This window comes from Homo sapiens, chromosome 8, assembly GCF_000001405.40.
Source record: "Homo sapiens chromosome 8, GRCh38.p14 Primary Assembly".
Lineage (NCBI taxonomy): Eukaryota > Metazoa > Chordata > Mammalia > Primates > Hominidae > Homo > Homo sapiens.
This window is the reverse complement of record NC_000008.11, coordinates 40362917-40435005: the sequence shown is the minus strand read 5'-3', so window position 1 is coordinate 40435005 and position 72089 is coordinate 40362917. Positions and strand designations below refer to the sequence as shown.

General features: G+C 41.9%; 1 long non-coding RNA gene across 1 annotated transcript; it reads right to left on the bottom strand.

The window, feature by feature from the left end:
• Positions 1–41750: 41750 nt before the first annotated feature.
• LOC105379388 (uncharacterized) lies at positions 41751–65017 on the bottom strand. Its single transcript, XR_949701.2, has 3 exons — positions 64910–65017; positions 45792–45907; positions 41751–42287 (listed from the first exon to the last, which is right to left on the bottom strand). It is a non-coding gene; the product is annotated as an uncharacterized LOC105379388 (long non-coding RNA).
• Positions 65018–72089: the final 7072 nt, after the last annotated feature.

Below are 72089 nucleotides of genomic sequence, written 5' to 3'. Positions count from 1 at the left end.
TTCTGCCTTCATTTCGTTATGTACCCAGTAGTCATTCAGGAGCAGGTTGTTCAGTTTCCATGTAGTTGAGCGGCTTTGAGTGAGATTCTTAATCCTGAGTTCTAGTTTGATTGCACTGTGGTCTGAGAGATAGTTTGTTATAATTTCTGTTCTTTTACATTTGCTGAGGAGAGCTTTACTTCCAACTATGTGGTCAATTTTGGAATAGGTGTGGTGTGGTGCTGAAAAAAATGTATATTCTGTTGATTTGGGGTGGAGAGTTCTGTAGATGTCTATTAGGTCCGCTTGGTGCAGAGCTGAGTTCAATTCCTGGGTATCCTTGTTGACTTTCTGTCTCGTTGATCTGTCTAATGTTGACAGTGGGGTGTTAAAGTCTCCCATTATTAATGTGTGGGAGTCTAAGTCTCTTTGTAGGTCACTCAGGACTTGCTTTATGAATCTGGGTGCTCCTGTATTGGGTGCATAAATATTTAGGATAGTTAGCTCCTCTTGTTGAATTGATCCCTTTACCATTATGTAATGTCCTTCTTTGTCTCTTTTGATCTTTGTTGGTTTAAAGTCTGTTTTATCCGAGACTAGGATTGCAACCCCTGCCTTTTTTTGTTTTCCATTGGCTTGGTAGATCTTCCTCCATCCTTTTATTTTGAGCCTATGTGTGTCTCTGCACGTGAGATGGGTTTCCTGAATACAGCACACTGATGGGTCTTGACTCTTTATCCAACTTGCCAGTCTGTGTCTTTTAATTGCAGAATTTAGTCCATTTATATTTAAAGTTAATATTGTTATGTGTGAATTTGATCCTGTCATTATGATGTTAGCTGGTGATTTTGCTCGTTAGTTGATGCAGTTTCTTCCTAGTCTCGATGGTCTTTACATTTTGGCATGATTTTGCAGCAGCTGGTACCGGTTGTTCCTTTCCATATTTAGCGCTTCCTTCAGGAGCTCTTTTAGGGCAGGCCTGGTGGTGACAAAATCTCTCAGCATTTGCTTGTCTATAAAGTATTTTATTTCTCCTTCACTTATGAAGCTTAGTTTGGCTGGATATGAAATTCTGGGTTGAAAATTCTTTTCTTTAAGAATGTTGAATATTGGCCCCCACTCTCTTCTGGCTTGTAGGGTTTCTGCCGAGAGATCCGCTGTTAGTCTGATGGGCTTTCCTTTGAGGGTAACCCGACCTTTCTCTCTGGCTGCCCTTAATATTTTTTCCTTCATTTCAACTTTGGTGAATCTGACAATTATGTGTCTTGGAGTTGCTCTTCTCGAGGAGAATCTTTGTGGCGTTCTCTGTATTTCCTGAATCTGAACATTGGCCTGCCTTGCTAGATTGGGGAAGTTCTCCTGGATAATATCCTGCAGAGTGTTTTCCAACTTGGTTCCATTCTCCACATCACTTTCAGGTACACCAATCAGACGTAGATTTGGTCTTTTCACATAGTCCCATATTTCTTGGAGGCTTTGCTCATTTCTTTTTATTCTTTTTTCTCTAAACTTCCCTTCTCGCTTCATTTCATTCATTTCATCTTCCATTGCTGATACCCTTTCTTCCAGTTGATCGCATCGGCTCCTGAGGCTTCTGCATTCTTCACGTAGTTCTCGAGCCTTGGTTTTCAGCTCCATCAGCTCCTTTAAGCACTTCTCTGTATTGGTTATTCTAGTTATACATTCTTCTAAATTTTTTTCAAAGTTTTCAACTTCTTTGCCTTTGGTTTGAATGTCCTCCCATAGCTCAGAGTAATTTGATCGTCTGAAGCCTTCTTCTCTCAGCTCGTCAAAATCATTCTCCATCCAGCTTTGTTCCGTTGCTGGTGAGGAACTGCGTTCCTTTGGAGGAGGAGAGGCGCTCTGCGTTTTAGAGTTTCCAGTTTTTCTGTTCTGTTTTTTCCCCATCTTTGTGGTTTTATCTACTTTTGGTCTTTGATGATGGTGATGTACAGATGGGTTTTCGGTGTAGATGTCCTTTCTGGTTGTTAGTTTTCCTTCTAACAGACAGGACCCTCAGCTGCAGGTCTGTTGGAATACCCTGCCGTGTGAGGTGTCAGTGTGCCCCTGCTGGGGGATGCCTCCCAGTTAGGCTGCTCGGGGGTCAGGGGTCAGGGACCCACTTGAGGAGGCAGTCTGCCCGTTCTCAGATCTCCAGCTGCGTGCTGGGAGAACCACTGCTCTCTTCAAAGCTGTCAGACAGGGACACTTAAGTCTGCAGAGGTTACTGCTGTCTTTTTGTTTGTCTGTGCCCTGCCCCCAGAGGTGGAGCCTACAGAGGCAGGCAGGCCTCCTTGAGCTGTGGTGGGCTCCACCCAGTTCGAGCTTCCCGGCTGCTTTGTTTACCTAAGCAAGCCTGGGCAATGGCGGGCGCCCCTCCCCCAGCCTCGTTGCCGCCTTGCAGTTTGATCTCAGACTGCTGTGCTAGCAATCAGCGAGATTCCGTGGGCGTAGGACCCTCTCAGCCAGGTGTGGGATATAGTCTCGTGGTGCTCCGTTTTTTAAGCCGGTCTGAAAAGCGCAATATTCGGGTGGGAGTGACCCGATTTTCCAGGTGCATCCGTCACCCCTTTCTTTGACTCGGAAAGGGAACTCCCTGACCCCTTGCGCTTCCCAGGTGAGGCAATGCCTCGCCCTGCTTCGGCTCGCGCACGGTGCGCGCACACACTGGCCTGCACCCACTGTCTGGCACTCCCTAGTGAGATGAACCCGGTACCTCAGATGGAAATGCAGAAATCACCCGTCTTCTGCGTCGCTCACGCTGGGAGCTGTAGACTGGAGCTGTTCCTATTCGGCCATCTTGGCTCCTCCCCCCTGTGCCACATTTTCTTAATCCACTCCTGTGTATTTTTTTCTGTTGCTTACTTTGGCTTTCTACACCAGATAGAAAGAGGTCACAGGTGGTAGAATCATTATATTGATCCAGACTTTTAAAATATTGTTCTAGAACTTGGGAAATCACAGCTGGGCCAGTGATATGGAGGCACTAACAGGGATCTACAGCTTTGCATCACTGTAATCTGCCGGCATAGCACCTGATGCCTTTGAGGCACAGGGATATTTAATAGGCAGAGCCCCGCTCTCACATATATTGCCCCCAAACACATTGCTAAAAACAAAACAATACGAAAATAATGTAGATTGTTTCTTTTCTTTCTTTTTTTTTTTTGAGACCGAGTCTCGCTCTGTCGCCCAGGCTGGAGTGCAGTGGGTGGATCTCGGCCCACTGCAACCTCCACCTCCCGGGTTCAAGCAATTCTCCTGCCTCAGCCTCCCAAGTAGCTGGGACTACAGAGGCACGCCGGCATCCCCGGCTAATTTTTTTGTATTTTCAGTAGAGACGGGGTTTCACCGTGTTGCCCAGGCTGGTCGCGAACTCCTGAGCTCAGGCAATCCGCCATCCTCAGCCTCCCAAAGTGCTGGGATTACAGGCATGAGCCACCATGCCTGGCCGATTCTGTTTCTTTACAGCAGTCTTGGCATTAGCAGCTGCAGCAGACTAAGATGCAAGGGACTTCTGAGAAACAGTGAGGCCACAAAACCCGATCTATAGCCCTGGCTTTTCTGCTAACTGGCTATCAGTCCCTGAGCCAACACTGACTTGTCTCTAAGGTGGATGTATCCGACTGAATAATCTCCAGGTCCTTCCTGGCTTTAACAGCATAAGAAGTGGAAGCCAACTAGGGTTCGGTTTTATTTTTCCATGTGCTCAGAAGATACTGGCCCCCTAATTAAAGAGATGCTACCACAGTTGTGTCAGAACCAGCTCTGGAAGGTCTTTGGCCAACAGAATACCTTGTAGTTTTCAATGTAATTTATTAATCACTGCAGTGGCATGAGGCAGGGGGGCCTGGTGACTAACCACTCCTCTGCTCCCTTCCTGCTGGTGAAGTGTCTGACAGCATGAGAAAAGCAGGGCCGCGCGCGGTGGCTCACGCCTGTAATCCCAGCACTTTGGGAGGCCGAGGCGGGTGGATCACGAGGTCAGGAGATTGAGACCATCCTGGCTAACAAAGTGAAACCCCGTCTCTACTAAAAATACAAAAAATTAGCCGGGCGAGGTGGCGGGCGCCTGTAGTCCCAGCTACTCGAGAGGCTGAGGCAGGAGTATGGCGTGAACCCCGGGGGGTGGAGCCTGCAGTGAGCCGAGATGGCGCCACTGCACTCCAACCTGGGCGACAGCGGGACCCCGTCTCAAAAAAAAAAAAAAAAGAAAAAGAAAAGCAGGAAGGATTGTGGTGGGCAAATAGTATCCTGTTACTCATCCCAATCCATCCACAGCTGCTGCTCCTGCTATCCTACCTGGGTTATGCATTATGGCTGAGTAAGTGACTGGTGTAAACAAGCAGCAAATCCTTCTTCCAAGCCAGTAATATCCTAGACACCTCAGGAAAAGTCAACTCTGATCATCAAAATTTATTTTTTATTTTTAAATTTCAACATTTATTTTAGGTTCAAGGCATACACGTGCAGCTTTGTTACATGGTGCATATTACCTGATGCTGAGGTTTGTGGTACAAATAATCTTGTCACCCAGGTAGTGAGCATATTACCCGAGAGGTAGTTTTTCAACCCTTGATCCCCTCCCTCCCCTCTCTGGTAGTCAGTTTCCAGCGTCTTTTGTTTCTATCTTTATGTCCATGAGTACCCAGTGTTTGACTCCTACTTATAAGTGAGAATATGCAGTATTTTTGTTTTCTGTTCCTGAGTTTATTTGCTTAAGGTAATGGCCTCCAGCTGCATCCATGTTGCTGCAGAGAACATAATTTCATTATTTATTCTGGCTGCATAGTATTCCATAGTGTATAATGCCACATTTTTTAAATGGAATGTACTGCTGATGGGCATCTAGCTTGATTCCATGTCTTTGCTACTGTGAGTGGTGCTGCGATGAACATACTAACGCAGGTGTCTTTTTGGTAGAATGATTTATTTTTCTTTGGATAAATACCCAGAAATGGGATTGCTGGTTAAAAGGGAATAATAATTCTCTGTTAAGTTCTTTGAGAAATCTCCAAACTGATTTTACAGTGGCTGAACTAATTTGCATTCCCTCCAGCAGTGTACAAGTGTTCCCTTTTCTTCACAGCCTTACCAACATGTTATTTTTTTACTTTTTATTAATAGCCATTCTGACTGGTGTGAGATGGTATTTCATTGTGGTTTTGATTTGCATTTCTCTAGTGATTAGTGATTTTGAGCATTTTTTCATACGTTTGTGGTCAACTTCAGTAAAGTTTCAGTATACAGGCTGGGTTCAGTGGCTTACACCTGATATCCCAGCACTTTGGGAAGCCGAGGCAGGCAGATCACTTGAGGCCAGGAGTTTGAGACCAGCCTGGCCAACATGGAGAAACCCTGTCTCTACTAAAAATACAAAAAGTTAGCCAGGCATGGTGGCATGCACCTGTAATCCCAACTACTCAGGAAGCTGAGGCCGGAGAATCACTTGAATCTGAAATGTGGAGGTTGCAGTGAGCTGAGATCATGCCACTGCACTCCAGCCTGGGCAACAGAGCAAGACTCCTTCTAAAAAAAATAAATAAATAAAAAATAAAAAAATAAAAAAAAGCTTCAGGGGTACAAAATCAATGTGAAAAAATCAATAGCATTTCTATACACCAATAACATTTAAGCTGTGAGCCAAATCAAGAATGCAATCCCATTTTCAAAAGCCACACACAAATAAATACCTGGGACTACCTCTAACTACAGAGGTGAAAGATCTCTACAAGGACTACAAAACACTACTGAAAGGAATCATAGATGACCCAAACAAGTGGAAACACATTCCATGCTCCATGGATTGGAAGAATCAATATTGTTAAAATGGCCATACTGCCCAAACCAATCTACAAATTCAAGACTATTGCTATTAAACTCTCCATGTAATTTTTCACAGAAATAGAAAAACTATTTTAAAACTCATATGGAACCAAAAAAGAGTTTGAATAGCCAAAACAATCCTAAGCAAAAGAAAAAAAAACCAAAGCCATCACGTTACCCAATTTCTAACTATATTACAAGGCTATTGTCATCAAAACAGCATGGCACAGTAGAAAAACAGACACATGGACCAAGGGAACGGAATAGAGAACCTAGAAATAAAGCCACACATCTACAACCATCTGATCTTCAACAAAGTCAACAAAAATAAGCAATGGGGAAAGGATTCTCTATTTAATAAATAATCCTATTTAATAATCTCTATTTAATAAATAAGTAAATAACTGACTAGCCATACACAGAAGAATGAAACTGGACTCCTACCTTTCACCATGTATAAAAATTAAGATGGATTAAAGGCTTAAATATAAGACCTAAAACTACAACAAATCTACAAGCAAACCTAGAAAATACCATTCTGGACATCGGCCTTGACAAAGAATTTATGACTAAGTCCTCAAAAGCAATTGCAACAAAAACAAAAATTGACAAATGGGACCTAATTAAACTAAACAGTTTCTGCACAGCAAAAGAAACTATCAAAACAGTAAACAGACAACCTACAGGATGGGATAAAATATTCATAAATTATGCATCTGACACTGGTCTAATATCCAGAATCTATAAGAAACTTAAACAACTCAGTGAGCAAAAAACAAATAAGCCCATTAAAAAGTGGGCAAAGGACATGAAGAGACACTTCTGAAGAAAAGATAATTAAAATGTAAACATAGACCTTCAATTTTAGTTTCCTTTCTATTTTAGTTTTTGTAGTGAGAATGCACTAGCTTGTATGTACCTTTGTTTGAAACTGTGTTTCCTAGGAAATAATCAAATTGTTTCATATGTGCAAGGCTACATTTTCTTTCTGCAGACATCTCATCTCTGAAGGGGTCAAGGTGTCAGGAGTCAACTCATCATTTCTTATTGAAAGAAGCTTGTGGAGTCATCAACATTTTTGTGCAGGCTGTAATGTAGAGTAAGTGATACAATCAAAAGAAAAGCCAAAGCCAATTAAAGATTTGGAAGGGACATTGGAGATGCTCTGGTCCAAACCCTGCATTTTATAGATGTGGCGATATGACTCTCCCAGGATTGGTTAATTCTTGAACTAAATCCGCTGGTTCTCAGTTCAGTCTCCTCATCCCTCCCAGAGCTCACAACTGAGGTACAGAACTGTGCAGTCAAACTTTGCAAACAAAGGCTCCAAGGATGTGCATTCATTCTACCATGAGGCACTGAACTGGGGAGCAGAGTTTCCCCAAGATCATAGCTCGGGAATAGAGATAGAGAGGAGGTGGGAAAATGGAGCATTAAGGTGAAAACGCTTTAATCAGTAAAAGCACAAAATCAGAATATCCCCTAATTTCACTTTAATGCATTTTTTATCTTCTCAAGTTAGAGAGAGAACTATGTTATGAGAGAGCTATGTACACTAGACATCAGATACCAAGTTCCAATCCCAGCTTTTTCTCACTTACCAGCTGCACAGCAGCACTGTAGAAAAAGCTTTGGGTATAGAGTCTGAGGAAGCTAGGGAGTCACTCTGCAGTAGCTCATAGATATATGCCAAATTTTCTAGTGGGTCTCACTATATCATGTGATAATATGTGTGTTTTTTTCTTTTTTTCCCTTCTATTCCTGTTTCTATGTCTAGTTTTTTTTCAACAAAAAAATGCATGACAATTATAGTTTGATCACATATTAGTGGCTATAAGCATCCGTGTTCTTATCCCTTCTGAGTGGGAATAATAGTATAAACTTGCAGAAATGTTAATATAATTAAAGGAGATAATAAAATGAGCTTAGAATGTAATAGTTGCTCAATAAACCTATTTACATTCCTCTGAGTAACCTCTCACGATTCATTTATTTTCAGTCTCTATTTCCTCATCAGAGAAAAGGAATAATGATAACAGCAAACCTCAAGGTAGTCAAAATCGTATGTGACAAAGTATGTCAAAATGTTACAGAAATGAAAGACATGCTATGGGATATAAATGCTGGATATAATTATATGAAAAAGCCAATACAATTATAATGTGATGCTATATAAATTGACATAAAACATGATGCCTGCTTCACAATAGGATACCACCATATGCTTATCGGAATGGCTACAATTTAAGAAAAAGTGGTAATACCAAATGCTGGAAAAGATGCAGAGAAACTAGATAATTTGTACATTGCTGATGGGAAAGCAGAACAGTACAGCCGCTCTGGAAAACAGTTTGGTAGTTTCGTATAAAAGTAAATATGCAATTACCATACAAATTAGTATTATGCTTTGAGGCATTAGTCCCAGAGAAACAAAAGCCTATGTTCACACAAAAACCTGTGCATAAATATTCATAGCAGCTTTACTCATCATAGTCCAATACTGGAAACAACCCACATGTCTTCAATGGGTGAATGGTTAAACAAACTGTAGACATCAGAACATGAAATACCACTCAGCAATCAATAGGGATGAATTATTGATACATACAACTTGGATGAGTTACTGGGAAATTATGCTGAGTTTTTAAAAGTCTCTCTTAAAAGATTATTGTGTTAGTCCATTCAAACTGCCATAACAAAATACCTTAGACTAGGTGATTTATAAATAACAGAGATTTATTTCTTATAGTTTTAGAGACTGGGAAGTCCAATATCAAGGCACCAGCTGATTTCATGTCGATTTCATGTCTGGCGGGTCCTTGTTTTCTGCTTCATAGATGGCACCTTCTTGCTGTATCCTCAGGTGGTGGAAGAGGCAAATAAGCTCCCTCAGGCCTCTTTTATAAGGAAACTAACTCCATTCATGAGGGCTCTGCCTTCATGACCCCATCACCTCCTGAAGACCCCATCTCTTAATACTGTTGCATTGGGAATTTGATTTCAACATATAAATTTGGGGAGGGGGACACAAATATTCAAACCACAGCAGTTCCATACTGTATAATCATATTTATGCAACATTCTTGAAATGACAATGATACAGAACTGGAGAATAGATTAGGGGTTGTGCAGGTTAGTGATGGGGGAGGGGATTGAGAGGGAGGTAGGCAAGGTTATAGAAGGGCAGCCTGAGGGATCTTTGTGGGGCTGGAACTGTTTCTTGAGTGTGGTGGTGGGTACGTGAATCTACATATGTGCTAAAATTGCATAGGACTATACACACACATACACACACACGCATGTAAATAAAACACGGAACATCAGAATAAAATCAGTAGATTGTAATGACCTCAATATCCTGATTCTGATATTGTACTTTAGTTTTCTAAGATGTTACCATGGGTAAAGGTAGGTAAAAGATACATGCAATCTCTCTGTATTCTTTGTTACAACTGAATGTGGAATAAAAATTATCTCCACTTGTGGAAGTTTAATTAAAAAGTGAGGCTTACGTTATTTGTTACATGAAAAAGCAGTCTACTTTTATAAAAACATGCATAGTGAAAGTTGGGAGAATGTACTCTTAGTCAGGGTTCAGTTGAACATAACAGAATCCATTCAACTATTTTCGGCACAGAGGGATTTGACACAGGAAATTAAGTGTTTGCAAAATCATTGAAAAGCTTAAGGATCAGACATTAGGCTGAGCTTCCAGTAGTGACTCCCTGAACAACACTGTAGGTCAGGCCATGAAGGAGCTGCCACAATCATCAGTCACAGCCCCAAGCTGTGCAGCCACCGCTAGCTCAAGCTGCACTTCTTCAACTAAGGTTGCACCAGCAACACAGGCGCTTTGTGCATGTCATGGGCTGAACACAACATGGGCCCTGTACTGCAGCCTTACCGATTAAACATCTATGCTGCTTGTCAGGGGGAACTGCAGATGCAGCACAAACACAAACTCCATCTCATTTCCACCGTCCAGACTTCACACTGTGCTTTGGCTTGGGGGCTGATGGATCATATGGGAAAGTTGAGGTTTGAGGGAGCCTGAGAAATGCACCCTTTACATGTCCAGCTTCTAAAGTGAAGTATAAGATGCTATGGGAATTTGAATGGAGTTTAGGGAGTCAATCTGCCACACCCACCACACATATGCACCAACATTTCTAGTGCTCTCTGATATATAATTTGTCATAATTTGTCATTTTTCTTCTTCTTTCTCTATGCCTGTTTTTTTTTTAATGTATGTCAATATTAATAAAAACAAAAACCAATTCCAGTTTGAAAAGTCAGACCAAACAAATAATCAATGACCAGTTTAGGGAGTGGAGGTGAAGCCACAGTAATTGGAACCTGATCATCTTTAAAGTATCTTTAAGGCCAGGTGCGGTGGCTCATGCCTGTAATCCCAGCACTTTGGGAGGCCAAGGCAGGATGATGGCTTGAGCCCAGGAGTTTGAGACCAGCCTGGGTAACACAGCAAGACACTGTCTCTACAAAATAATAATAATAATACTACAAAAATTTGCTGGGTATGGTGGTGTGTGTCTGTAGCCTTAGCTGCTCAGGAGGCTGAAGTAGGAGAATCACTTTAACTCAGGAGTATAGGGCTGCGGTGAGCTATGATTGCACCCACTGCATTCCAGCTTGGGCAACAGAGACAGACCTTGTCTCAAAGAAAAAAAAAAAGAGAGAGAAAGAAAGAAAATAAAAAGAAAGTAACTTTAAAGTCTGAGAGCTTATGTTTCTATGATAAATGGCCATCTCAGCCTAGAAAGCTTTAGGCTCAGGGTTCAAAATTGAAATGTCTGCAATAAGAAGTAATATAAATGAGAGAAATAGGCTGGGTAAGACAATATAGAGTGATGAAAACTGCAAACCTGTCCCGTTTGAAGTGGAAAGTCACTGTTTGGTGCCAGCTAATTATTGCCATGTAGAAATTCAGGCTCAGGTTTATCCAATCTTCTGATTTTTTTAAAAAAGGATTTTTATGAAAGATAGGATAATTTTAAATGTTGGTTTCAACACATTTAAATCTTGGCTTCTACTGATTGCAGCAGAAACAGCAGCTCCTTGGTGGCCTATTCTACAGCGTTGTTAGGGGAATCATTACTACACTACTGAAAGTTCAATTAAAATATTGTTGCTAACATTCTGACATCCAAACAGAACACCTCCTCAAGCTGGATTTTTCTAGGAAGCCACCAAGTATGCAAGCTCTGTGTTAAGCCCTTGCTACAGCTGAAGCTCTGTCTTTGAATTTCCAGTAGATACTTTTCTGAACAACAGTGATTCCAGGGAAGGATATCCAGTCAAGCCGATGGATGTAGCTACCATGATATGAACTTGGGGGATTTGGTGACTTCTCCCTAAGCACGCCTTGGAGCCAAGGTGGAGATGAGTTCAGAGGCTATTTGGAAGGACTTGCTTTGTCTCTGTCTCCTCCATGAACATCACATCAACTGACAAAGCACAGAGCATGAGGGGACTTTCATGCTTGAGACATCATTTAGCACCAAAGTAGCCCTCACGACTCCACCTTTCAATATATTCCTAAGAGGAAACAAAAAAGATAAAAATGGGCTGCAAGGAACGTTGGAATTGAATACATACAATAACTGTCATGACTTTTCTAACACTACCGAGAGCTAACATTTCTGCAATGTTTCCTGAGTGTGAAGAATTTTCCTAAGCACCTTGCATATATTAACTTGTTCAGTCCTCACAATAGCCTGGGAGGTAGATGAGTGATTATTTTTTCCATACTGAAGTTGAGGAAACAAAGGCACAGAGAGGTCAGATGATACACTGGATTCAGTCTATGCATCACTGTAGATCCAGGGCCCGTCTGGCCAGAGCCAGTCTAGCGATGTCCTTCATCATCCTCAGCATCATGGATCAGGGCTCCTGATGCTGTTGTTTCTGCTCCTATAGGTCAATGGCTCAGCCCTGCTGTTGCTTATAAACACAACCTGACAGTGTCAGCGAGGCACAGTGGCTCATGCCTGTAATCCCAGCACTTTGAGAGGCTGAGGCTAGAGGATCGTCTGAACCCAGGAGTTCAAGACTAGCCTGAGAAGCATGGCGAAGCCCCACCTCTACAAAAATAATAAAAGTTAGCCGGGCATGATGATGCACGCTTGCAGTCCCAGCTACTCGGGAAGCTGAGGTGGGAGGATCACCAGAGGCTGGGGAGGCTGCAGTGAGCTGTGATTGCACCACTGCACTTGAGCCTGGGCGACAGAGTGAGACCTTGTCTAAAAAAAAAAAAAAAAAAAACAAAAAAAACAAAAGCAAAAAAAACAAAAACCAGCCTACCAGGCTTACGGTATCCACCTTCCACATGAGCCACCTGTCTCTCAGCCCCTGCCTGGGGCTCCCTGTGGTCCGCAATGGCACTCACTCATTTCCCATGCATGGAAACACTAGAAGTTTAGGGAAATTAACTCACAGTAATGGTAAACTTTGATCAATGAAAAATATGAATCGGCAGTTGAACTCCTATTTCCTAAACTTAGGAAGTAGTTTCACGTCTTTGAAGATATTGAGAAATCAGCTTGTCGTGCAGCTGTGATTAGCCCAGTTCTGTACTTTCTTACAATTGTTCTCCCCTTTTTCTGCCTCACTTCCCCTTTCCTTTACTCATTTTCACTGGGATTGCACTCGCTAGTGAGGTGAGCACATAATCTCTGCCTTATGCTCTGTGTTCTAAGGAACTTGGATAACTAGATAACTCATCCAAGGTTGTGTAGCTAGTAAGTACCAGTGCCAGAAGAGTCCAGAAATCTATTCCCAGAGTCCGTGTGTTTTAATCACTCAATATACTACCTCTAAAGGAAGAAATAAAACCTTGGGTTACAAAATTAATGTCATCTTTAAAAATAACCACCCCCTATCTAGCAAGTGTACTGCTGGCATTTTCTGCCTTTCCTCACACTTAAATCTAATCATACTTCACTCCAGGCTGGGTGCTGGAAGTTTCCTATATAGACTACTAATTTTGTTTATTCTATATCTCCCAACTACTGGATGTTGGCTATTAGAGGGCAAAATCTACCTGACTGTACTGTGAGAAATTGCATGAAACATGTAATGTAAAAGCTACTAAATGATAGCCAAAGAGCTGTTTCATATAGTTTTGTTTCTGTTGTCAAATAATCTCAATTTCTCTCCAACAAATGCTTATTCTGTTCTTATTATGAAGCACACAGGAGGTCAGATAGCAAGAGAAGAAGCCATGTAAAATATGGTCCTTATGCTCATAGAGACCTGCTTCTACTGGGGGAGACAGAGAAGTCAATAAATAATTTTAATATTATGATCAAGTGCTATAGCTGCATTTTCCTTAATGAAATCTTGCTTTTAAAGAGAACTTGGTTTACTTATTCCATTGTAAACTTTTAAGCAGGCTGGGCGCAGTGGCTCACGCCTGTAATCCCAGCACGTCGGGAGGCCGAAGCAGGTGGATTGCTTGAGGTCAGGAGTTCAAGACCAGCCTGGCCAACATGGTAAAACCCTGTCTCTACTAAAAACACAAAAATCAGCTGGGCATGGTGGTGCATGCCTGTAATCCCAGATACTCAGGAGGCCAAGGCACGAGAATCACTTGAACCTGGGAGGCAAATGTTGTAGTGAGCCAAGATAGTGCCACTGCACTCCAGCCTGGGCAACAAAGTAAGATTTTTTCTCAAAAAAAAAAAAAAAAAAAAGAAAGAAAGAAAGAGAGAAAGATAACCTTTAAACCAATAAGTAATGAAGGTCCTAAAGTATTTTTGTTTGTATAAATTTAAGGGTACACGGGCAGTTTTGTTACATAGATATGACGCACAATGGTGAAGTCTGGGTTTTAATGTAACCATCACCGAAGTAATGTACATTGTACTTATTAAGTCATTTCTCACCCCTCACCCATCTCCCACCCTCTAGAGTCTCCAGTATCTATCATTCCACACTCTATGTCCATGTGTATACATTAATCAGCACCCACTTATAAGTGAGATCATGTAATATTTGTCTTTCTGTTTCTGAGTTGTTTCACTTGAGATAATTGCCTCCAGTTCCATTCATGTTGCTGCAAAGTACATAATTTCACTCTTCCTTATGGCTGAATAGTGTTCCAGTGTGTATAGGTACCATATTTTCTTTATCCAATCACCCACTGATGGATGTTTCAGTTAATTCCATATATTTGCTATTGTGAATAGTGCTATGATAAATATACACAGGCAGATATCTTTTTGATACAAATGTTTTATTTTCCTTTGGCTACATACCAGTAGTGAGGTTGCTGGATGAAATGCTAGTTCTATCTGCAGTTTTGTTACAAAATCTCCATATTGTTTTCCAAAGGAGTTGTATTCATTTATATTCCTACAACAGTGCATAAGCATTTCTCTTTCTATGGGCCCTAATATGTTTTTAAAGAAATGAGATCCCAGATCTGTGCAGGACAGAAAAATGTGGGATGCTCAGTGAGGACCAGCAGAACCACAGCATATGCAACCTCATTCAAAAGTAAGGTCATATACTGCTACCAATCCAATAATAAGTGCCGACATTTATCGAGGTCGCTCCATGTCAGGCTTTGGAAAGTATTTTAACTATTTTAACACATTAAAGTCTCGCAAGGGTAGTATAAGGTGGGCACTATTAATGTGGTCCTCATCTTATAGATGAGAAACTAGAGCACAGAGTGATTAATTGCTTAGTCCAATGACACACAGATGGCAGGTGTAGGGCGGGCATCTGAGCATTGTGACCTCTGCTGCAGAGCTGACTTGAACACCCACCATGCTCCCCACCTGCCTCTCTGAGCTCTAATCAGCCTCCGGGGCACAATCCTTGGTGGATGGATATCTTCTAGCTTCTCCTAAGAAGGATTTCTGGCTTTTCTTTTCAAAATTATGTCCTAAACCTTTTAGAAATAATTTTGAATTTCTCCATATATGACCTCTTGAGGCAATGAGAATAATATGTAGTGCTCAAATTGGGTCACTTTTGAGAGTAAAAAGGAGGCACTATTAATAATTCAACCAGGTTAAAGGTGAAACCAGGACTGTTCTAGGTGGACCAAGAAGTACAGTTACCTAGACACACATCATGTGCCCCCACAGAAAGAAACGGTGGAGTTTATATTAATACCATGTTGGATCCAGAAGGTTTAAACAGAAAACCTCAGTCAGACTATGACAGAGCTGGAAGAAATAATCAAGGATTTCTTAGAACGGAATCTTTCAAAGGTTTTCCATTTCTCTAAAGATAATATTTCAAGCTTCTCAGTCTATCACAAAAGGCCCCTCATTATCTGGTGCCTGCCTAACTTTCTCATCTCCTCCCCAGATTCCTTCTTCCTTCCCTGACCTTGTGTCTGGTCAGTGGGTTATGTCAGGTTTTTTTATTCCTTCCACACCTCTATGTCTTGTGCATGCTGTTGCCTTTCCTTAGAGCTCTGTTTATCCTGGTGTGCAAGTGGCAAATCCCTAAGTATCTTTGAAGAACCAACTGAGAGCTGATCCTTGCCTTTTCTTTCACTAGAAGGCAAGTTTCTTGCATAGAACACTCAGTTCAAGTAACACAAAGAATAAACAATTGATCCAGAAGGTTTACACAGATTTAACTGTATCCAAAGCCAGTTGCCCTGGCTCTCAAAGGATTCGGAGGACTTTCCCAGGCAGAAAACGTTGAAGCGGGGTTGGGGGACCTAAGAGCCAAGGGAAGGGGATAGAAAAAGACAGGAAATACAGGAACATTGTGATAGAGAAAAGCCAGAAGCCCAGAGAAGCAGGAAATGAAGATGAGGCCTGGAAGTACAGGGCCTGTGGCCTGTGCTAACACAGATCAGAGAGAGATTAGATGAGACTCCGCCAATGGTGAGCCTTCTTCTTTAGCAATTGTTTCAAGGACTACTCGCCTCTCAGCTGGATTCCTGACAGTGTCAAGTGGAGATGGAATGATCAAATTTGTTGTATACCATGAAAAAGAAAATAGCTTTTCCATCTCCATTACTGCTGCGATTAGAAAAATGTTATTAACCTTTCAAAAACTTACCATTTTTGGTTTTTTTTTTTTTTTTTTTTTTTTTTGCAGTTTGGTCAAGGTTTCACATTTATCTTGAAAATGCTAGTTTCTGCACTATTTTTAATTGAAGGGCTTTAGGGAAAATTCAATTAAGTTGTGGTATACGAACTGAAACTTGGAATATATTAAAAATATTCCACTGCACAGTTCACCAATTACCTGACTTCTAATTTGAGTCCCACTGTCATTCCACTTTGCATTCAAACTCAAAAGATTGGCTCAGAAAAATGGACCGAGGACTTTAGCAATCACAAATATACCAAATGCATTTGGGCTTAAAGACAATATGTCTAATATGAAACCCATCCTAACTGGTAGTTAGAGAATTGCAAAGCTGGAAGTGGCCTCAGTAATCTTCTTTTAAACACTTCCTCTTATAGATGAGCAAACTGATGCCCAAAGAGTATAATCCATTCAACACATACAACAGAGCTAAGGCTAAAAATCAAGAATCCTGAGAATTGGCTGTCTTAGCACAGTCCCAGGGTTGGTTAGGATGCTACTCACCTGGTGTTCTTGGGTGGAATTCACTTCGTAGAGGCCCCATAATCAGCATCCTAATGTTTTAGGCTGGTGGAGCAGTAAAGGAGAGACAGTCAACAACGGAACTATCACAGATCTATGCTGATCCTTGTTCTCTTCTTCCTAGCTTCTTACAAACTATACTGTCTATGCCATTGTGCTAATATTTTATTACCACCAGCCAGAACAGGATGCAGGCCCCTCCCATGCAACACTCTCCCGGATTGCCTCCCGGTGCTATCTCCCCATAAAGTCCATCCCCGAGGGAGGAATCTGAGGAGAGGAAGGGGGTGAAGTGGGTATCCAGGTTCTAGACCTGTATTTCAGTCACTGTATGTATTGACAATACTGGAAATATACTTCAAAGCTAAACTGGAATTATCTATTAGCAGTTGTTTTTCATTAACCACAGCTATCTGCTTCTTGTTAGCAAAACCAAAGCCAAGCTCTTGAACAGCTGCTTCATATTCCCGCACAATTTTTAGGGCAAATGTCCATAAATCATTATGCAAATTTGCTGACTGTGACTAGTTAATATAATGGCTTTCAGTTGAATATACTGAATTCCATGTTTCAGGAATTTTTCAGGCAGGTATATCAATATCTCATCCAGAAGAATGTTCTGCAGGCATTACTAGGAAGACCTCATCATGTGGAGAACAGTATTTGATTTTCTCTGTTTAATAAATATTATTACATCTTTTTAATTAAAATAAAATTTTTATAAAAGAAATACAATACTGGTAATGCAATTACTCAATATACCAATTTCATTTTTGCCTATTTGCCTTCTAGGTTTTAAAATTATGCTTGAAAATTTAAAAAGCATCATGAGTCTGCCCTTTTACAAATTGGCTTTTTAAAATTTAACATATAAGAAACTTTTTTTCTAACTTTGAATTTTTCTTTATTTAAAATAGCTGTAATATTTTATCAGCTTCATGTACTATAATTTAATAGCTTCCCTCTCCTTTAATTTTGTTGTTTGTGTTGGCTAATCTTGAGTGTCAACTTGATTGAATTGAAGGATGCAAAGTATTGGTCCTGGGTGTGTCTGTGAGGATGTTACCAAAGGAGATTAACATTTGAGTCAGTGGACTAGGAGAGGCAGACCCACCCTCAATCTGTGTGGTCACCATCTAATCAACTACCAGCGTGGCCAGAATAAAAGCAGGCAGAAGAACATGGAAAGACTAGACTGGTTTAGTCTTCTGGCCTACATTTTTCTCCCATGCTGGATGCTTACTGCCCTCAAACATCGGACTCTAAGTTCTTCAGCTTTGGGAATCGAACTGGCTTCCTAGCTCCTCAGCTTGCAGACGGCACATTGAGACTTCACCTTGTGATCGTGTGAGTCAGTACTCCTTAATAAACTCCCCTTTATATATACATCTGTCCTATTAGCTCTGTCCCTCTAGAGAATGCTGACTAATTCATTGTCATTATCAATTGCTGCCATAAACAGACTTATACTTTTTTCCTTTCTAGAATTTTCTTATGAAAAAAATTCATGTTTGGATAAAGTTGTGAACATTTTAATGTCATTTACTGTATATTATTATATTGACTTCCAAAAGCGGTATATTAATTTGCAATGTCACCAGGAGAATGTGTATGTGCCAGTTTTACAGGAATATCAACATCTAACCTTTTATTTACTTATTCCTAGCTTGTAAAATGCACTCAAGTTTCTATATGGCTTTTATTTGATCAATTCATTGATCAATTCCTTTAATTAGTCAGTCAAGAAATATTTATCAAATGAATGTCTTGCTAGGAGCTGGAAAATGAGAGCTAGAAGGAGTCCTTTGCCCTAAAAAGACCTCAATCTAAGCATCAAAGTTGATGGCACAACACAGGCATTTATAGTGGAATATTTTAAGAATGATGGGAGAGTTATACACAGGGCCCTCTGAGAGCACTGAGACAGGCATTTACCTCGAGATGGAGGTACAAAAAGTGACTTCAGAAATGAATTGACAAATGGGGAATGTAGGAATTCCAGAGTGAGAATCAGAGGAATGATGGGCAAATGCATGGAGGTATGAGAGGAAAAGTCAGCTTGAAAGCCTGTAGCTTGAGGGATCTGCAGAATCAGGTATGGTTGAATGATGGGGAAAGATATGGGCATATTAGTTAGGACCACTTTGGCTTCAAATGTCATAAATATCAAGTAGAAATAGTTTAAGCAAGGAGGAGATGGAGGAGGAAAAGAAGGATAATTATTTATTATGAAGAACCATGCTACTTTAGTGAGCCCAAGGACAGCCATAGGTCTGAATCTTAGAAGCAACTGTAATTAGAAAATTTAAATGCTGAGAGGCATTTCTCTTTTCTCTAATATCTGTTCTCAGTCTTTGTCTCTCTCTCTCTGTGTGTGTCTCATTCTTTCCTTGCTTACATCATCCACTTTTCCAATTTACATGGCAGGAAATATAGCCACCAGCTGCTTTACAGCATGCAATTTGCACACTCAAACAAAGACTGTCTCACTCTCCTAGTTCCAACTCAAAAGTTTCCAGGGAAGTCCTCTGATTGCCTCAGCTTGGATCAGAGCCCCACCTCTGAAACAACTTATGAAGGCTATAAAAACAGGTTAGGGCTCTACAGCAATATGAAAATTCCTGGGAAAAATGTGACAATGCCAGGGGAGGTGACCATTCATTCCAAGAAAAAGGGAGGTGAGTATTGTGGTGTTAAGGAAACAAAACAATAGGTATTCATTATTATTGAGGAGAAAGCCTAGAGTATGATCATGAATGACATTTAATAATATTCCATGGACTTTTAATTTTCTATAGGCAATGTGATTTACCATTTGGCCAACCTGTGTATCTCCTACTCTTACAGCTTGCCTTTTGTTTGTTTGGAATAATTTGGCTTGAGTGGTCCTTTTCCAGGGAGCTGGTAGAGAGGAATGAGGGAACTAATCACCTCCCAAGTCTTCTATGTTGGCAGAGCAGCTAGCAGCTTTTCCTATGTGTGGAAACTATCACGTTGTAATTGGAATACACCTTGATCTTGACTTTGACCTTGAAGACGATCCTATGGGGCTCATGTACCTTCACCTCTGCCCACATAGTCTGATTGAGAGACTCACTGAAGCTGGGCCATAGTCTTTCCAAGGGGCTGCTGTACCTTTTGGTCTCTTGGCCTTCTGCCTCAGCCTCTGTTTAGACTTGGGTCAAGTTTGATCCCTTCCTCTTTCTAAAATCTCATCCTTTTTCAGTGTTTTCCAAGTAGGTATAAACCATAAGGTCTTTTTGCATTAAGTGGTTAGAAAAAATTTGAAAAAGTAAAAACTTGAAGAGATTTTGAGCATGAGTTTGAGATAACCAGATTTCTTTTCCTTTTTTTTTTTTTCATATACATATATATATTGGAAAAATCACTCTGCCAGCTGCAGAGCATGGATTACTGCAGATTGAGGTTAGAGGCAGCAACAATAGTTAGGAAGATTGTTCTATTAATCTAAGTGAGAAACAAGGAAAGCCTAACCTAAGATAGTAAGATAGTGGCGGTGGAGACAGTGATGGGGAGATAGACATTAGACACTGATAAGACATGATGAATCACTTAGGGAGCTTTTGGCAGCAAGTAATAGGAAAACAAACAGCACACACCAGCTCCAGTAGTAAATAAATGTGTTTGGTAACCAAACATTAAGTCCAGAAAGGGGATGAATTTCAGTGACTTGCAGTGGCTCCTACTCTGAACATTCACTTGATCTTCCTGTCTGTTGTTCGTGTTGACTTCATTCTCAAGATGGTAGCAAGATGGTTACACCCATTCCAGACCTCATATCCACATATGAAGTCATCCAGAGAGAGAGGCTCATTTCCAGAAGCTAACTCGACAAGCTGGCCCTGAAAGGATAACCACCCCAGAAGCGCCTAGTAAACCTCTTTTTGGTTCTCGTTAGCCTATGGCCTATTCCCGAATCAGTCATTGGCCAGGGGTAATGGAATTACTGTTATATATGTTATATATGTGTCTCTGGAACATTCTTGAAGTTGATGGTAGGATTTACTTCTCCAGTAGCAAATGGATTGTGTCTAGATGGGGGGAGGAGAGAGAAAAAAAATGATCAAAATCAGGGTATTCTAGAAATGGGGGAGGGGGACACAGATGTGCAGTAGGCAGTCAACATCGTTCAATACCGTCAGTAACTGTTTTGGTGTGGGGAAGTGGAGGGAGCGATTGTCAGTATTCTCAGGCTTACTGAACTGGGTGATTAGATATTTTCATCAGGATAAGAAACAGGAGAATAAACAGCTTTGGGCAGAAGATCAGTTTTGATGAGAATGAGGTAGAGCTATGTAAAGATGTCAAATAGACATCTAAATAAGTAGTTAAACACAAGAGTTTGAAGCTTAGAAAAGGGTTTAAAAATATATATTTGGAAGTTGCACGCATATGGAATTATACAGCACAGGTGCAGGGTGAGGTCATTGTTGGATGCGATAACCCAAGAAAGTATGCCGCGTGAGGAGAGGGAAGATAAGCCTTCATCTCTAGAAAAGGCCAAAGTCTGACTTGAAATTAACTACCTTGATTTGCATATCAAAGGGGTGTTTCTTGAATTTGGATAGCTGTTGCAGTGAAAATTTCTACATAACTAAATGATTTCTAAACTCCATTTGACAGCTCATTATTTTTAAAGCCACATTCCTCCCCCACCTCTGACAAAATTCACTTAAAGAGTTTGGAAAGAACTTTGGAGTTAGTAGCAATAGGATTTCGCCTAAAATAGCAAATACTTCATGGATTGTAAAAATGTTTGGAATTCTTTTATGATACAAATAACCAGCTATGGTTAACAGGCCAGATGGCTTCTCCTGGAATGAAGACGTGTTTAGTGAACTTATAGTCGGTGACTTTGTAGTTGAATCTAATAAATTAAACTTGACAATCTTATAGGAGGGCTTTAGCAAGAGCTCAAAGAATATTAAGATCAAATCCAACTGAAAGTTTAGGCATCTCATTCTACCAAATTGAAAGTGAAATAACAAACAAATACAGGGAGAGGAATCATCTGATTTTGCTTGATTTTGAGGAGCTATGAGGACTGTAAGCCTGCCTCTCCTGGCTGGCAGAGACCACTTGGTAGGTGGCCCCACAGTGCTGGAATCCAGAAAAATCTCCCTCCAGAGTTGGCGTGATCAGATTCCAGAAGCACAGCCAGTCCTGCTTATTCATATGATCTGACCCAGCATGAAAGAGGACTGGGTCAGCAAAACTCCAAAGAAGAAAGCTAACCAGGCAGGCCCAGCCACCTCAGAGCTTTCTAGTTTCCTATTTAGAGGACATTTCTCACATACATAAAAAGATTGTCACAGACAACTTTTCTAAGCCAAAGAGTAAAAGGTTTTTTAATGCTACATAGAAGCGAACAAGGGGTCAGACCTGGCAAAGGCCCTGGGAAATTCAGGAAAAACGAAGGCTGAGACCTTTCTCCCTCCTTGCTCAGCTAAGTAATAGACCACTTAACTGATTAAGAAAGGAGAGGGTGGCCAGACGGGGGTTGGGGGTGGTGTAAGATTCCGCGAAGTCTAGGCATTTCCTTCCATCTCTAGAGTTCTGTGTCCCTGCAGTTGACAGAAATGGACAGGGATGCCCAGATTTCAGTACAGCTCAGCCACTCCCTGGCCATGTTACATTTCCTTTGATTCACTTTCTCCATTTTGAAAATAACTGGGTGGAGCTGATGATCCCTGAGGGAGTGTCAGTGTAGTGGTCAAAGGCAGATTACCCAGGCTTAAATCCTGGCTCAAATGTCTCTATGATATGATCTCGGGGGTCAAATCATAGAAAGATCTGCGAATCGGACAACCTCCAGAATCACATATCATATCATAGAAAGATATGACCCCTGAAGATCATATCTTTTTTCATTTTCATAGAAAAAAGAAAAGAAAAGAAAGGTAAAGAAAAGATGAAGGAAGTGAAGGAGTCAGTCAAGAAAAAGAAAAAGCTTTTCAACCTCCCAGTGCCTTAGGTTGCACACCTGCGAAAAGGATTTTGAGCCTGTGCAGTGCCCAGAGCAGTGCCTAGTACATAGTGAGCATCATTTTAGTGTTGGCGACTTTTATTCTAGCTCCAATTTTATGTAAATCTGTAATTCTAGGACAAGCAACTACCATGATCCTTTTAGCCCAAGTCAAGATTCCTAGGAAGTGCTTCAATACATATGAACACATCTTGAAAATATTCCTTGGCCAGAAACTAGGTTTGCTAAACTGCCTTTTTATTATTATTATTTCTAAGCCCTTTTAAGGACGGTTGTTTTCAAAATAAGGTAAAGGATTTTAATTTGGCTTCGTAATATCTTGTAAAACCATCCCCTACAGGGTATCTCTCCTTTGTATTAAATGGAGCTGTATTAGAATTAATTACCAGAAGAGATGGATGAGAGTCCACTGGCTGCTTGATGAGAACTCACTGCTCCCAGCTCAGTAACCTCCACACCCCAGACTAAGGTCGGCTGTAATTACAGGGGGATGAGAGAGGGGAACATGATCCAACTCTGAGGGGAAAAAAGCGACTTAAACCTTTCTTTCCCTGAGAAAGAAAAGTGGCTTGATTGATCATTCATCCATTCCTTTATCCATTCATTTGTTCGTCTATTCTTTTTCCTTCCCTCCTTTATCTCATAACCCTTTTACATTAGAAGTATGCACAAAAATCACTTGGGGTTACTTGTGTCAAAAGAAAACTTTAGACAAGTTAAATCTGATGGAGTTTAATTGAGAAAAAAAAATCCAAGGAAAAAAACAATTTGCAAATCAGACAACCTCCAGAATCACAGCAGATTCAGAGAGACTCCAGGGATGCCTCACGGTCTGAACAAATTTATAGACAAAAAAAGTAAAGTGACGTACAGCAATCGGAAGTGAGATACAGAAACAGTGGGATGGATTATCATTTGCCTTATTCAAACAGTTTGAACACCCAGCAGTCTATGAGGGGCTGAGGTATGGCCGCTGGGATTGGCCAACATTCAGCTATTAAGCTAGGTTACCATTCGTCCACAAGGACTCAAACATAGAAGTACGGAGTCTTTCTGGGGCCATATGTAGTTCACTTTGACCCTTGATAAAATGCAGATTTTAGTCTTTTTCTTCTCATTTCATGAGGTTAGATTGGAGTCACCAGTCTGCATTTTTAACTAGTACAGCAGAAAATTCTGATGCTTACAGCGTGGGCTTCAGTAAAACACTACTTGATGGTGAGGAATGGTAAATCCCAAGACCAGGCAGACTTGTGGGCAATGTGGATGGACTAATGATCTGATGACTCTTCAGAATGATTTTCTTTAAACATTTATTCAACATTTATATGATGACCTTTATTTGGTGACATATTTACATGAAAGCATATTTTAATTGATATTTATATTAATAGATATTCAGAAAAGATTTGCCTAATAATTCATCTATGTCCAAAGTAGGCTACATGCTGTAAAGAAAGCTCAGCGAAACAGAACTGCAATGCACATTATCCAGATTCAGAATTTGAGGTGGCTACAACTGCAAATTCCAGAGCACAATCATCTGGTCGAGAGTAGATTTGTGCTTGCAACATGCAAGTTTTTTGATATATAATTTTTTATTTTCATTTACCTTTGAGGGGACTCTGAAAGGCAGGACTAATTAACATTTCACCAGTTATCCAATTAGTCCCTGTGGAAACCTGAGTTAATTGGTATCATAATTTCTATTTATTGCATTGATATTTTAACGTCCTTTGCAGACTAGCATGATGTGTGGTTCCTCATCTCTCCTTCCTTTAATCTTTTCTAGGTAGGAAATGAGTAAAAGGAGTAAAAGGAGGAACTTCAGCTGGGATCGGTGGCTAATGCCTGTAATCCCAGCACTTTGGGAGCCCGAGGGGGATGGATCATGTATAAGGTCAGGAGCTTGAGACCAGCCTGACCAACACTGTGAAACCCCTTCTCTACTAAAAATACAAAAATTAGCCAGGTGTGGTGGCGTGCACCTGTAATCCCAGCTACTCAGGAGGCTGAGGCAGGAGAATGGCGTGAACCCGGGAGGCGGAGCTTGCAGTGAGCCGAGATCCCGCCACTGCACTCCAGCCTGGGCGACAGAGCGAGACTCCGTCTCAAAAAAAAAAAAAAAGGCGGGGTGAGGGTGGGCGTAGAGGAACTTCCGGGGATTGGGCCAGGCTCTAAGTGTCAGTCTCAGAATGAAAAGCTCACAGTCAATGGTCTGTCATGGTGTTGTTATCCAGTATATCCATGGTGCTGAGTCTCACTGCACTGCCACAGGACTCTTAGGAAAAGATGGTAGCAGTGGTTGAGAATGAACCTTGGAAAAGACCTCAGCCAGCAGTTACTACAGTAAAGAACCAGGGTCTAGGGAGTGGGATTCTGAGAAAAGATACTTGCAACAGTTACACAGGTGTCAGGACCCTGTCACCTGGCCTTAGTTCAAGGCAGAGCTCAGTCCCAGAGTAACTGGCAGCAACTCACATATGTGGATGGAATGTGTCCAGTGCATGCGGTGCATGCAGAACACCATGAATACCTAGGTGTTCAGGGATCTGCCTTAGGCCACAGGCTTCCCTGTTAGAGCAACTGGCCTAAGTCCCCTCTCAATCCATTGTTGGGGATGAATTGCTAAAAACTCTCTGTGATCCTATTCAGAATTGTCTGAAGATATAGGAAGAAATGTCTTAGAATTTAAACAACTGCTTCTAGCTCCCATTTCTGAGAAAAAAAAATGGGTAACCCAAAGAGTAGAGCCTTATTGAATATTCAACCTGTTGAAAGATAAATGCTGATCCCAGAAACTGTATCTTCAAAGGGTGAAGAGTTAAGGTAATGGTGTGATTTTCAGGTTTAAATGATGTTACCCACTTTTTTGGAGGCCTAATAACGTGCATGTAATTAAATCTCCAATTTTACACATCAAAAATTTCTCCTCTGCCCATGTATATTACACTGTGCTAAGTGTAATATACATGTTGGTGTGCAGATGTGTGAGTGTGTGTGTGCATGTGTGTGAGTGTGTGTGTGGGTTATGTGCATATGCGTACCTATTTCTGACTTATTCCTCACAATGGCCTTAAGAGTTGGCTCTGTTATTCCATTCTATGGATGAGCCAAATGAGTCTCAGAGAAGTTGAGTAACTTGGTCAAGATGACAAAGCTGGTGAGTGGTGTGACTGGTTTGGACTTTGTGTGCTTCTAGATCCTCCCTTCTTCATTGCTTTGCTCTGTGGTGGGAGGACACATAGCACAGCTAACAGAATACAGGGTGGGATGAACAGATACAGCTTCAAGTGGCAGATAAGCTCTTTTTTTTTTTTGACATGGAGTCTCGCTCTGTCGTCCAGGCTGAAGTGCAGTGGCACCATCTCGGCTCACTGCAACCTCCACCTCCCAGGTTTAAGCAACTGTCCTGCCTCAGCCTCCCAAGTAGCTGGGATTACAGGTGCCTGCCCCAAGCCTGGCTAATTTTTGTAGTTTTAGTAAAGATGGGGCTTCACCTTGTTGACCAGGCTGGTCTCAATCTCCTGACCTGAGGTGATCCGCACACCTCGGCCTCCCAAAGTGCTAGGATTACAGGCATGAGCCACTGCGCCCAGCCCGGATATGCTTTCAGCTAGCTTTGTAAACTTTCTTAATTCAGCGATTTTCCATTAATTGGAAAAAAAAAAGTTGCAAAGCATCTTTTATATCCTAAACACTATTTTAGTGAGAAAAAAAAAACAAGCAAGCAAACACACTTGTCTTTATAAACCTTATACTTTAACATAGAGTAGAGATGATGAACAGTAAACCTAGTAAGTGCATTACAAAATACAATACAAAATGTCATTACAAAGACATATTTAAAATTAAACACAAAAAAACCCTAATAAAATAACAAGTATTATATTGTTAACAAGTGATAAATCCTATGAGAAAACAAAAAGTGCAATGAAGGGACACTGGAAATGTGGGAGATGGGTATGCAACTGTTTACAATAGGGTGATCAGGATAGCCCAAGACTCATTGAGAAGGTGATATTTGGTAGAAAGAAAGAAAGAGAGAGAGAGAGAGAGAGAAAGGAAGAAAGGAGGGAGGGAGGGAGGGATGAAGTAAGGAAGGAGAAAGAAAGAAAGGAAGAAAACAAAGGAAGAAAGAAAGAAAGAAAGAAAGAAAGAAAGAAAGAAAGAAAGAAAGAAAGAAAGAAAGAAAGAAAGGAAGGAAGAAAGAAAGAAAGAAAGAAGGGAGGGAGGGAGGGAGGGAGGGATGAAGGAAGGAAGGAAGGAAGAAAGAAAAGAAAAAATAGAAAAGAAAAGGAAAGAAGAAGGAGGTGAAGGAGTTAGTCAATAGGATATCAGAGGAGAGAATACCAGGTGGAAACCGGTGTAAAGGCCTTGAAACTAGAGCTTGCCTGGCGTCATTGAGGAATAGCAGGTGGCTGGTATGGCTGCAGTGATGTCAGAGGATCATAAGCATCTATATCACGAAGGGACTCTTAGACCATAGTGGAAAATGGGGAGCTATTGCAAGGTCCCCAGCAGGGAAGTGGCAAGACCCAAACTTATTTCGTTTTTTTGTTTGTTTGTTTGTTTTTGAGACAGGGTAGCATAATTCCAGGTTCAGTCTTTCTCTTAACCAATGTGCTATACTGCTTCATGGACCAATCATTTTCCTTCCTGCCTGCCTTCCTTCCTTCCTTCCTTCTTTCCTTCCTTCCTTTCCTTCTTTCTTCTTCTTTTTTGTTTAAATAAGATATGGTCTCACTTCGTTGCCCAGGCTGGAGTGCAGTTGTGGTGATCAGTCCTCATTGCAGATTTGACCTCCTGGGCTCAAGCAATCCTCCTGCCTCAGCCTCCTGAGCAGCTAGGACTGCAGGCATGCTCCATCACGCCTGGGTAATTTTTTACATTTTTTGTATAGATGGGTTCTCACTGTGTTTTGCAGGCTAGTTTCAAACTCCTAGCCTCAAGCCATCCTCCTGCCTGGGACTTCCACAGTGTTGAAATTACATGCATGAGCCATTGTGCCTGGCCTGAGCTTACTTTTTGCAAAGAATTTCTCTGGCTGTTGTGCCGTTGAGAGACAAGAGAGAAAGCAAGGAAACCCATCATAATGAGGTCATCACAATGTCCAGGCAAAAAAGGACGGCGGCTTGCCCTGAGGTAGCAGTAATGGACATGAGAGGAAAATTGCTCAAATTCTGCATTTCGTTTAAGGTTAGAACCAATATGTTTCCTTGATGGGTTTGATGTAGGATGCAGAGTGAGAGAGAAGGAGAGGAGTGAGTCAGAGATGCCTAGGAATTTGGGAATGAACATCTGAAAGGATGGTGTTGTCTCTACTGAGAAGGGGAAGACAAAGAAATTAGTAGGTTTGGGGTCAATATCAGATGCTCCCGTTGAAACACGTGATATGTGAAATAACTATTAGGCACCCAAAGGAAGTTTTTAAGTATTCCATTTGATCCATGACTCTGGAGTTTAGAAGAGAAGTCTGAGCATCAGAGCGGACGCTGCAGGCCCCGGAGTCATCTGCACACAGCTAGCGTTATCAGGCCAGCTCCTGCAGAAACAGGGACACATTCAAAAGCTCCAACGGAAAAGAATCAAATCGGGGGCTGTCTAAAGGGATGTTGGCAGGATAGAAGGGATTTACAAGGAATGGTGGGCACCCAGCGAACAGCAGAGGTGGAAAAGCCATTACCACGTTTCGGGTTGAAGAAGCCGAGAGGGAACAGTGTGTCTGAAGCAGTGAGAGTTAGAACCCTGGAAAACTCCCGCTCCTGCAGTTTCTGTCTATGGGCAGAGCAGACAGGAGCCAGTTGGCACGGGGGCCTGGGTAGCGTGATCTGCAGCCTTAGCTTCCTGTGGCATGAACTAGGCCGAGGAGGCTGGAGGAAGAATCTGAAGGTACAAGGCAAAAGAATGAATCAGCAGCACAGATTGTATGTAAAGCCTGAGGCTAGGTATGATCACTAAGGCAGTAAAAGTAAGCAGCCAGGAGAAGAAAAAGAACTGAGTCTGGGACTCTTCCTCATGAAAAGGTTTGGAAGAAGAGGAAGAACTAGCAAAGGCCACTACAAAGAAATAGCCTGTGAGATAGGACCAGGAGCAGAAACTATGAAATCCAGGAAGCTAAGAGAAGAACAAGGGAGGGAGTGTGATCAAGGGGGAGAGTGTGATCTCTGCATCAAATGCACCCAATGTGTCAAATAAGATGCAGACTGACAGCTGAGCTGTGGAGTTAGCAACATGGAAATTATTGGTGTCTGGGACTCTAACTAAGTCTCCTCATTTTTTTAGAGGTAGTTTAATCATTTTTTGCTCTGTCTCTCTACTTTCTCATTTTCCCAGCTCCCTGTTTCCTATTTAGCTTTTCAAAAATGCAAATATAACCTTACACCTCTGTTTCACCAGACATTACCTCCAGGGCAAGTTTTTCTAATTATGTACTCCTGCAGATCTCTCCTTGATCTGTCGACAGTCAGTTTGCAGAACAAAGCATACCTGCCATGGAACTTTCACCTCCAGAGGTTTGCCTGGAAACTTCCATCCTTCCTGGGTTGACTCGGAACTTTTGTCCACCTGCTTGGCCAATTTTAAAACTTTCTTCTGCCCAGGAAAGCACCAGCTCAACTGTCCGATAGACAAGACACCAAGCTAACTGAGGTACCCCTGTCCTTACTCATTTCCTCCCCTATCTTATAAAAATAACTGTTTTCTGCTCCAAAGGTGACGAGGCACATTTAAAGACAGGATACTTTGTGCCCCTTCCTCCAAACTAGCTTCTGAATAAATTCATTTTTTAAATTTTTAAAATCAGACCTCTTTCTTATTAATTAAACTGTACATGCGATGAGCAACTAACCTGCTTTTGGGTTACAGGACAAGCACTTTTTCAGCAGAGTTGGGGGAGAGGGAAATGCCTCTTGAGAGTACCCTCAAGGGGGACAGGATGAGAGGGGTTTCCGACAGCAAGAGAAAAGTCTTTCTGGGAGTTTTGCTGCAAAGAGGAGCAAAACAGTGGGGCAGAAAGTGGGGAATGAACCAAAGGTCAAGATAAATATGTTTTAGGTGAGTAAATAACAGCGTGTTTCCATGACGTTGGGAAAGATCTAAAGAGACAGAGAAATGAATCAGGATAAGGAAGAGAGAATTCCTAAAGTGATGTCTTGTCCTGGTCCATGCTTCGTCCATGGAATAGCATCCTAATTTGCCATTTTTGGGGGCTGCTTGGAGTGGGATGGGACACAATGAAAGTATGTGACCTGCTGACAAGGTCAGACACTCAGCGCCAACCTTCCCCACCTACCCTGCCTGGCTTTTAGAGCATCCATAATCTCCTCCTCAAGTTAGATGGAGCAGGGACCCTGTTTTTAGGGGCCTGTGGGTCCCCAAGCATGGAAATAAAGGAAAATACTGAGTTCCTTCAAGGGAAATTCCAGGCACCCAGCTAGTCCTGAGAAGTAAATGAGTAGCTTGATAAGCAAAAGGTAATAGTAACTTAAAACAATAGCCAAAGAAGTTAGAGTCATAAGAGGTTTGGTTCCCCTATAGAAACTAAAGGTAACATCTTGATATATGTCCCTGAGTTGTTTTTCAGGAGCCTGGACCGCCACCAAAGACTCCCAGCAAACAGATCTGCTGGCACACAGACCTCAGAAAAGGGGGTTCTGAAGATGGGACTCTGACCACCTTTCTTTGTTCTAAAGTTCTTCTTGAGGGGCCTGGAGGGAGTTGCATTCACAAACTGGAGCTAACATTCCTTTCTGCTGATCCCAAATTTTTGAACAAAGCTTTTCTGTCTTAGCCAGTTGCTATCAGAAAATCTTCCAATCTACCTATGATTTGTAAAAGCCTCCACCTCAAGATACCCCACTCTTTTAGGCCAAAAGCAACATGTACCCTCCATGTATTGATTTATGATTTTGCCTGTAACTTCTGCTTTCCTGAAGTATACCCCTGCCTTTAAAAACCCTTACCTGAGAGCCACCAGGGAAGTCAGAATTAGAATGTTAGCTTCCTGGTCCTCCTTGCCTGGCACCCTGGGAAAAACACCTTCCTTTTTCCCATTGCAAACATTGGAATGGATATCTGGTCTTACTGCAATGGGCAAGCAGATCCCAGTTCAGTTCTATAACACAAGGGCAGTAACAGGGAGTTATCTGGCACCTAGTATGCACCAGACACTGTACTTCATAGACATTAACTCAAACCTCTACAACAACCAGAGCTTTATGTCTAATTTCTGGAACACGATATTTGCATGACAGTATTTCAGAGGGTAAGAAACTTATAGGCCATAGCTCCCAGGAGGCAGAACCAAGACACAAATCCTGGTGTTTGTGACAAAGCCCTTATTCTATTTGGTCTCCCCGTCCAGCCTCATAGTTAACTTTGCTTTTTCTGTATCACCTCTCTCTTTCCTAATTCTGTCTGGGTTTTTCACTATCTATTCATTGTTCTCCAAAATCTCTACCTCCTCACCCCCAGCCACTTTCTCCTCATTAAAAATCATCTCTGATAACATTAATATTTAGTACGATCAGGTTCCCCATCCAAGAAGTACTATTTTTCCTTTAAAATGGGATCTTCCTGCAAAATTTAGACTTTCCCTTTTCCCAGGATCAGTCTCTAATAGTGGAATTTCATGCATGACAATTGGTAAAGGAAAGAACAGGGTCTTCCAAAAGCCAAGGAAATCTAGCTGTGAAGACCAGTATCTTGTGCCTCTGAAAGATTGTTCTGTCTCTTCATGCTATTCGTTCAGACAACTACTTATTCTTCAATTCGAGTTCTCAAGAATTTATGACCTTAGCATCTTGGCAGGTCATAACTGAACTGCCTGTTTTCCTAGCTTAAAGTTGATCAATGCTGTTGTCTACCCCATTAGAAATGCTTCTCTCTGTGTCTCTCTCTAGCTCTTTTTCTATCTCCTGTTCTTTCTTTTTCTTGCTCTGTCTGTCTCTCTCTCCTCTCTCTGTTACACACACATTGCTCTTCCTAAAAAAGGAATCTTTCACCCAAGCTCTACTTCCTTTTTGCCCATGGTGCTTAGAACATGAAGAAGATTTGGGGAGGATGGAGTGACCTGCCACTGTTGCTAATAGGTCGGATTGATATCGCAAAATGCGCCACATCCTTCTTCATTTTCTCATCATGGGACAATCGATAGCCTTGCTTTGCCTGTAAACCTTCTGCAAAGGTTGAACACTTTTTACCTCCTGAACTGGGCATTCTCACTGCAAGGTACCAGAGGCAGAAAAGGAGGGTCTGGTACTGAATTTGCCGAGTTTGAGTGGCTTGTGCTCATTGCCCTATGGTCCCCATGGAGCACCCATGTTCACAGATGTGCAGGTGTGAATGAGGGAGCATGAGTGTGTGGGTGCCTGCATGTGCATGTATTTCCTAAATGTAAGTAGATCAAAAGCATCTACTGCAATTTACCTTCAGGGAACTTAACTCACTAGAAGAGATACAAAGTGCAGAAGGATGTATTCTTCCCTGTAAATTAATGCCATATGGAAAACCTTTTTTTTCTGATGACTTGATGCAGCAGGCATTTGGTATAGGGAAGTAACAGTACCTGCTTTTCAATGATGCTGCTGCTCTGCCCTAGCTTATCATGCTCACTCTGGATCCAAAGATACGTGCTCTGATAAAGGACCTGTAGGACAACGTTTCTGACCTTAGGCAGACCAAGCCATGCCTCTATATTGTGACTCGAAAGGTTGGAAGGTTCTCTTTACCCCAAACAGAAATGACACTTCCTCCAGGACCAGCACAATGCCTCAGCCTCTTGCATGGCTAACTACCCCAGGGTTAGACATTGCAGGCAGCAGCTAAAATGTAAACATAATGTGTGTGTGGTGGGGGAGGGAGAGTAGTATATCAATCCATTTGTATGATTCGGATATTTGTCCCCTTCAAATCTCATGTTGAAATGTTATTCCCAGTGTTGGAGGTGGGGCCTGATGGGAGGTATTTTTGTTACAGGGGAAGATCCCTCATGAATGGCTTGATGCTGTCCTCAAGAAGGTGAGTGTGTTCTTGCAAGATCTGGTTGTTTAACAGTGTGCAGCACCTCCCAGGCCCCTTGTTTTCCCTCTTGCTGTGATGTGCCTGCTCCTGCTTCCTCTTCTGCCATAAGCAAAAGCTCCCCAAGGCCTCCCCAGAAGCCAAGCAGGTGCCAGCACCATGCTTCTTGTACAGCCTGCAGGACTGTGAGCCCATTAAACCTCTTTTCTTTGTTTATTACTCAGCCTCAGGTATTTCTTTACAGAAATGCAAAAGAAGGGCCTAACACATCCATTCATTCCTGATTGTGAATTAGTATATCAAATTAGTGTTAGACTTCTGGAAATTTCTGAAAGAATGAGAGCCAGGAAGGGGGAGTTGGGCAAAATGCAGCACCCCATGGGTGTTCACATCAGAGTCCTTGGCACCTGTGCACATGTTACCTCACATAGCAGAAAGCACTTTGCCAATGTCCTTAAGTTAAGGACCCTTGAGATGGAGACACATCAGGTGTGTAACTAGCAAAAGGGTCAGGGTGCTCAATGCTTGTAGAAAGAAGTCAAATATAATAACCAGTGATAAGAGGGAGCGACATTTTCCTTTATTCTCTATGCTAGCAGAGGAAGAGCAGTAAACAATTCCACCTTCAATCTGTGGTGGGAACACAGGGGTTTTTAAAGCAGGGTCTGGAATGCAGAAGAGGCAAGGGGGGCTCAGAGGTGCCAGGTGGTATGACTTGCTGTGTGATCCTTTTGAATTATGGTCACATTTGGTGAAGGGGCTGGCACCATCATGGATCCTGCCAGGTTATAAGTGAGTTATTCTTCACCCAGGTTTGGGTTCCGACCTTGAAGTAATCTTTTGTTGGAGTGAGAATTCCAGCAGTGTCTGGTCTCTATCAGGATCTGACTCCTAAAGCTTCTAAGGAAATATATGACCAGATAAGAGAACATGGTGTGTGTTTAACAAGCACTTAGGTAAATAAATATGCATAAGGCATGTGAGCATAGCAGGGGGAAGGAAAGGGAGTAGGGGGTCACAGCACAGTCCAAGGTTGTATTTTAACATAAGAGGTAACATACATGCAGCTGGTTTCAAAGTTATGATGTTGAGACTTGGGGTAGGGAGAGGAAAAGGGCAAGAAGAAGGAAAAAAAGTTCAAAATGCAGTTTGTGGCTCAGCTGCTAAGCTGCTGGTTACAGGTGGACCCCGTAAAATATGGTATATATACAAAATGGAATACTATTCAGCCATAAAAAAGGATGAAATTGATAGAGGGGCAGGAGGCAGACAGATACCTGGGCAGATAGGGGAACCTGCACAGGGGGATACCCCACATGGACTGGGAGAATAGAGTGGAGCCACCAGAAATATGTGCCTTATGCAAGGGAGGAGCCTGGCCTCTTCAACTCACGTGTGTGGCCTGGTATTCAATTTGTGAGGTGGAAACCTGTGTGCAAGACCTCTCTTTTTGTTGAGAACTTTCGTTTCACTTAATCAATTCCACCCTGCTCACCTTTCAATTTGTCGGCATGTCTAATTTTTCCTGGTTATGAGACAAGAACCTAGATTTATCTGAAATAAGGAGAAAAAAATCCTGCATCAAAATCATTCTTTTGCAGCAACGTGGATAGAAATGTGGGCTATTAATTAAAATAACTCACAAACAGAAAGTTACAAATATCACACATTCTCACTTATAAGTGGAAGCTACATAATGTATACACAGACAGAAAGAGTGGAATAATAGACATTGATGACTAGGATGGGTGAGAGGGTAGAAGAGTTGAGGGATGAGAAATTACATAGTGAGTACAGTGTACATTATTTGGGTGACAATTACACTAAAAGCCCAAATTTTACATAATATATCCATGTAACAAAACTACACTTGTACCCCTTAAATTTATGCAAACAATTTTTTTTAAGTAGAGGGAGGAGGCAGAATAGGAGAGTCAGAGAATGCTCTGTGAAGCAGAAGCAAGGTCAGAATAATGTTGTGTGAGAAGGATGCAACCTGCTTCTGCTGGCTCTGAAGATGAAGGAAAAGGCCAGGAGCCAGCGTGCATTGATGCTTCCTAGAAGCTGGAAAAGGCAAGGAAGCAAGTTCTTCCCTAGGGCATCCAGAAAGGAGCACAGACAGTCCTACCGACAGCTTGATTTTAGCCCCATGAGGCTAGTGTTGGATGTCTAACCTACGGAACTAAAAGAGAATAAATTTGTTGTCTTTTCAGCTACTAAATCTGTGTTCATTTTTTGTGACATCAATAGGAAACAAATATAGAAAGTGAGCTTTGAAAGAAAAGAGAGAGTCCAGACCACCTGAATTTTGGGAAGGTACCTGAGAGGGCAGGCTAGGTTGGTAAATGGAGCCCAGGGAAGACATGAGGTAGCCCCAAGGAGCTTCTGGGGAGAAATAAGAGATGGGGTAAACAGGAGCCAAGACAAGGGCATCCCTCACTTAAGGCCTCTGGTGCCATTCATGCCGGAAATGCATCTCCAGGAGCCCAACTCTGAAAGGTGCTGAGGGAGGCAGGGGTCACAGAGAAACACAAGGAGCACGCCCCCAGCCACCAGGCTGGGCACAGAGACACAGCAGTCTGGCAGGTGCTGTCCTGGCCACTGCAGCTTCTCCTCCAGATCATCCAAGGCATTTCACGTTCCAGGGCCCTTGGCCTCCATGTTCAATCTTGGCTCATCCTCTGATGAAAGATATCAGACCGAGGCCAGAGAGGACTTTCTCTCAACCCCAGCAAGTCTCAACCATTCAGGCTGGGAGAGTTCATACCCTATGATTTGAGGCTTGTCAGATACAGCTTGACAGACAAAACCTATGAGAAACAAAGCATGGGAAGGAGGATGGCAGGGTAGATAACTGTTTCCAGAAAGCAACTTAAACTTTTCAACCTGGCTGGTGTGGAAAAAAATATTAAGTTTCGAAAATATACAGTATCTTCAGGTGGTGGCTAAAGCACTGAAACCAAAACACGCAGGAACATAATTTCCTAGGACAAAGAACTCATAATCTGGAGGAGTGCAGTGGTGCAGTCATGGCTCACTGCAGCCTTGTACTACTGATCCAAGTAATCCTCCTGCCTTAGCCTCCCAAGTAGCTGGGACTATAGGTCTCTGCTGCTTTTTTTTTTTTTTTTTTTTTTCTTAGCAACAAGGTCTTGCTGTGTTGCCCAAGCTGATCTTGAACTCCTGGCCTCAAGTGATCCTGCCACCTTGGCCTCCCAAAGTACTGGGATTATAGGCAAGAGCCACCACACCTGGCAACAACTTGTAGCTTCTAGGGAGAAATTTTATTTCCATTTTGCCTGGATCTTAAGTACTGTCTGCCGAGTGGCACAAGGTGGTTGGTAATGATGAACCAAATCAGCAAGGCTGATTTTTCTGGAAATTATCTTCATGTATACTCATCCAACAGGTATGAGAATTATATGAAAGGAGGGGAGCTTGGTGCATCTTACACAGTGACAAGAGGTTTGTAATAGGAGGAAGAGAGACATTTCTCTTCTCTTCCCCTTTAAAAGATGCCAGAAGTATGTAACATCTGAATCAGGAGCTTTGTGACATGCATTTCTCCAGGTGATTGGTTTCATAGACGATTGCCCATAAGCATTTCTCAGCCCTATCTCTACACTCCTGAGAATATCTGAACTATGGACAATCATTCTTATCACAATGTAATATTAAGAAGTGAAATGATCAGAAAATACTATATCAAATGCCAAGAGCATAGACTGGAAATAGACACTGATAATTGCTAGTTAAATGTGGCTATGAAACGCATTTCCTTCACCTGTCTTAGCAGAACACGTATTCTTTTCTCTGATGACATTCGAGGCCCGGCGGCACATGCTTCAGTTTGCAGCTCCCCAGCTCTCAGGAAACCCGTGGAAACTGCAATGTCTCACCTGCACCCTGCCACCGGGGTAAGCTCCCTCCTTGCTCAAGCTTGTTTGGGTCCCTAACATGCCCTAAATGAGATCACTGGGCAGAAAACCCTCTCCAGCCTGCCTCAGGGAGGCCCTCTGGGTGCCACCTTCGAGGATCTATGGACCCCAAAGTGATCTCTGAGCAGCTTTCCCTCATCACTGAACTCTCTTCCCCCATGAGGTGGAAAAGCTTGTTTCCTAGCACTCTGCCACCACACTGCCTTTCTCCATTCCCACTCAGTCCCTGCCTTTTGTCCTTCACTGACCAGTGGCATAATTTTAATCTCTGAGAGGCTCCCTAGAGCGCTCTTCTGGGTGATGGCCTCTGTGCTTCTGTTTACGTTATTCAGTGTGGCTGCTCTCACTGCTGGGGGCTGACAGCTTAGTGACAGTAATCTGAATTCTCCTTTCCTGGGGACCCAAAAGTATGAAAACCTCAGTAGGTTTTGGTAAAGTGCTTAGATTTTATAGATTTAGAATCTATTACACAGGTGCAGATAGTGGAATCTAAGAATATTAGGAGGAGGAGAGAAAAAAGGAAGAAAGGCCAGGTGTGGTGGCTTACACCTGTAATCCCAGTGCATTGGGAGGCCAAGGAGGGAGCATCGCTTGAGGCCAGGAGTTCGAGGCTGCAGTGAGCTATGATGGCACCACTATACTCCAGCCTGGGGGACAGAGCGAGACCCCATCTCTAAAAACTAATTTTAAAAAAAGAAAGGAGGAAGAGGAAAAAGTAGAAAAGGAAACAAAGAGGAGAGTTTTTAAAAAAAGTGTTAACTTCTAAAACTGAAGAGGAAAAACCATACAGAAAAGATCATAACAAGCAACCAAATATAATTTCTACTCCCATGGGGCAAAAAGGGTCACTTCCAAGTATTCTGCCACAATGCCACGGGGAGAATAGCTCTCTCCTTCCCAGCACTTGGTGGTCCTTCCGTCCCTCTACAGGCTGATAAGAGCAAGCAATGCCCACGCCTGGAATCCGTCTACCCAACCAGGCTAGGTTTCTGCTCAATTTAGATCACCTCCAGGAGACACACAGGGCACCTTGCCCTTCTCCACAGCCACTGGGATGAAGGGAGGAGACTACGCAGGTGCCCAGAATGCAAAGCAGCCCGCAGCAAAAGGTACACTTGGTGCCCCTGTATGGCCCTTGGCACAGGGTCCTTGACTCCTCCCTCTCATTACACCTCTATCTCCACCCTCTCTCTGTTCTAATTGGAACCCTGTGACTGCAGGAACCCCCAAATATCATAATCAAACAGGCTTCCAAGTCTGTAGGGAGCTGATGGGTAAATAAACCACTGCATGAAAAAGCCATAGAAGATAGACATTGATCTGAACTTGGAGGTAAAGTGTGTGAAATTGTTTATAAATTGTCCGGAGAATTGTAGGCACAGAAGTGGGACGCCAGCTCTCTCATCCTCTCTTGGCTTTTGCACAGCATTAATTAACTCTCCCATAGGAAATAGCATGCTCCTTAAAGCCAGGCAGGCCTGGATTCGAATCCTGCTTTTAATCCTTACTAGATGTCTGAATTCAGAGTAGTCACGTTTTCATTGCCACAACTTCTTTGGAGAAAAAAATATTTATTGGAGTCATTGTACTCAGAATGAAATGAGGTTGGCTACCTGAACAACCTAGAACAGGGACTGGCATTTACTAGCTGCTCCTTTAATGCTTCTTTACTCCATAGCATTCCTTGGATTTGCTAGAACGAAGATCCTGAATTTTCGCCTTTCCTTCCCGTAGGAGCTAACCATGCTGTCTTCTCCCTCAAGCCTGCTTTTCCTCCAGATCTCCTAATCTCTGTGAAGGCTCCTGGGCTGGATTTACCTTGTCCCTGGCCTGAGACCCTCTCCCTACCCCTTCCACTCTGCCCTCCTTGCCTGCAAGGGTCACAGCTGCAGGCTAAGGTGCACATTGTCTCCAGCTGTGTGTGTCCATGCTCCTGAGAGTCTCAGCAGGAGATCAGAGGGAGCAAGGAGGGTGAAGACAGGAGTTTACTCTCTTGGCTCCTTCCCTGTGAGGTCAGCTGGGGCTGGCTGAGCCCTCACCTGAAGCCCAGCGCTCTTCATAAGGTGTCTGCCTTTTAGGACTTGCCCTCTTGATTCTGAAAACCAATTCCTACCTTTGAACTTAGCCCCAGGCTCCTACACAGTCCCTTATAGTTGCCCTGCACCCTGCCAACACCTTTCTAACTGCACTCCTTGTAAAAAACAACAATAACAACAACAAACAAAGAATTCACGTTATTCTAATTTGAGAGGTCACTTGTTCCTTGTAGGAATTCTAACTCAATCATGGCCAGCATCTCTCCTGGTCCTCAAATCAAGAATCTAGAAGTTATTTTATTCTTTTTTCTCTTATATTAATACCTCTAATCCATGCTAGCCCTCAAGCCTTGTCAGATTTACCACCCAAATATCTGTGGAAGTGGGCGTTCCCTTCTATTCCCAGGGATTGCCCTCTTAGCTGAGATCCCTGTCCTTGGTTTTTTGAGTCTCTGAATGGTTTCCCTGCCTCCATTCTCATGACTCCTCAATCCACCCTTTCTTCTCCCAACAGAGTGGCCTGCAGATCCTCTCCCAGATTCCCAGCACTTAAGAGAGTCTCCAAACGACCCATCACGGCAACGAGATGCATTACGATGCCACATTTGGTCAACTTCCCACGTCCCCACCCTGTGCCCCCTTCTCTACCCTCCCTCAGGCCAAATAGAAACCCTAGTGTCCACCATCTGTGATCACATCATAGGCAAATGCAGGGAGACTGTTGGAATGAGAGAAACAGGAATATGGAGAAGAAGTGCTTCTTTCTTTATATATTTGTTTCTTCTAGAGACAGGGTCTTTTTCTATCACTTAGGCTGGCGTGTAGGGGCGCCATCATAGCGCACCACGGCCTTGACCTCTTTGGCTCAAGTGATCCTCCCGCCTCAGCTTCCTGAGTCACGGGGACCACAGATATATGCCACCTTGCCCAGCTAGTTTTCACAAAATTTTTGAAGAGATGGGGTCTCGCCATGTAGCCCAGGCTGATCCTGAACTCCTGGGCTCAAGCTCAAGCAATCCTCTAGCCTTGGCCTCCCAAAGGGTTGGGATTACCGGTGTGAGCCACCTCGCTCAGCAGGAAGCGACAATTTAAATGAATGGTGTTTTCTGACTCCTGCTGTGCTAGATGAACACGCTCTCTTCCCTTAGATGTGGTGGGCTGAGAGCTAGGAGTCATTACCCTTATGAGCCTTCACTCCTTCCCTAGTGTACGCATGTTACCACTCAGCCTAGAGTTTGAAGATGAACATGATTTGTTGAGCATGACTTCAAAACTGAAGCCAATTCTTCATCTGCTGCTTAGATGAAGAAACACAATCTTGCTTCAGTAATGAAAACAATATCTGTTGGATACAGTAAGAAATGATATGTCAGTCCTCTAAGGTATTTCCAAGAGTATATTGACTATTGTGGCCTTCCCCTCCTCTGCTGGTTCATGCAACACATGGTCTGGGAATATCCCACCTCCTTCATGCCAAGGTAGTTTGCACATCCCTCTCACCTACCAGGAGCATCCTCCCAGGGTTTCTTACTCAGGTTAAAACCTGCATAAAGCATAAAGTTCTCCATGACTCTGCATAAAGCAGGAAAATGCTCCTTCCTTTTTTCCCCTGAAAGTCCTTAGTACACGTTTCTATTCGAATTTTCATCTCCTTGTTTTGTAACTGGTTACTGGCCTATCTTTCCACTGGACTGTGAGCTCCTTGAGGGCAAATGTTAGTTCATCTTCTTATCCTCTGTGTACCTTGCCTTTCTTTGTCACCCACCATCATTCTGCTAGGGTTCCAGCTCAAGATCACACCACCACCTGGAATAATGTTCTCAGCAAAGCTGCAGAGCTGTGGTCCTTTACTAAATGTGACCCCTACTTCTGCTTTGTGACCTGAGATAGGCATGGTTGCACCAACAAGCCACCAGGCACTTTGCTCCATCTTGCCCCAGGAAAGAGCTCCGTCATGATGTCGAGCTATCTTAGCCTCACAGAGAGGCCTGAGTGGCCAATCACTCATCCTTTTGAGGTTTGCTTCTTTACAACAGCTCCATCAGTGGCATCAGAGAGCTCCACTCAGCTAGTGAGGTGGAGCTTGACTGGAACTTTGCAATATTGCTGTGTAAATCAGAGCCTGGGCATACTTGAAAGGTTTATTAAAGAGAATTTAATGAAGAGACTATAGAAGTATAGCAGGGTTAATGGACTAATAAACAACCATGCAATACCCAGGGACCGCCAACAGCAAAAGCATTGCCACTCCTATGCTGAAGGGGAAAGAGGAGGAAGTTGTTACTCCAACCCAGCAAGAACTGTGGCCAAGGAAGTGGATGTCTGCCCCTCAGGAGCTGTGGCTATTGATTGAAGATGAGCAGGAGGAATAAATACCCCAAACTCTCTTTCTTTCCTCTTTCTAACTCTGCCAGTGCAGAAATTGGGGAACCCAATTGGAAAGCCAAAAGCAATGGGTCTCTGGATGGGCAGTCATGGACATTAGCTGTATGGGGCTCAAAACTGGGAGGGAGAGAAGGCTGGGGAAGAGATTCAAAGGGGCACATAGAGAATAATAAAGAATGATCACTTTGGAATGTTCCAAATTATCAATTATGCTCTGCAAGGTGACCTGGAATCATAGGGTCTCCTGTGGACTGAATAGTGTCTCCCCTAAAATTCCTATGTTGATGCCCGAACCCCCAAGGTGATTGTATTCAGAGAAGGGACCTGTGGGGAGGTAATTAGGGCTAAATGAGTGGGGAGGTAATTAGAGCTAGATGGGGTCATAATCCAATAGGATTGTGTTCTTAAAGAAGGAGGAGTAGAGGAGAAGAAAGTTCCGTCTGTTTCCCTGAAAGATCAAGGGTCCTTGCACCCCAGAGAAGAAAGACCCTGTGGGAACAGACACAGTAAGAAGGTTGCCATCCACAAGCCAGGAAGAGAGGCCTTATCAGAAATCTGTCATGTTGGCACTTGGAATCCAGGGTTTTCATCTCCAGAACTGTGAGAAAATAAATGTCTGTTTTGAAACCACCCAGTCTGTCATATTTTGTAGCCCAAGCAAACTAATGTAGAATCCTTGGAAGGCAATGCCAATTTATGGCAGAAAGACCATCTATTTTTTTAACTGCACCAATAAGGATGACCTGACAAAAATCGTTCCACTGGGCTTTCTGGGAAACCCAGGTTTCCATTGTATTGGTTATGATAAATCCACAAATTCACAGATGGGTACGAATTTTTTTTATTTTCTATAACTAATATTAATCTATACTTTGATTCCCAATTTTGTCAGGTAATGAAAACTTAGTCCCAGTAAGTTCAAGGACCTTTTTATGTAGAGGCTCATGGTTCAAGAGTGAGCATTTTGTCTTTGGTGTCTTCCTCTATTCCTCCAGGTACCCCCTGCAGCCCCTTCAAGGCAGCCACAGGGCCTTTTGTGTGTGGGCCCTGGCTTCACGCCCCATGTCTGCACTAGGCTTGGACACACAGAATATATCCTTCTGTTCTCGATCTTTCTATGCTATGGGTAACTCTACAAAGGTGCCTCTGGCCCATCTTCTCAGATATACCACATAGTCATTTCATTTTCCTTGATTTCCCCAGTTTGCTAGACTGGTTTCAGGAAGGATCAGGTCTGCGAGGTGTGTCACTGATACTCCCTGATCTCAGAATCTCCAGATCTATCCAGGGGTTTAGTCACCTCCTTTCCAGAGCCTAGACCTCTCTAGTATGAAATTATCTTGGTTTCCTTTTTCATTCCTTGTCTTCTCCCATCTAGAAGAAATACAGAAAACTTGTTTTTTTTTTTTTGTTTTTTTTTTTGTTTTTTTTACATATTCTTCCAAAGTCCAGAATAGTTTCCTATCTTCATTGGGCTATGTCATTCTTCTCCTGGAATTACAGAAAAGGAAAATATGACAAATAGAAAATTTAGGGTGACAGGATGGGGAAGACATTGTCTATTTTAAAATACCATCCTACAATACCACATATAATTCATGATAATAATAATTTCACAAGAAAGCCTGGAAGCCTTAGGAGTCGTTCTCTGAATCTCGCTGGAGCATAATGTGGGGACATAGGGGCTGCTTCACAGAGCTGAGTCCAGGCATGCAGCTCCACCCCAACCTTGCAAGCTGTGCTGCCAGCTTGGCCTCCACCATAGCGGTTCAGCCCTGCCTTCTTATAGGTCATGAGTATAGAGAGCAAGAGCGACTTTATTCATTTTTCCCTGGTGGGAGATGGAATTCTAGGGAAGTGTGGGTTTCAGAAATATGTTTGAACCTCTTCTCTATCTTCATGAGAAAAAAGAATGATGACTGAGTCATGGATACCCAACCTGAGACAACCTAAATACTTCTGAGTTGGAGGACAGAAGGCCAACATGGCATCTGGGAAACAGGTTAAAGCTCTGGGGGAATCATCCAGGAGGTCAGGCTAAATCTGGCAGGCTGGATTTGGGAAGCAGAATTGGGCCAAGAGTTCAGGGCCAGGGCGATGACAAAGAAAATTCCTATCAGGAGGAAAATGTGCTGAATGGAATTCAGTGCTCTGAGCTATCTGCTTTTTAGGTCTACTGGTCAGGGATGGTCTAGAAAACCAATCAAAGATTAGAGAAAGCACAAATGTTATAATCAATGCATATTTTCTTGAAGGTTTTGGTAAGTAGTCCCAGCTCCAGCTAAGCATCTAAGGATGGAGGACCATATTTTGTTCAAAAGAGAGTAATATATTTTATATATTTATGGTATCAATTGTGGGAATAAACAGGCACCACTCTTGTGAGGATGTACATATAATAGGTCTCTCCAGCCTCGGAGGCATTTTATCTCTTGTTTTTATGAGTGATCTGGAAGGGCAAGTTTACAGAGAATTCCCCAAAGTTGTCGATGATATTCAGCATTTCAACATTTCCTCGTTGTAAAATATTAAGCAGACATATATAAATTTTTCAAAGATCTTGTCATCTTTTCACTGGGAGAGATAAGAGGTCATCGGATGAAGGCTGGATGGTTCTTTACCAAGTGATCTCACAGGGAGGCATTCACCTTGGTGAATTTACTGTGCCTATGAGTCCTAAACTTTGTCATTGTCCTGGAGTCAAACTGCATCAAGGGCACTGACTCACAGTAACCAAATTAAAATCAAAGCACATCAGAAGATGCAAAACTTATTGGTACATAATGGAAGATATTTTGATCCAATGAAAGGAATTCTCATTTCTCCTGCTGGGAGACAGCTTCTTCCAGGGGAGGTCAAAATAATAACTCTAAAGTTGCATAGTAAGCGTGGAATCAGAGCAAAGGGAGGTGGAGAGTCTGGGAGATTTTTATCCAGGCCATGTCAGGTGTGATGAATCATTCCTACCCCTTGATACAGAACACCTCTCTAGTAATTTAATTAAGGTTGTCTTACAGATTCAGTGTCTTCTTAGATTGGACAATGCTGGAAAAACACAGCCAATTTTTGTTCTGTTGAGCTGTATTTTTTATGATCCAGACTGTCCCTTTATGCTCATACATTGCAATGCAATCGATGGGGCTTTTGCTTGCTAAATAGTAACCACATTCCTGTCCTGCCTCTCTGAGACCCAGGTCACCTTGGGAGGAATAAGAGGACTATTCAAATCCTTTGGCCACATATTTACAGACAGTCTCTTATTTACTCATCTAGATTTCTAAACATTGCATGTGGATTTTACTAGCTGAATCCTTGGAACCAAATCTTCTTTCTTTTATTTCCAACTTATTAGGGGAAATCTCACCCCTACTCTCCCAACCCCAGGCCCGCAACATAATCTTTTGCTAGAAGGTTATAAAAGGTGTCAGATAACTTTTTGTGTGAGCAAAGGGTTGCATTTTAGCAGGAAAAATGTAATATAGGGTACAGGCAGGGCATTATTTATAATCCATTATAGGCAGACAGTACCCCTTAAAGTTTAGAAGAGGTTTTATTTAAGGACAATTCTTCTTTTTATTTTTTTGAGACAGGACTTCACTTTCTTGTTCAGAATGGAGTGCAGTGGTGTGATCTTGGCTCACTGCAGCCTCGACCTCCCAGACTCAAGCAATCATCCCACCTCATCCTCCTAAGTAGCTGGGACTACAGGCATACTCCACCATGCCTAACTAATTTTGTTTATTTTTTGTAGAGACAAGGTCTTACTATCTTGCCCAGGCTGGTCTCGAACTCCTGGGGTCAAGCGATTCTCCATAAAGTAAAATTATGAAGTCAATTTACCAAATAGGTGATGCAGGTTAAAAATATAATGGGCACACAAAGGTCTATATAAATTCTTGTCAGACCTTTATAGATGATTAAAAAGAGCAATGGTGTTGGAAGGTCATCCGTAGCCTCTGAAGCTATATAAGTGTAGCCAGAGGCTCCCACTGCACAAACCCAGGTGCTATCATTAAAGAGATGACACTGAGCCAGGGGGACTGTGACCCAGAGAGGCAATTTCTGCTTTGTCTCTGCCCCTCATGGGCAGTTGCAGCACATGTATAAAAAAAAGACTCTGAGACTGAGATTTTTGTGCAGATATTTTACTGAAAGTGTAACCCTCAAAAACATCTAAATAAGAAGAGGGAAGCAGGGCAAGGCTAACGGAGAAGTTGACTGTGATACCTTCGCTAGAGACCTCGGAGACCTACGAGGTCTTCCAGAGCTGGGATGGGCTTTTAGGATTGTCTTGTCTTGAGGCAAGGGAGTTGGGCCTTTATTAACCCCTGCCCAAGTGTTGCACAGTAAGCATGGAATCGGCAAAATCAGAGGACTGGGTGAAAGGCTTGTGTCAAGTTCCTTTCCTTGGCTGAAGGCACATCCAAGAGAGAAACTGAGGGGGGATCCTCGAGCTACAAACACTTCCAGCAGCTGGGGAAATGAGCATCTAAGTCTGGGGCAATGCACTAGAGCACCAAACCAGTAGGTACTCCCAGGCCCTGACCATTTAAGTGCATCTGGTCATGCAAGTTAGGGACAAGCCCACTGTTGGGACAGAGATCTTCCTGGTCTGGTGCATTGTTTGCTAAGAGTTGGCAGTGCTGGGTAAAATACCTCATTCCAGGAGCAGAGAGAGTGATCATCTCACTGTGTAGACAATGTTGTCTTCATGCCACCAACCCCAAAATGGAGCCAACATGCAGCACTGGCTGACACATTACTACCCCCACCCACACAAGTGATGTGGATGGCTGCTCAGAGCATGCAAGCAGGGCAGAAAATAGGCTTTTCAGCTGTAACTCTGATCACAGGGTACTATGTTAAAGGGAAGTTTATCATATCCTCACAGAGACGTGAGCATATTGTCTTTGGTGTCTCTTCCTTGGCCCCTTCTGTATAATGGCACCTGATGCCCTCATTGCGGCGTCTCACTCATCTCTTTCCCTCTCTTACCTCTAAACCCATTGTCGGGAAATGACATGAGATTTGTTGGCAGTAAGGTGTAGATGACTCATAATAGTTGTTTCCCTTCTCCATGAGACACTTAGCTTAAGTCTTTTGGCAATCAGCTGTAATGCAATGGAGGCATTGGTCATGTTTTTGGTAGCATAAGTCAGGGGAGAACAGGATTTTCGGAGAATGTGGAAGAGACTGACAGCTGCCTGCCCAATGTTCTCTTTTCCTTTTTGCTAACAGAAACCCAATTTTATTTTGTGTGGTCATGAACTCAGCTAAAAGACTGCACTTCCCAGCCTTTCATGCAGTTATGTGCGGCCAAATTGCTGTGAGTAGCAGTCACTGGAAAGCTCAGAGGAAAAGATTTTAAATCACATGGCTCCTCTGGCAGGTATTACTTCTTGTTCAGCACTCTTCCCCACTTCTCCTTCCTCTTGCTTGGAACACGAATGTCACGGCTGGAGAGTCAGCAAGCATTTTGGATAATGAGGTAGCCTTGAGGACAGTGGAGCAGAAAGGAAGAAGGAGCCTAGTTCCTTGAAATTTCCATAATGACTCTGTCAGAGGCATTTAAACCCGAGCAACTCCATCTTGAATAGGGGCTGGGTAAAAGGAGGCTGAGACCTACTGGGCTGCATTCCCAGACAGTTAAGGCATTCTAAGTCACAGGATGAGATAGAAGGTCAGCACAAGATACAGATCATAATGACCTTGCTGATAAAACAGGTTGCAGTAAGGAAGCCGGCCAAATCCCACCAAAATCAAGATGGCCACAAGAGTGACCTCTGGTCGTCCTCACTGCTACACTCCCACCAGCACCATGACAGTTTACAGATGCCATGGCAACGTCAGGAAGTTACCCTCTATGGTCTAAAAGGGGAGGTATGAATAATCCATCCCTTGTTTAGCATATCATCAAGAAATAACCATAAGAATGGGCAACCAGCAGCCCTCAAGGCTGCTGTGTCCATGGAGTAGCCATTCTTTTATTCCTTTACTTTCTTAATAAGTTTGCTTTCACTTTACTGTATGGACTCGCCCTCAATTCTTTCTTGCATGAGATCCAAGAAACCTCTCTTGGGGTCTGGATTGGGACCCCTTTCCTGTAATAATGCTATTAGTCCTAGCCTGCCTACTTTTTTCATGTGAGAGAGAAATGAACCATTATCCTGTTTAGATCACATATTTGGGGTCTTAGTGATATGCAGCTGAAACAAATCTTAATGAATACAGAAGGTTCTAAAAGTGGGGTGCTAGAGATAATAGAACCCAAAACATCAACCTGGCTGAACAGAGGAGGTGGGGAGGCCGATGTTAAGGATTCAGATATTGTAGCCTGAAAACCTTGCTGCCCCTGTTAAAGCTGTGGTGAAACATTTTGTCACATCTGTCGCCCACTATACCTTGGGGACCAGAGCGTATGCTGACCAAAGTTCAAATACTGGGAAAATGGTAGGAAAATTACAAATTCTGGTGTGTGTTGGCCTCTCCCTGCTGCTCTCTACAGAGTCCTAAAAGAAAGAAAGTGGCCCATACTAGAGCTAGCCACATTAAAAGCACAAATGGAAAGAAATGACAATTTCCTAAGGGAGATGCTCCTGCTTACGATCTGCAGTCTGAGTTGAATAGGAGTCTCATAATTTAAGCCTTGCACAGTTGAAAAGGCCAAATGCATTTGTACCCCAAACTGAAGCCATTATAATTAGTGGTTGTAAAATTGCTGCCTTTACAAGCGACAAAACTGATATCCTCTCATTGGAAGTTGGGAACTCACTGATAAATATGGGATTAAAGGTATTACATTCCCATCCAAGCTCATTGTTTCAGATGAGTCAAGAAAGTGACCATTAATCTGAGAAGGCAAGACATAGCAGAGCACAGAGACCAATAAATAAAAGATGAGACCTTTCCTGTTTAAAAGCTCTCTCTAGCCATTGCCTGTGATTACTCTGCCTATAGCTGAATAGAAGCCAGAAGAGAGGAAGCTTGCTCAAAATTACAAAAACAAGATAATAATTATAATAAACTTAAGCATAACCTATCAGGCTGAGACTTTTCTTTTTTTTTTTCCTTTTTTTTTTTTTTTTTTTTTTTTTTTTGAGATGGAGTCTGGCTCTGTCGCCCAGGTTGGAGTGCAATGGTGCGATCTCGGCTCACTGCAACCTCTGCCTCCCAGGTTCAAGCAATTCTCCTGCCTCAGCCTCCTGAGTAGCTGGGATTATAGGTGCCCACCACCACACCCAGCTAATTTTTGTATTTTTAGTAGAGATGGGGTTTCAATATTTTGGTCTTGAACTCCTGACCTCAGGTGATCCACCAGCCTTGGCCTCCCAAAGTGCTGGGATTACAGGAATGAGCCACCATGCCTAAGCAAGCAGCTGAGACTTTTCTACCATCAAGGCAATCTCTGGGACCCAAAACTGTACCAGAAGTAAGTGGACTATGAGAGGTACGCAGCTCCCCAAAGAGTGCTCTTCAGTCCCTCCTTCAGGTGCAGTCAAGGACTTCTAGTGTTCAGGGCCAGGGCAACAGAGAATAAAGGACAAGGAGGGGAGTTCTTTCCAGAGGGCAGAACCAAGGCTGCCTGATAACCTAAATCATCAAACACACCCATGAAATCCCCCACTGCCTGACTAATAATCTTTGCTATTATTACCCAAAAGAATTTAATAATTATAATAGATTAGTGTTTCCCATTCTCCATTTTCCAGATGAAAGGTTTTGTTTACTTGTGAAAACAAAATTGCAATTATTCCATTTCTTTTCCCTCATGGTGCTTTGGTTTTTGTGAAGAAGATAACTTGCTTTTGAACTTAGGTGTCACTGAACCGCAAGAAGAAACATCCAGATTTGTTGGAGATAACTGCACACCATCTAGATATCCTGAACTTTGAGCTGGGTACAGCCATTGGATAAGAATGTGGAACTGACTCTTGAGGGAGGTGGTGACTACATTTTACTAGGTTGGTGCAAAAGCATTGAAAGTAATGGTAAAAACCGCAATTTTACCATTAAAAGTAATGGTAAAAACTGCAATTCCTTTGCTTTTGCACCAACCTCATATGTAGTTTTCATAGGTGGAGAGTAAACAGGCAGGCTGTGTCACAAAGAGTTGTGGCTGGTGACACACACCATACTCTAGTACTTTGAGAGGCAGGAGGATTGTGTGAGCCCAGGAGCTTGAAACCAGCCTGAGGAACATAGTAAGACTCCGTCTCTACCAAAAGAAAAAAAAACAAAATTAGCCGGGCATAGTGGTGTGCGCCTGTAGTCCCAGCTACTCGGGAGGGTGAAGTGGGAGGATCCCTAGAGCCGGAGAGTTTAAGGCTACAGTGAGCCATCATTGTGCCATTGCACTACAGCCTAGGTAACAGAGCCAAACCCTGTTTACAAAAAAAAAAAAAAGAGAGAGAGAGAGAACAGTTTGCTGCTCACTAATATACATTCTCCCCTTCTTTTTTTCTAACAGAACTTGAATGTTCCTATTTAAGACAATGTCCCTGCATTTTTTGTTTTGTTTTGTTTTTTAGAGGCTATTTTTAACAAGTTCCCTTACAGCTAGGGGCGGCTAATGGAATCCAGCTGGTGGTCATGGGAGTCTTCCAGGAAAGCTCATTAAAGACAGGTGATTCCTCTGGGAGGGGTGATCTTTTGCATTTTTTCTTTTTCCTTCTTCCTACCAAAAATGTGGAGATGATGGTTGGAGCTCTGCCAGTCAACTTGGACCTCAAATCAGCCTTGAGTATGAAGCCCAGTTCTGAGATGGTGAAGCAGGAAGATAGAAGGAGACTGGGTCTCTCCTAACCATACCCACATATTAGTCTTCAATTAATGAAGTTAGTATTTTCTTTTAGGAGAGACAAAAATAAATATGTTTTATGGAAACCATGTTCCTTTTCTGTTACATACAGATTAACCTAATCCTAGCTTATACCAGTATTGAGTGGAGCTTCATACTCCAGAAGTAATTGCTTCTTTATGTTGTTATGTTACCCATCCATAGGGCGGACCTAGGTAAAGTCACAGGATGGAAGCCCTGCCCTGAACTGGTCCTCTGCTCTGAGAGTGAATATTCTAAAAGCCCATGTTGAGAAGAAACTAGGAAACAAGTTACACGGTGCATGACCTCTGAAACAAAGCAGGCTGTGGATGGGCCCTCTAGGCCTACCGGGCAACAGAAGTATTTAGAGGCTGAATCCAAGCACACAAGAGATGGACAGACATAGGAGGGTTTGTGCTTGAACTAGCTTGCTTGAAATTGAAAGAGCCTGGTGGCTTGATCCCCTAACTCTTTATTTTATCAAAAACACGGTTTCAGTTTCACTGACCTAGAGGTATAATTTCCATGGTCTAACACAGAGAAAATTAGGGGGTTTTTCCAGTTTGGATTATGACCACATGAGAATAGGAACTCTGATTTCATTTTTTTCCAAGGTGCTGGGATCCCACAATTGACAGAGGCTATATTAGTTTTCCATTGTTGTTGTAACAAATTGCCATAAATTCTGTGGTTTAAATAACACTAAGTTACTCTCTTACAGTCCTGAAGGTCAGAAATCCTAAGATGAATCACTAGGACTCTGTTCCTTCTGGGGATTCTACGGCAGAACCTGTTTCCATGCCTTTTCTAGCTTCTAAAGGCTTCCTGCATTCCTTGGCTTGTGGCCCCATTCACCATCTTCAAAATCAGCAGTGCAGCATGGCATCTTCCCCTCTCTCTGTGTGTCCCTCTGCTTCCATCCTCACACTGTTTTCTGTCTAAGCCTAATTCTACAACCTCCTTCTCTAAGAATCTTTGTGACTATATTGGGCCTACTTGAATAACCTAACATAGTCTCTCCATCACAAAAGCCTTACTTACAACAAAAAGTCCCTTTCTTCATATAAGCTGACATCTTCACAGGTTTCAGAGATCAGGATGTGGACATCTTTGGGAGGTCATTTGTCACACAAATACCAAGGTCAACTCAATATCCTCATGGCTGTACTTATTGGCCTGTTTCCCAGGTCCCTAAATAGTTCCCTCTGCAAGCTTACAATATTGTCTGAATTTTTTTTACCATTAAAGCCTTTGTCAAAAGACCTCTATTAAAATAAATATACTACATGCTGTGTTAATGTATAGAGCTGTAAGTTGCTCTTCAGATTCCCTGTCAACCTGCAACAATCTTAGAGAAGAGGAGAAATTGGCTCTGGGCTTATTAAATTTTATTAAGGGACAAGTTGATATGAAAAGTTGTACTGCCAGCATGAGTCTGCACAGAGTCCAGCTGTAGAGGCCCTAAGCAGGATGGAGCTATCAGAGATCACTTCCTAACAGTGAGTTGTGGAGGTGCATAAAGGCAGAGCTCAGGAAGAGAAAGAGGGTATCAGGCAGAAGTATGAAAGCGGAACCTTCCTCTTTCAAGAGTGTTTAGGGATAGTACCATTGCTAACAGCTAACATTAATTGAGCTTTTATTATATGTCAAGGTGGCACAGTTAAATTATTGGTCCTCATTCTTTATATTCCCATTCAAATTCATGTTCTTGGCTATGCAATTTTGCAGTTCCTCCCATAAAGATAGAATATAGTTCCCTGATGTTTTATTTTTGGGCTCATCCACATGACTTGTTTGGCCAACACATTGTTACCAGATGAGAAAGAAATAGAGGACTGATGATTGTGCTTTCTTGTTCAGGATTGTTCTGTTTGCCACAGGAATATAAGGATATTCCTGCCTAGCCCACTGCCCCAAGGAGGGTGAGAGAAATATGGAGTGCACCCAATGCAATCTGCAGCTTAGAGTTGCCCCAGCTGATTGCAGACAGATGAAAAGGAATTGTTTGCTATTGCATGTGACTGAGAATTTTGGAATTATTTAGGTAAAGTTGCTTATTTTTGAGCCAGTCAGAGACAGTTCTAAGGGTTTTACATGCATTAATTAATCTAAACCACACCTTGATCTTATAAAGTGTTTTAGTCTCCCTGTTTTGCAAACAAGGAAACTAAGGCATTCATCTATTAAGGAACTTTCTCGAAGTCATGCAACTAGTAAGTGCCGGAAATGCAATTTGAATCAGTCGAATGTCCACTTAGGTCCTGACTACAAGATTTTACTGGAGCCATAGCCACAGGCATAAGGTTTCTTTCTTTCTCTGCTCTCCTCTTTGTGACCCATTTTTAATTTGTCCTAAAATGTTGGGGTTTTAAATCTTTTTCTAAGTATGTAAGATGAGAAATCCACTGGGTTAAAAGCCTGGCAACCCAGGTTCTGATCCCACTGTCGATAAGAAATGAAAGATTGCCCAAATAAAAACAAATATTTTCTTTGTTGATCCATTACCCACATTTTCAAGGCCTGATCTGATGAACAATATCCTGGAAAAACAAGGACATGTGCCTAGAAGCCAACCACGATGTCACTAAGACTGCTAGATGATGCCCAGTTGTAGGACTAGCCATCTTTGATAATTTTATAAATGGTACCTTTTTTCTTTGCTTCGAGTTCCTGAGAAAGAGTGTTTTATTATTTTTGGAAACTTGTGGAAGTTGAGTTCTCAGGAGGATAATAGAGGCCTACGAGGTAAATGGTCACCTACATGCAGAAAGAACCCCAAATGTGAAACTGAACATAGGTGCTGAAGAGTAGGATTTGCATGGGGCAAAAACTTGACAGAGACTGGAAGAGCCAAGAGCATTCCTGTTTCTAGATTTAAAAAAGTAGGGGCCAATAAACTGAGTACCAAAAATAAAATATTTAGGACTTATCAATTAGGGACAGTGAGGCTGAGGATATCATAAGAATATTTTTTAATTTTTTTTTTTTTTTTTTTTGAGACGGAGTCTCGCTCTGTCGCCCAGGCTGGAGTGCAGTGGCGCAATCTCGGCTCACTGCAAGCTCCGCCTCCCGGGTTCACGCCATTCTCCTGCCTCAGCCTCCCGAGTAGCTGGGACTACAGGCGCCCGCCACCGCGCCCGGCTAATTTTTTGTATTTTTAGTAGAGACGGGGTTTCACCTTGTTAGCCAGGATGGTCTCGATCCCCTGACCTCATGATCCACCCGCCTCGGCCTCCCAAAGTGCTGGGATTACAGGCGTGAGCCACCGCGCCTGGCCTATTTTTTAATTTTTTGTGACATGTGACTCCTACTATTTTTTGTTTGGTAGTGATTGGTAGTAAAAATCATGAAAAACAAGCGGTAATGTTATTGTGGGAAGTATCAAGAAAGTGGAGAACGAGGAAGACTATTTCTACTGCTCAATCTTGGGTGATGATGATGATGATGACAGTAATGATGACATCAATCAGCATTTATTGAAAACTTATTGTGTTAAGCTCTTTATAGAATGATCCAATTTAATTTTACAATGCAACCCTGTACAAGAGATACTAACATTATGTCTCTTTATACAGATGCAGGGTTTCAGACCTAGAGAGATTAAATTATTCTCCGAAGTCACAGAGGTAGTCAATGATGGAAGGAGTGTTCAAATATAGAAAGTGTGATTTATTGATTCTTAACAAACCAACAAATAGAGAAACAGTTGAAACAGAGGAAGTGGCCATCATTTGGAAAAGGAAAGCACAGATGGAAGATTCCCCTGGAATTTCTATATTGGATGCAGGGGTACACATGTTGCTGACACATGAGGAAACCTCTGATGTAGGTGAAAAGGGGTAGCATGGTAAGCCCTTGGCAGCCACATCTTGACTGGCTCAAGATGAGTATATGAGGAGCCTTGGTCTTCCGTGGCCCCTGCCATATTTATCCAGCCTACCCCACAGAAAGTCTACCCTCTCTCTGACTGACACATGGCCCCTTTGCTTTTCAGAATGAACCTTCATCTGGGGCTAGGGCTGGCCATGGCAGACATAACAGGTGAGGGAAGCATTCTTCAAAGTCCAGGAACTGGAGCAGGGAGCTCTTCCCAAGACAGTGGGGGGGGTACCAGAGCTGCAGTAGCAAATTAACCAGAAGTGGCATAGAAAGACAGTCCTAAGGGAAAAGAGGTGAGCATAAAAGCCAAATCTTTGGAATTAGAAAATTAAGGCCAAGCAAAGGAGATTAGAGGCAAACTGGATAGGCAGATTGAGTAGTTGTGTTGAAGGTAGCTTGGTATTTGATGCTGGCTTTTTGGGCCTGCAGGGCATTATGCGTGAATGAATTGGTCCCACATAAAGGGGCAGGTGTAGGGTGGCCTTGCTAGAACTAGGGCCAATGCTTAAGCTCTACTTAGTTTGATGGGAGTCTAAACATGGTATTCAGGGCTTGTCAATCCCTCCCTCAGGAAACCTGGTCCTTAAACAACTAGCTGCTAGCTGGAATCCAGCCCCCCAAATGCGCTGGTCATCAGAAACCACCATACAGTCATTTTGTCTGATCATGAGAGTCTCCTATAGTTTACATTTCTGCTGGAGACTCTTTTAATGAATACTGTCAGTACATAAGCCCCAGACACCAGCACAAGTCCACGTGACACCTGGCTCTTCCCATCACTCACACATTGCCTAGGCCCAGTTATCTTGTCACATCAGTCCTGCTTGGCTCTATTTCTGTCACCTTCAGTCATAGGCATGTCCTATGAGCAGAAGGAAATTTTCCCAGGATGACAGACACTTCTTTAAGGGGAAATGAAGTTGACAGAATTCACTGCTGCCCAAGGTACCATTTTTTGCCTTTTCTCTCTCAAATTACTTTTTCACCCTTTCCTACTCTGGCTTGTATTATTAGAAGCTGACTCATGAAAACTAAATTTTCCAGCCTTTCTGAATCTGTTGAGTGCAGCAAATGGGAGTTATTGGTAGGAGGCCTGGGGATAAATGGAAGGAAGTAGCCAGGGAATTTCTCTCCTCTCCTCCCTCTGCTTTGGGCTGCATCTCTGGAAGTGACTTTGATTCCTCTATGGTTCCAGCTACCTTTGGACAATCTCTCTCCATGGTCTCAGCTCCTACAGGCAACCCCAGATATAGGCCCAGCTTCTACTGAGTAGCTCCTAAGCTCTGGTAACACCATGTCCTTCCTGGGTTTCTCCAGCCCTAGAAGTGGTAACAGTCTCCTGCTATTGCTAAATCTCTGAGTTGCCTCACAATCCCTTCCTTGAAATTTCAACTCCTCCAATATTTTTATAACTGTCTCCCCATATTAAAGCTGGCTGGAAAGTGCCTGACACACCAAAAGGCAAATTCAATGGAATTGCTGATTTCACCCCAGGCTTGGTCCTGATGCTGCAGCTGGGTGGCCAGGGAGCTGAATGGGGTAATGAGAGGCTCCCAAGGTAACAGTCACTAACTTCTACAGATTGCCTGGGGTTCCTTACTGCCCTGGAGACCAGACCTACCCTGACCAGAATTTCCCAAGAGGAGGCCAGTCTGAGTCACCTTCCTTTTGTATAAGTGGTCTAGAAAGGCCTTGTTTTCAGGATTTTTTTTGTTAAGATGCAAATGCTGTCATAAAATATCTTCATCACAATAAAAATGCAAAGTACAAAGTTGCCGTTCCGCACCACATCACAGAGGGATGCAGAGACATTATTCAAATGTGCACAGGACAATTGCTGCACATGCACTCGCAGGCTGACGGGGACTTAAAAATAACACTTTCCATTAAAAGAAAGAAAAAAAAAAACCCTTTGGTCGCAAAATAAGTGACTGTTCTCTTTGTCCCTTTTTTCTACAGACAGCAGCCCCCTCACCAGACTCTCTGCAGAGTTACAGTTTTCCAGGAAATGTTAGGGACCAGCAGGACACAGTTAAAAGGGGGACCCAGGGCAAGGGAAAGAAGCCAGGGGCAGGAGAGCTTAGGACCACCTCCATCCTCCCACTGCCTGCTGTCTCCCCATCCCCCTGCACAATCTACCTGCCATTGCTGTGGGGCATTACCTGGGATTGCTGGCTTTCTGAAGAAATGTAGCAGTATTGGAAAGGGAGATTAACCAGAATACTTTGCAAGAATTTCAAGTTGTCAATAATTAGTGTTGTTTTTTAATTTACCCATTTATATTACAGATGAGGAACTCAGACCCAGAAGAACCAAGTGACTTGCCAAAAGTCCTTCGGCTGTTTCAGCAAGAGCAAGAACTAGGGTTCCCAGTGCAGTTTTCTTTACACTCCAATTTAGTAGAAGCATGAGCCACATGGGGACATTTTGGCTCCTGATAGACCACAGACAAAACAGTGGTCCCCTAAGATTATAATGGAACTTCCCTATATAGGTGTACTAATTTTTACCTTTTACACCGTATTTTTACTGTATCTTTATTTATTTAGTTAGTTAGTTAGTTAGTTTTTGAGACAGATTTTTGCTCTTATTGCCCAGGCTGGAGTGCAATGGCGTGATCTCGGCTCACTGCAACCTCTGCCTCCCAGGTTCAAGCGATTCTCCTGCTTCAGCCTCCCGAGTAGCTGGGTTTACAGGCACCCACCACCACACCCAGCTAATTTTTTGTATTTTCAGTAGAGACGGGTTTTCACCATGTTGGCCAGGCTTGTCTCAAACCCCTGACCTCAGGTGATCCACCCACCCAGCCTCCCAAAGTGCTGGGACTACAGGCATGAGCCACCGTGCATGGCCTACTGTATCTTTTATATGTTTAGATATATCTAGATGCAAAAATACCAATGTGTTACAATTGCCTGCGGTATTCAGTACAGTACATGCCGTACAGGTTTGTTGCCTAAGAGCAGTAGGCTACACCATATAGCCTAGGACTGCAATGGGCTGCTGCATCCAGGCTTAAGTAAGTACACTCCGTGATGTTTGCACAATGACAAAATGGCCTAACAACACATTTCTCAGAAGGTATCCCCTTCTTTAAGTAACACATGACTACACAGTGTTCAGTCAAAGAAAGGGCAGATCTAATAACTTGAATTTAAAATCTTCATCCCCAAGCCAGCCTCATAAGAAGGCTGCCACTCAGGAGCTGATGTGGTGGGGTGAACAGAGAATCAGATACACATTGAGGAATCCTAATGCCAGTCCATTCTGGCTAGTGGTAGATGATGCAATGGGGGTAAGTCATAAAACCTCTCTGAATGTCATTTTCCTCAGCAGAAAATTGCTGTAAAGTCACCCACCACAACCGCTTCATAGGGTGTTATGCTGCTACAACAGGTCAATATGTAGAAAAATGTGGAAATTATGATGTTTGCAGATGTTAGGGAAAAGTAGGGATCCGTACACTGTTTCTGAGGGGCCAGATAATAAAATGTTAGGTTTTCAGGCCAAATACAGTCTCTATTGCAGCTGTGCAAGCCTGTTGTTGTAGCACAAAAGTAGCAAAAGACAATCCCTAAATGAACGAATGTGGCTGTTTCAATAAAACTTTATGGATAAAACAGGCAGCAGATTAAATGTAGCCTGTGGGCCATAGGTTGCTCACCCCTGGGATAAAGCCACTCACTTTGCTTAGTGCTTGTTCACTGGAAAAGCCTCCCTGCCTCCTCTACCATCTCCCTTCCCTAAACTCAGGGCTGATGACTCAGCCCAAGCCTTATTTTTGGCGCATCAGCTTTTTAAAGCAAAACACAGCTCACTGGAGGGGTTTAAGACACATAGTCATCTGCACCAGTAGGAAAAAAAAGCTAAAAGCACATTTATAGCCACAGTCACAGCCGTCCTTCTCCATGGATATGTTCAAGTCTGCATTTAGACACACAGCTGCAGACATAAAGTAATATAGAAAAAGGAACGGAGCTGTGGATTTCATTGAGGCTGAAACAGAGGACTAGATAGAGGTATAAAAAACAACATTTTTACTTCCAAGCCCTAACTTTTGAAAGCACATTCACATTTATTTTCACTTATCGTGATGAGATGATGAGGGAGTTTTGACAGATTTGAGAGGAAGCAGGTACCTTACCTGCTGTCAGGAATCCGGCTGGTGGCAGAGCCCAGGCTCAAACAAGCCCAGGTGCTCATCTTTATGAACCCATCTGAGCACTCTTTTCTCAGCCCAAGAACAGGCACAGCCCTGAGCCCTGGGCTTGGCCACAGTGTGGCCTTTTGCAGTGGTTATGCTCCTTACCGACTCCTTGCCACAGTATCATAAAGTCAGTCTTCTTTGAGGATATCACATTATCCTCCCCTTGATTAAAATGATGTCTGTTCCCTCAAAACAAAGAGTATTTTCAGCCAGGTGCTGTGGCTCATGCCTGTAATCCCAGCACTTTGGGAGGCTGAGGCGGGCAGATCACTTAAGGCCAGGAGTTGGAGACCAACCTGGCCAACATGGCAAAATCCTGTCTCTACTAAAAATACAAAATAATTAGCCAGGTGCAGTGGTGCACACCTGTAGTCCCAGCTACTCAGGAGGCTGATTCAGGAGAATCGCTTGAACCTTGGAGGCAGAGGTTACAGTGAGCCAAGATCAAACCACTGCACTCCAGCCTGGGTGAGAGAGAAAGACACTGTCTCAAATAATAATAATAATAATAATTTCGAAAACAGAAAACCCAGTATGTTCAATACTCTGGGATCAGTGAAAGACTACATCAAGTAATCTTCAAAAAGTGCTGAAATTGGACAGTGCTGGCTTGATCATTTCTTGGACTGTGGATAGGTTAATCATCTCTGAGTGAGCTAGAATTCAAGACGTTCCTCAGGCAAAAAGCAGGACGTTAGATGAGTCTTTGATGCCATTGAAATCTATGGTAGCAAAGGATCACCAGCCTTGAAACAGAAGAGGACAGCATCTGCAGCAGGCTTTGGCAGAAGAAACACAGCCTGAATGCTGACCGTATCTTAGAAGAGTGAAGAAGTTTTGCGGTGGGGTTGGTGCGACTAAGCCAAGAACCTGTTGAAGATGTCATAGGTCACCACACAGAGCACCGGAAATGCCGATTGCACTTTGAGGGCTGAACCACACAACCCACCTGTGGGAAAAGAAATTGCTTGGAAGGCAAGTGCAGGATGGTCTCGGACCCAGGTAAAAAGCACGGGGCCACCTAAAACTGAGGTCTTGCCACAGGCAGCCAGATGTTGAGGGACCACCTTGGCAGTCAAACAAAAGTAAAGATCGGAAAGGTTCTCAAAAGCGCCAAGACGTGCAGCTGCAATGCTAACATAACATCCACTCTATAGTAAGCTATATCCAGCTGATACCAGCCTGAGTCGAAGTCTGAACTGGGAAGTATGGAAAAGGGAGGACAGGCTGAGCCCAATTTCGATTAGCCTGTGGAAAATACACATTTGTGGGAATAAACTGAATTTGAATACAAAGTTTGTCAAGCATTATTTGTCCTTGGAATTTCTCATGATTATAATTCTCTCAGTATTTGCTACTTTACTTAAAACCTGTGGTTTGCATGGATTTAATCCCTGCTTAGAGCAGCCAGAATTTTTTGATTTGACAGCTGAAATCACTTTTCTTTAGGGACATTGTAATATATTATGATTCTTGAAGAATATTACTGTTTAGGAACGCGTGGGCTAAAATAGATCTTTATGACTTGTGCAAGCCCTCGTAATATTGTTTCTCTGAGAAGTTGCTCTGAACAACTGATTTATAAATGGCTACTGTCTTAGAGGTATATTTTTCAGTTTGGGACTGCTGGTTTATGCAGAGAGCAGTGTGTGTGGGGGTGTGTGTGTGTGGGTGTGTGTGTGTGTGTGTGTGTGTGTGTATTCAGTGTCTCCTAAACCCCCCGACTGTCCGGTAAAATGAACACCCACTCTTTGTAAAGCTTGATCCTCAAGTCTTTGTTTTTGTTTTTTTAAAAAAAGCCCTCATATGAATCTATTTACTTATGCCCACGCCCTATCAAATGAGAAGTTGTTTAGCAGAAGCAAATGTACCCAGCAGCACCTTCTACTCTCAGCCCATTGTGTCCCCTGAAAAAATCTGCCCATGGGCTTGATCTCTATTGTGTGGAGTAAACAGAATCACTGAAGCTATATTTCTCTTCTATTCTAAACAGCAGCAGAAAGGAATGGGGGAGAAGAGGGCCCATGCAGTTATTGCCCGATCGTACTCACAATCAGGGGCTTGGAAGCCCCCACAGGGAAGTGAGTGGAGGCCTTCAGTGCACATCCGCACAGCAACACCCTCCCACCTCAGTCAGGTTGATTTGAGCAACCACCCATCAGCTCAACGGCTCTCAATTCAGTGGGTCTGAAACAAAGTTCTGACCAGCAGGTTTTATCCCCACTCCATCTCATAATTGAGAATCTCTGCTTCCAGGAGGCAAAGGGAAGCAGGGGGAGGAAAGCATGTCCTCAGAAACACGAATAAACAAAGAAAGAGAAAAGAAAGGAAGAAAAAGGCAGTTCAGCTTCTCTCTTCTAACGATGAGTCCCACAGGAAGATAGATGCCGGGAATTAAAGTCCTCCTCCCTGCCCTCTGGGTCTCAGTCTAGATGTGCAGAATCACTTTTGCCAGGTTCTGCTATATCTCTAGGTCAATCAGGGCTTCTGGGGAGAAATTATTTTTCCAAACAGGACTCTACAGAATATTAAAATATACAAACACTGGGCATGCTGGAAGGTTTTACTTCCTATATTAAGGGCCTGCGGTAAAGTAGCGTGATTTGTAAAGGTATCCCAGCTCAGAAAGGGGCTAAGAGAAATTGGTGGATCGATCCCTGGGGCAAAATCAAGTGATGTAAGCTGATTTGCTGAGAGATAGGATGATTCTGTATGTTCAAGAGGCCAAAGCTTGGAAGAGAGCCTGAAAGATCAAGATCACCCATCCACAGAGTTCACGATATCTGTGGTGTAATAGAAAGTATATGGAACTTGAAGTGACAACCCATGCACGTGAGTCCCCACTGCGCCACTGGTACATAATATTAACAGTTACATGACCTCGGAAAGACTTTCATACTTTCTGAAGCTCAATTTCTTCACTCACCTATACCTTGGAGATCATAACACTATGAAGATAACACAAGTTAGCTTCGAAGTGTTTTACGATAATTGAATGAGAAAATGCATGAAAAACTGAAAACTGCAAAGTGCAATGCAAATAAAAAGTTTGTATACATTTTGACACTGTTTTTAATGGACTTAAGCAAGCCAGGTGTTAGTAAGGCACTGATTTCCAGTCTTGAAAAATGAATTCTGAATAAGGTTGTTATTAAAACTTGGCTATTATAGGTAGTTGTTATACAGATAAATATATATATATACATATATATATATATATATATACACATATATATATATATATACATATATATATATATATATATATATATATATATATTATTGTGGTCGATTCCTTTTAGTTAGTTACATTCCATAGTGTTGCTTTTTGGATACTTAGCCTACAAATTGGCAAATACACTATTGTTCTAATTTAATTAGATTTGGAACAATATTTTTAGCACAGAATGACTTTCTAATTTGTCAATTTACATTTGGGTTTTTAAAATTGGTATGGGTGAGTAATAATAATCTTTCATAGTTATATAGCATTTCAGAGATTACCAAAGACTCTCACATTTAACTCACCTTATTCTCTCAAAAACTCTGGGAAGCATCATTTCACAGATGCTAAAGATAAGACACAGAGAGGATGTGACTCTCCCAAAGTTACAAAGTAAGTGACCGGAACCCATAACAGCCAGGCCCCTTTCCATTGCATAACAGTACCTGTCCCTAATCCCAGGGCCCTCATACCACAACCCTAACCTTCCCCCACACTGGAAAGCACTAGAGGCTATTCAGGGCCAGCGCTATAACTGATGGTTTTGTGACCTCATAAATTTGCTGAATCACTACCATTCAGGCACCTGGAATTCTAGATCTGTCTGGATAAATATTTACTTCCCAGGGCAGTTTCTCAACATCAAGCTCTCTGGAACAGAAAGGCATTTTTTGAAATGTGATTCTGCAACACTTTCCCTGGGGTCAAAATCATCCTGAACCTGGTTACAGATAACTTATTTTCCTCTTGGTGGGTTGTATAGTCCAGTCATAGAGGTAAGAGAGAGAACAACCAACATTGCGGCCGCTTTGTCTTTTACCACCTAACCTTGGAAAGGACACATCATTATTTCTGTTGCGTTCCACTGGTGTCACAGAACAACCTTGGTACACCTTGGGAGGGAATCATAAGAGGGTATGACAACCAGGAGTCAAGAATGACAGGAGCATTCTTATTTTATTTATTTATTTATGTTTTTGAGACAGAGTCTCGTTCAGTCACCTAGGCTGGAGTGCAGTGGCAAGATCTTGGCACACTACAACCTCCATCTCCTGGGTTCTAGTGATTCTCCTGCCTCAGCCTCCCAAGTAGCTGGGATTACAGGTGTGTGCCACCACCACGCCTGGCTAATTTTTGTATTTTATTAGAGACAGGGTTTCATCATGTTGGCTAGGCTGGACTCAAACTCCTGACCTCAGGTGATCCGCTTGCCTCAGCCTCCCAGAGTGCTGGGATTACAGGCGTGAGCCACCATGCCCAGGTGATGGGGGCATTCTTAGTGGCTGGCTTCCACACATCGGGGGGGTGGAGTAACAGTAACTTCTCAGATGTTACTCAGGTCATGTATTAGTCCTTTTTCACGCTCCTTACAAAGACATACCTGGAACTGGGTAATTTATATAGAGGAAAAGGTTTAATGGACTTACAGTTTCATGTGGCTAGGGAGGCCTCACAATCATGGAAGAAGGTGAAAGGCACATCTCACATGGTGGCAGGCAAGAGAGAAAGAGAAACAAGAGAAAGGGTTTTCCCCTTATAAGACCATCAGATCTCATGAGACTTATTCACTACCACAAGAACAGTAGTTGGAGGAAATCACCCCCATTATTCAATTATCTCCCACTGGGTCCCTCCCACAACACGTGGGAATTATGGGGAGCTACAATTCAAGATGAGATTTAGGTGAGGACACAGCCAAACTATATCAGGACACAACAGGGGAGATGCCACTGGGGGAGAAATGATGGTTTCGTCCAGATCCCAAGAAATCAGCAAGCATTGCAGCTCTCCTCCTTCTGCTATAGCTAGGAGGAATCAGAGAAAAGTTCTGCAAAGAAGACCCCACATGCCCACAGGGAACAGTGAAATCATTTACCACATGTCTAAGGCAGCAGTGTTATAAACCTGAGAAGCAGAGGCCCCCGACAATCTGACAGTCTTGGTGAGAGATTATAGCCACAGATGGTGTGGGGACCGCTCTTGCTGGAGGCTGGAAACAGAGCTGCTATTGTGAAGTTGCAAACTGGCTGATTTGGTCATATACAACTCACAGGTTCTTTCTGGTAGATAACAGTAGTCACCAAAATGTTTGAGTTGGGTGAGGAGTAGCTATAGCTCTGCAGTCTTGCTACAAGATTATAATGAAAACAAGTCTCAGACTGAAATCTTTCCCATGTTTGGACATTTACTAAATAAACATTTGTTAGCTAATAGGCATAAAACAATCGTTATATCTAGGTCATTCAACCAATCCTGTGTAAAATTCTCATTTAATGCAGATAGAAAACAATATTCTAAAGACAGAATTCTTTTATCATGAGAATAAGTATTACATAACAGTGTCTTCTGACTAATAGCTGGACACTATACTGTGCAATATCTGGCCATTTAGAAATCAAACTCCAAGTGTTATCCCTTACAGGAAAGTTGCAAAGCTGATTAGATGTTCATGCAAAAGTGAGAAGACCCTCTGCAATATTCTAGTCATGACATGCAGTTTGAATACCACTAATCTCAACTATGAGAACCCATATTTAATATTCATCATGCTAATTCCTAAAGCCTCTGATGTTGGCAGGAGATAAAGATAGCTAAAGCACTTATATTATTCACGTACTAATATGACTTCATATTTATAAAGCATTTAGCCCAGTGCCTGTCATAAAGTAAACACTACGTGTTTGTTCAGCTTAAATTAAAAAAAAAAGAAAAAGAAAAAAGGAGCTACCTCTAGAGTAGGCCAGCCTGCAATGCTAACAGTGGGAATTCCAGAATAAGGCGACTGACTGCCCTACGATAGAGTGTTAAATAACACACAAATAAGATCACACTGTTCTGGCTGATGTGATTTTAAGTGAATTACAGAATCCAGGGAGGTGCTAGTAGTCTAAACAAGATAACCAAAGATCAGATGTGATTTAGAAGTGACGAGCTGCATCTCAGCAAATGCTAAGACAGGATGAGGATAGATACAGACCTGGCTCCTGAGAAGTCTCCCTGAAAGTCTGCAGAAAAGAACGAGCCTGACAAGATAAAGACTGCTGGAAAGTAACTAAATTAAGTTCTCCGCTCCAATAGCTTTAGGAAAAACTGCAATAATTGCTCTCCACACAAACCTCTTTCTTAAGTGTTTTCAGATTCTAAAATGTTACCAGTCATCACCTTAGTGGTGTGCTCCCCTTTATGCTCTGTATCCCACAGCTCAAGTACATCCAGATCTAAAGGCCATGTGCTTCACCAGCTTTTAATTTCCATGCCGTCACCCCAAATCTTGTGTTATAACTCCTCTAGTTGCCGTGAGCCGCGATTGCACCATTGAACTCCATCCTGGGCAACAAGAGCGAAACTCAATAAAATAAAATAAAATATAACCCCTCTACTGAGTTTTAGAAGTGACTATTTACATCCTTCATGCCCTTGAAACATGCTCCCCAAATAAATCCTCTTTGCCCCCTATCTCTATGGTAATCACAAGTCTCTCCCCCCCAGTGACAGCAGCTGTGTCTAAACCACCCATCTGCTGTCTTTCTGGTGCTCTGCCATATTCTGCCTCATGCCCACTTATGAGTGTATCACATTTCTATTTAGAAACATTCTGCCTACCCTGGTTATTTTTGGCTACTTATCAGTGTGTATCTCATTAGCAGTCAATGGAACTGCTGAACTGCCGCCGCGCCCCTAACATGCCATCATCTGTAGCTGGGCCAGTATGGGTAAAAGTTGCAAAACAGAGAGGGTAAGTGAAAAGTCTCTGGTGGCTGACGCATTGCCCTATGGGAATGGGGTGGTGGGGTGGTGGGGTGGTGGTGAGGTGTCAGGGCAAAGGGAGGAGATACGAAGTGTGAGTATGGGGAGCTGTGGTTACTTGTCAACAGAATGGAGACTCACAGAGGATTATATACACCAAGCCAATTTTTAAAAATTGACGTAAAATTCACATAACATAAAATTGACCATTTTTAAGAGGACAATTTTAGTATACTCACAATGCTGTGCAGCCAGCCATCATCCCTATCTAGTTGCAAAACATTGCATCAACACCCCACCAAAAATCCCATACTTATTAAGCAGTCAGTTCCCATTTCTTCCTCCCTCTACCACTAAGCAACCACTGCTCTGCATTCTGTTTCTATGGATTTACCTATTCTATACATTTCATATAGATGACATCATACAATATGTGGTTTTCTGTGTTTGGTTTCCTTCACTGAGCATAGTATTTTCAAAGTTCATCCATGTTATAGCATGTACCAGAACTTTACTCTTTTTTATGGCCGAATAATATTCTGTTATATACCACATTTTGTTTACTTATGTATCTGTTGATGAACATTTGGGTTGTTTTTACCTTTGGCTATTGTGAACTCTGCTGCTAGGAGTATTCCTGTAAAAATATTTGCTTGAGTACCTGTTTTCAATTCTTTTGAGCATATACCAAGTGTGGATAAATTAGCAACAATGAGGAGGGAGCCCCAAGGTAGGGAAGAACAATTGTTCTGAGAGACAACTAACCACGAACAACTCTCTGGCACAACATCCTGTTCCCAAATAACTCTCTCAGAAACTAGCCCCAGCAGCATGACCTTATCTGCATGTAGCCTCTCTAACACAACCCTGTAAAACTTCCCTCAAGCCCCTGCCTCTTGGCCAACAGCCCCTTCTCTGCTGTGCTGCCCCTTGCACTCTCACAACATATTTTGTGCTTTCTCTAATAAACCTGCCTTTCTTTACCCATGACTGTCTTGGTAAGTTCTTTTACCTCCCATGATGCCAGCTCCAGCCAGTCACACCTGGGACACCAAGGACTGGAATTGTTGGGTCATATGGTAATTCTATGTTTAAGTTTTTGAGGGACCACCAAAATGTTTTCCATGATAGTTGCACCATTTTACACTCCTACCAGCAATGTATGAGAGTTCCTATTCCTCCACATCATTGCCAACAGTCATTATTTCCTGAGTTTTAGTGTTTGTTTGTTGTTGTTATTTTTTGTTATTATAGCCATCCTAGTGGGTGTGAAGTGGTATCTCATGCGGGAATTTGTATTACCCTAATAAGTAATTATGTTGAGCATGTTTTCATGTGTTTATTGGCCATTGGTATATCTTTTCTGAAAAAAATGTCCATTCAGATCTGTTGCTGATTTTTTTTTTAATTGAGTTTCATGGTCGTGTTAGGTTTCATTGTTGTATTATGTTGTGTTCACTTGAGTGTGTAGATTATGTTGGACAGTTGTATTAGTCCATTCTTGCATCGCTATAAAGAAATACCTGAGATTGGGTAACTTATAAAGAAAAGAGTTTTAATTGGCTTATGGTTCTGCAGGCTGCACAGGAAGTATAGTGCCATCTGCTTCTGGAGAGGCCTCAGGAAACTTCCAATCACGGTGGAAGGCAAAGGGGGAGCAGGGACATCATATGGCAAAAGCAGGAGCAAGAGAAGAGGGGGGTCACACACTTTCAAACAACCAGATCTTGTGAGAATTCACTCACTAGCACAAGGACAGCACCAAGGGGATGGTGTTAAATCATTCATTAGAAATCCACCCCCAAAATCCAATCACCTCCCACCAGGCCCCACCTCCAACATTGGGGATTACAATTCAACATGAGATTTGGGTGGGGACATAGATCCAAACTGTATCAATAGTATTGACACCTTAACAATATTAAGTCTTCCAATCCATGAAAACAGGATGTCTTTTCTTTCATTTGTATCATCTTTAGATTCTTTTAGCAATGCTTTATAGTTTTCAGTGTACACGTTTCCTACCTCATTGGTTAAATTTATTCCGAAGTAGCTTATCCTTTTGGATGCTGTTGTAAATGAAATTGTATATTTTATTAATCTCCCTTTTCAGACTGTTCATTCCTCATATATAAAACACAACAAATCTCTATGCCTTGATCTTGTACTGTGCAACTTTGCTTATTACCTTTATTAATTTTTGTGAATTCTTTAGAGTTTTCCCCATATGGGATCATGTCATCTGCACACAGACCCTAATATCACCCTTGCAAATAACTCAGATCCAGGCACTGAGTATGATCTCACAAACTCTGTCAACACTACATCCATTTTCTGAGAATAAAATGATACAGGTGGTGATTCTGATGAGAAAGAGAAAAGTGTGAATCAGTGGGTGTAACTGACAGCCTATGCACCCAGGCACATACTAAGCATTATGCAGCATAACCCCCACTCTCAGGAATAGTTTATGCCCTTATTTTCTTCTTTCCCCAGTTTTCAGCCTATTTAAATTCTAGTCTCCATTCAACACTCAACTCATAGTTGGCCTCGTTTCTGAATTTCTGAGCTTCCTGAGTTGAGCACTCAATGAACTTTTCCTTCTCTGGACTAATGTTATATTTGTTATCTTTACCATGAAATCTGGTACTTGACTATTATGTATTTATACATTAATTTTTATGGTCTCGAATTGCTCTCATATATATCACCTGCAGGAATCACATGTGGAAATTCTCATGAGTGACTTGCCTTACCAGCTATTTGTAAAAGAATATACCAGATTTTTTACTAAGAGGTGTTACAGTTTCCTGGTTGAGAGCAACGTTTCTGTAAACAGCCTCTAGAGTTGAGTCCTTGCTCTATCTCTTACTAGCTCTGGCACCACAGGCAAATTGCTCAATAACTCTTTGCCTCTGTTTTCTTATCTGTAATCAGGAATAACAATACCTACAAGAAAAGGTCATTGTATAGGTTAAATGAGTTAATATACATAAAACATTTACAGCACTGCTGGACATGTAACCAGTTTTTAAACTTATAATTATAGAAAATTATAATTATAAATATTGCTTACTTAATAAAAATTTAATTGAACACCTACTACATATCAGACATATAGGAAAGAGAGAACGTTCTAAAATGTGAAAGGAAAAAGAAGTGAGGAAGCCAGCAATAACTGAGTATGGCTTTGCAGCATTTTGCAGACCAGGTTAAAGATTCTGGCTATTATTCTCTGAGAAGTTAACAGGAAAGTTGAAAATGGGGTAGCAAACCAGTTCACTTTAAAAATAAAAAACTTTCAAAACTAAATAAAGCTATCACAAGAAAAGAAAATTGGAGATCACTATCCTTTATGATTATAGACATAACAATTCTCAACAATACACTAGATAATGGAATCTGGAAACATCTAAAAAAGACTTACACACTGTGACAAAGTTGGATTTATCCTAATAATGAAGATTGGCTCAATATCCAAAAATCAATAAATGTAATATACTATATAAATTGGATAAAGGACAAAATCCACAATGATCATCTGAGGTGCCAAAAAAGTATTTGACAAAAATCTAACACCTTTTTGTGATAAAAACAACAGCACTCTATAAGTAGGGAACTACCTCACACTGATAAAGTCTATGCATGAGAAACTCACAGATGACATCATACTTGAAAATAAAAGAGCAAATGCTTTCCCCCTATAATCAGTAACAAAACAAGGATGTTTACTCTCAATACTTCCATTCAGCATTGTACTGGAAGTTCTAGCCTGGGAAACTTGGCAATAAAATGAGACAAAAAAGTAAAACTACCTCCATTTGCATATGATATGAACCTGCATATTTAAAAATCCTAAGGAATCCATCCAACACCTATTAGAATTTATAAATGTGTTCATCAAGGTTGAAAGATATAAGATCAACATACAAAAATCAAATTGTATTTCTTTACCTTAGCAACAAACAATTCAAAATAGAAATTTTAAAAAGGTTCAATTTACAATATCATCCAAAATATTAAAATGCTCAGAAATAAATTTAACAAAAGATGTATAAGACTTTTACTCTGAAAACAATAAAATTGCTGTAATACATGAAAGATGTAAATAAATGGAAAGGCATCCCATGTCCATGAGTTGAAAGACTTCCTATTGTTAAATGGTAATACTTCCCAAGTTTATCTATAGATCCAATGCAATACCAGTTAAAATTCCAATTTTTTTTTTTTTTTTGCAGAAAATGAGAAGTTATCCTAATATTTATATGACAATTCAAGAGGCCCAGACTAGCCAAAATAATCTGGAAAAAGAAGAACAAAATTAAAGGATTCATATTTCCTACACTACACTGAATGCTTATGTCCTCCTCTGATTCATACATTGATGTCCTGATCACTAAGATAATAGTATTAGATGGAGCCTTTGAGAGGTGATTAGGTTATAGGCAGAGTCCTCATGGATGAGATTAGCAGCCTTATAAAAGATACCCCAGAGAGCTCCCTTGCCCTTTCCACAATGTGTGGTTACAGGGAGAAGGCTGCTATCTATAAGAAATCCAGCCATCACCAAACACTGAATCTGCTGGCACCTTGGATTTCCAAGGCTCTGGGACTGTGAGAAATAAACCTGTGTTTTTTATTAGGCACTCAATCTATGATATTTTGTTATAGTAGCTCAACAGACTAAAAAAACTTCCCAATGTCAACATTAACACAAACATATAGCAATCAAGATAGTGTGGTGTTGGCATAAGTATAGACATATAGAGTAACAAAATAGAATTGGGAGTTCAGAAATGAGCCCTTACATTTACAGTAAGTTGATTTTCAGCAAGGGTGCCAAAATAATTCAATGGTAAAAAGAATAGCTATTTTAAACAAATTGTGCCACAATAGGTAGACACACCAATGCAAAAGAATGAAGTCAAATCCCTTCCTCACACCATAAACAGAAATAACTCAAAATGTGTCATAGACATACATGTAGGAGCTAAAGCTATACAAGTTTTCCAAGAAAACATAGCAGTAAAACTTTGTGATATTGGGTTAGTCAAAGCCAGCTTAGACAAAAGCACAAGTGACCAAAAAAAAAAGGGTAAGTTAGTAATACTTTTGTGCTTCAAATGACATAATGAAGAAAGTAAAAAAGCAAGTCAGAGAATGGGAGAAATTATTTGCAAATTGTATATATATGTGTGTGTGTATATATATATATACACACACACACCTTATATATAAAACTTATTATATATGTGTATATATATATACTATATATATACACACACACACATACACACCCCTTATATATATAAGCACGAGAATCACTTGAACCTAGGAGGCAGAGGTTGCAGTGAGCCAAGATTGTGCCTTTGCTCTCCAACCTGGGTGACCTTAAATATATATATGCACCTTATATACATACACACACACACACACACACACATATATATAAAATAAGGGACTTATATTTAGAATAATAAAGAACTCCAACTCAACAAGAAAAAGACAACTCAATTCTAGAAGATTGGGAGGATAACCATACAAGCCAGTCATCTTTATGAGAGGCTGAGAAAAACAGTACTAAATAACACCAATTGGAATCAGCAACATAGAGAACTCTTTGGTGGTGATGAGTATGGAAGTCATCATGAACTGTACAGGTTTTTAATAGCATGAACTGTACAGGTTTTTAAGAAAAAGGGAACGGAGATGACAACTAAAACCAATTCTTCCAATAGGAAGAGAAATAGAATCAACAAAGACTGTGACCAGCAATTTGAAAAGTCATTGACAACATTTCCAAGAATTTAGATGGAGGAGAAGCTTGCGTCTGTTAGTAGTAATTAGGTTAAGGATTACCCCTCAGGTATTTTAAAAAATTCTCTCCTACTAGCTGCATTACATCACTACTGTACTATGTTGTGTGTACTAAAATGATGTGTTTCTATGTCTAGGTCTCCAGCTAAAATGAAATTGTTCCTACTCTTAGAGCAATTACATAGTAGATGTGGATGATAGGTTTCTGCTGGGATTAGGCATAACAAATTGGTTATCAATTACATCAGGCCATACTGGTGTGTTAAAGAAAAAGATGTCTCAATTCATCAAATGAGCTTCCAACCTACTCAGGCCTGCATTTTCCTTCCCTTTGTTCTTTATCTTCAGTGTTTTGTTTTCTAAGATTCTATGTTTTCCTAATTAACCTGCATTTTATTTATTTCTGAATATTTTAGGCCCAAAGACAAAAGATATTTCTGAATATTTTTAATAGAGGTGCTAAGATTCTTTGTTTTCCATCCTTTTAGATGTAGAATTTACATAATGTTGGTATTATATCATATTGATGCCAGGCATTTGGGAAGAAATACAGCTAACAGTATCAGATGTAAGCAATAGTATCTTGGGAGCAGCACCTTAAAAAGCTGAATAATTTTGTAGTATTTATGAGCTGTTGCTGCCTATTGCAAGTCTGTAAGAGCCAGCAAGGAAAAGATACAGTCTCTATATTGAGATCTTCAAGGATAAAACATCTTTAACTGCATAGGTAAATATGATATTTGTACATTTCCTTTCTTTCACTGCTTAGAATGAAGATTCACTTGTCATAAGATTTTTTTTTTTTTTTTTGGTCTGCAGAAAGACATTGAAGTGGAGATTGTGAAAATACTGTGAAATGAGGAACAAACATTAGCCCATATAAAGCTTTGACATATTGTATTATTTTGACTTGAACATTAGACAACAAATTGCTGGCTCCCATAATGTCCATGGATAGTATGACGACAATAAGCTTGCTAATGTTTGGTAAGACTCCGAAATGCTGAAACCCTATGGCAGCTGTCACTATTGCGAATGGAGTGCCCTGGTGAATAAAGGAACAAATGAATTAATAAATTAACAGAGGCTGGGCACAGTGGCTCACACCTGTAATCCCAGAACTCTGGGTGGCCGAGGTGGGTGGATCACCCGAGGTCAGGAGTTTGAGACCAGCCTGACCAACATGGTGAAACCCTGTCCCTATTAAAAATACAAAAATTAGCCAGGTGAGGTGGTGCATGCCTATAGTACCAGCTACTCGGAGGCTGAGACACGATAATCGCTTGAACCCAGTAGGCAGAGGTTGCAGTGAGCCGAGATTGTGCCATTGCACTCCCACCTGGGTGACCGAGTGAGACTCTATCTCAAATTTTTAAAGTAGCTAATTAATTAATTAATTAATAACAGATATGAGTCTTTAATATACAACATGGTTACATAAAAGATATTTTGGTTTTGTAATATTTATAGGAAAGTTGGAACAATGCCTGGCACATAGTAAGTGTTCTATAAAACGGTGCTGATGGTCAAGTTATTTCTAAGAATAAGTGCGGATATAGTGTCTGGGAGGGGCAAATGGTTTTGAAGCAGACGAACTCTAGA